Source organism: Pyrus communis, chromosome 3, assembly GCF_041283825.1.
Source record: "Pyrus communis isolate YQ-2024b chromosome 3, ASM4128382v1, whole genome shotgun sequence".
Taxonomy (NCBI): Eukaryota; Viridiplantae; Streptophyta; class Magnoliopsida; order Rosales; family Rosaceae; genus Pyrus; species Pyrus communis.
This window is the reverse complement of record NC_142567.1, coordinates 5,137,913-5,202,674: the sequence shown is the minus strand read 5'-3', so window position 1 is coordinate 5,202,674 and position 64,762 is coordinate 5,137,913. Positions and strand designations below refer to the sequence as shown.

At 36.5% G+C, this 64,762-nt stretch overlaps 7 protein-coding genes and 1 non-coding gene across 12 annotated transcripts in view; 5 read left to right on the top strand and 3 right to left on the bottom strand.

The window, feature by feature from the left end:
- Positions 1 to 4,441: 4,441 nt before the first annotated feature.
- Positions 4,442 to 4,535, bottom strand: LOC137716660 (small nucleolar RNA Z107/R87). Its single transcript, XR_011065725.2, has one exon. It is a non-coding gene; the product is annotated as a small nucleolar RNA Z107/R87 (small nucleolar RNA).
- A 2,448-nt stretch (positions 4,536 to 6,983) lies between these two features.
- On the top strand, positions 6,984 to 13,589 carry LOC137716369 (COP1-interacting protein 7). Its single transcript, XM_068455813.2, has 9 exons — positions 6,984 to 7,779; positions 7,887 to 8,069; positions 8,397 to 8,509; positions 9,024 to 9,055; positions 9,163 to 9,215; positions 9,321 to 9,473; positions 9,634 to 9,902; positions 10,159 to 11,816; positions 12,136 to 13,589. The coding sequence occupies exons 1-9, from the start codon at positions 7,721 to 7,723 to the stop codon at positions 13,150 to 13,152; spliced, it is 3,537 nt and encodes a 1,178-aa protein (XP_068311914.2). The 5' UTR covers positions 6,984 to 7,720; the 3' UTR covers positions 13,153 to 13,589.
- A 363-nt stretch (positions 13,590 to 13,952) lies between these two features.
- Positions 13,953 to 17,675, bottom strand: LOC137714537 (uncharacterized). Its single transcript, XM_068453731.2, has 5 exons — positions 17,605 to 17,675; positions 16,919 to 17,051; positions 15,038 to 15,141; positions 14,630 to 14,933; positions 13,953 to 14,444 (listed from the first exon to the last, which is right to left on the bottom strand). Exons 1-5 carry the CDS (start codon positions 17,673 to 17,675, stop codon positions 13,953 to 13,955), a joined length of 1,104 nt encoding a protein of 367 aa, XP_068309832.2.
- A 4,190-nt stretch (positions 17,676 to 21,865) lies between these two features.
- On the top strand, positions 21,866 to 24,697 carry LOC137716370 (uncharacterized). Of its 4 annotated transcripts, XR_015960538.1 has the most exons (5): positions 21,866 to 22,036; positions 22,135 to 22,304; positions 23,506 to 23,711; positions 23,918 to 24,506; positions 24,569 to 24,697. XR_015960538.1 is itself a non-coding variant. In XM_068455814.2 (3 exons), the coding sequence occupies exons 1-3, from the start codon at positions 22,215 to 22,217 to the stop codon at positions 24,174 to 24,176; spliced, it is 555 nt and encodes a 184-aa protein (XP_068311915.2). In that variant the 5' UTR covers positions 22,080 to 22,214; the 3' UTR covers positions 24,177 to 24,697. The 4 variants fall into 4 exon arrangements, 1 of the variants encoding a protein (XP_068311915.2); XR_015960536.1 differs by lacking the exon at positions 21,866 to 22,036 and having other exon boundaries at positions 22,080 to 22,304; XR_015960537.1 differs by lacking the exon at positions 21,866 to 22,036 and having other exon boundaries at positions 22,080 to 22,304; positions 23,918 to 24,516; positions 24,578 to 24,697.
- Positions 24,698 to 41,962: 17,265 nt separating this feature from the next.
- LOC137716372 (uncharacterized) lies at positions 41,963 to 48,557 on the top strand. Its single transcript, XM_068455817.2, has 7 exons — positions 41,963 to 44,081; positions 46,037 to 46,127; positions 46,565 to 46,722; positions 46,806 to 46,857; positions 46,931 to 47,013; positions 47,209 to 47,302; positions 47,621 to 48,557. Exons 1-7 carry the CDS (start codon positions 42,507 to 42,509, stop codon positions 48,199 to 48,201), a joined length of 2,634 nt encoding a protein of 877 aa, XP_068311918.2. The 5' UTR covers positions 41,963 to 42,506; the 3' UTR covers positions 48,202 to 48,557.
- Positions 48,558 to 49,389: 832 nt separating this feature from the next.
- Positions 49,390 to 51,496, top strand: LOC137714833 (protochlorophyllide reductase, chloroplastic). Its single transcript, XM_068453965.2, has 5 exons — positions 49,390 to 49,562; positions 49,720 to 49,818; positions 50,095 to 50,614; positions 50,703 to 51,061; positions 51,149 to 51,496. The coding sequence occupies exons 1-5, from the start codon at positions 49,509 to 49,511 to the stop codon at positions 51,302 to 51,304; spliced, it is 1,188 nt and encodes a 395-aa protein (XP_068310066.2). The 5' UTR covers positions 49,390 to 49,508; the 3' UTR covers positions 51,305 to 51,496.
- LOC137714832 (lanC-like protein GCR2) lies at positions 49,933 to 54,912 on the bottom strand. Its single transcript, XM_068453964.2, has 6 exons — positions 54,496 to 54,912; positions 54,041 to 54,219; positions 53,095 to 53,206; positions 52,873 to 52,989; positions 52,470 to 52,784; positions 49,933 to 51,966 (listed from the first exon to the last, which is right to left on the bottom strand). Exons 1-6 carry the CDS (start codon positions 54,661 to 54,663, stop codon positions 51,628 to 51,630), a joined length of 1,230 nt encoding a protein of 409 aa, XP_068310065.2. The 5' UTR covers positions 54,664 to 54,912; the 3' UTR covers positions 49,933 to 51,627.
- Positions 54,913 to 63,392: 8,480 nt separating this feature from the next.
- Positions 63,393 to 64,762, top strand: part of LOC137715975 (ribosome biogenesis protein BRX1 homolog 2) — a 4,271-nt gene continuing 2,901 nt past the window's right edge. Inside the window, exons 1-4 of one of the 2 annotated variants that reach the window (XM_068455354.2) lie at positions 63,393 to 63,529; positions 63,628 to 63,845; positions 64,259 to 64,400; positions 64,718 to 64,762. The exon at positions 64,718 to 64,762 is cut by the window's right edge and continues 34 nt beyond it. In XM_068455354.2, coding sequence (XP_068311455.1) covers positions 63,646 to 63,845; positions 64,259 to 64,400; positions 64,718 to 64,762 — 387 coding nt within the window. In that variant the 5' untranslated portion in view covers positions 63,393 to 63,529; positions 63,628 to 63,645. Of the gene's footprint in view, positions 63,530 to 63,622; positions 63,846 to 64,258; positions 64,401 to 64,717 lie in introns of both variants that reach the window. The other variant, XM_088690735.1, reaches the window with a different exon arrangement.

The following is a 64,762-nucleotide window of genomic DNA, read 5'->3' as shown; positions in this document are numbered from 1 at the left end:
GCTATAAAACTGATACTATGCAATAGTGAATTAGCTAATAACTTTCATTTACATACTAAATATTAGACATATACTTAACTAATTGAATGGAGAAAACGTTTTCTGTTGTAAATGAAAGAAAGCACCACACAATGATTTCAAGGATATAATTTTATACTAAGAAACAACTTGAAATTGATATACAATGCATTAACCTTAAAAACAAAAAAAAATAAAAAATAAAAAAAATGCATTAACCTTTTAATGCAATAACAAAATAATAAAGGCATAGCATTGATCATATTAGTCAAATTTGTATTTTGAAATATCCAATCAAAAAATTCGAATAATGAGAACTACATCTTTTTATGATTTGTGAAGAAACAAAAAATAGACCAAAATAGATGATTAAAAGGTAAAGAGAGTAAAAACCAAATAAAATAAAATATCGTAGCAGCATAAAAAAAAAAAAATAAAAAAAATAAAAAAATTAAAGCATGGGAGGATCGATCAAATGCTACTGATCCCATCATGTATGGTTGGTAATAAATTATTGGTCCTTACATGGGGAAGTCAGTAGTGTAACTTATACCGATCCCTTCCATACTAAATTTTTTTTTTTTTGGTTTTTTATTTCCTTTTTGGTTTTTTTATTATTTGTGTTTTTTCCTTTTCATAACACCATATACTAATACATTCTCACACAGAGTGTGTGAATTTATTTATTTTTTAAAATTGAAGGAGAGAGGAAGTGAGTGGGAGAGAACATGAGAGTGGAAATGAGGAGAGAGGGAGAGATTTTAATTTATTTTTTTATTTTTTTAAATAGAGATGTTAAAATCACCTATGGGTGATGCTTAAACAAAAAATTGCAAAATTTTGTTTTGTAAAATTACGTTTCTGTTTTTATCTTTTTTGTTGTGATAAAAAACTAAATAGTCTTTTCACCATCATTTGGTTGACAAAGAGGGTTCTATTGATATGTAGTTTAGATTATTATCTTTCCATTCCATAAAATGTACTTTTTGGTGAAAAATATATTTGACAATTATTACTAGCACTCCAAAATCTTATTTTGTTCTCCAAACTTTATATAATTAGAAAGAAAAATACACTTGTAAGGAGTGTAGAATTAAATTTTTAAAGTACTAATAACAGTTCCAATACATTATAGTTCAAGTTTAAACACCCTAAGAACAACAATATAAAACCTAAAATAAAGTATTTAATTCTAAACAAACAAGTTCAAATACTTGTACACTAGACTCACCTCTAACTGTGGTTCCAAGGTTGGCACTCCTCGCCTGCTCACAAATGGTGGCTAGTTGGGTACGATATAAAGTCAACTCACACATACTTCTCAGCCATCCCCGAGTCCCTCCACCAAGATAACATATTGAAATTTCTTATGGATTGCAACTTTGTTTTGAATTGTTGCATTGGGAACTGCTTGACGCTAAAAACAGGGGCCACGTTGAAGTACATTCAATCATGGAAATTGATTTTCTTTCAAAATTAAACCCGAATTTATTCGATGCTATTTTAATGCCTTCGAAATTATAGCTTCTATTTTTTTATCATTATTCTTAAGAAAAACTAATTAAAATGATTTGAAAACTTTTAGTTTTAACGACAATGACAAAATAAAGGATAAAGTGTATAATACCAGAATTGACTTTTTAGTCTTAAAATGTGATTTTTCATTAAAGTGAATAGTACCAGGAGTTTTTCGTTAAAATTTCTAATTTTTAGCCCAAAGCATGAAAGTTTTTTTTTTTTTTTTTTTTTTTTAGTGAAAAATGATACGTGTCATTTGAAAAAGTGAAAAATCTAAATGTAAAGATTAGTACAAATTTGCTAGCACTCCCAATGACTGGAAACTGTGAAACAGTTAGAAGCCAACATTTGAAAATCCTCAAAATATTATATTCCTTTTTGCCGAATATTGGAAGTTCACCGTGAGTTGCAGTATCAGGCGGCAACAATTCTGAAGATTCTGCAAAAAGTTCAATAACAAGCAATCGAAAATCCAAAGATATTCGATTTTTCTCCGTTAACTCCTTACAGTCCATCATGAATCCCAACATTCGGCAAAAGTTAACCCGAAACTGAGTGTAATTTCAGTAGCTAACAACAGAAAATCCTCAAAATATTCTATTGCTTTCTAATTTCTAATTAATTGTTTTCGTTTTTGAAATCTTGTTACACAAGTTTGCAGTAATTAATTAATCAATCATTCTTCACTCTCAAGTCAAGTCCATTTAACTCGTCATGATATCAAATATCTCACACAATTAATTTTGAACTCAAATTAATGAAAATTTGTTAGGTTGTCAACATTGCATTTGATTCTATTATTTAGATATGTCCGTGCTCATCATGCTCACATGTATATACAGCTAGGTCAATGATAGGATTTTTAGCACTTACATAAAAAAGGTTAAAATCACACAAAATACTTGTAAGAGTACAAAGATGTTGCAATATAGATGTTCATGCAAGGTCATTCTCCACAATGGCTATTTAAATAATTTATGTAAAACCAATTCCTAATTAACTACTTAAAACTAAAAATTGAAAGAAAAAAAAAATTTATTTGGGTAATATTAAAAACGAATTTTAATTAAAAACAAATAGTAAATTCGCCCAAGATTAATATGATAAAAGAAAAGAGTTTTTAAATACCAATTTATAAAAGCACTAGGGTTCTGCCATCACCATAACAATCCTATGTATTTTTTACCAATTACTTATGATCTACATATGCAATTTTGAAGGTTAGGTTTTCCTAATACATATTCTCCTCGTGATATTCAAGCAAAAACGTATATCTAACATGCAATCTGTCTGTGATATTCAGATCAAATATAAACATGCAAGACTCATTAAGTTCTGTGAAAACCCTTCGAAAAACCATGCAACCCCTAAGACGTGATATTCATCTTAAATGAAATTACAATTATTAACCACAAGAAGCAAAACCCAATTCTCCTGTAATATTCCGACCGAATTGCATTGAATTACTTTTTTAAATATCCTAATGGTGATCAAGGATTAAGACAGTTAGATGGTTTAAAACAGTGATCAATAATTCAAAGCATACATGCAATCAATCATAAGCAATTAAATAAAAATTACATATTTATGCTAAGGCTCAAGGTTTTGCCCTAGCAAAACGGATTAGTTACGCATATTCATAATTAAAATCATAGAAAATATTATTATGAAGAAAAGGATTGAAAACACAGTAAAAGTCTGAAATTCTTCAAGAACCCTAGCCAATTTCTTATCTCCAAAGTCGCATCAAAGAAGAAGTAGAAAAACTAGAGCCCGCCAAAGACTTATATCGTTGTCCTAAACTCTACAATAATCCTAATAAAAGTCTTTGGCTCCAACTAGGAAACCAAATAATAATAAAATATACTAAAAGATAAAGTCCTAATTAAGCAAAGGAACTGTCCAATCACGTTTTAGCCTCAAATCTCCTCCAAATCCGGCCCATGACAGCTTGTTTTAAAGATCGAAACGTCTGAACACATCTCCAGAAGGGGCCGAATCCAAAATAGGTATCTTGAGCTCCAAAACTCGCAATTAAGCCCAAAACGTCACTTTTCCAACACAGCGCACTGCTCCTTTATTCTATCGTAAGAAAATAACTACTTCGTAGAAAAATCTAATATTTTGACACAATCAAGCTAAGCAACTCACAAACATCCTCCAACTAGAATTACTCCAAAATTATCCATTTGATTACGTTTTGCTCCAGAAGAAGTCGAAAGTCCTATATTGAAAATTCAATTCAAAGTATCAACATTCTTCCAAAATAATAACCAAAATAAACTAAGATTAGAGTAGAATATGTAATATAATATTGACTCATCAGTTAACCTTCAAAATAGTTCCACTTTTACATTATTTGGGATGACTTTGCTCCTAGTTTTTAATCACAAATTCAAGGCAGATGGAGCACAAGGTATCCAAAGTTTTGCGACACTCAGAAGAAACATATGGATAAGAAGGCAGTAGGAAATGAAAGTTTTGCTTGTCCTCTGGTGGTGGTGGTGGTTAAGATTTCATATCAATGCTTAATCATAAAAATACAAAATAAAGAGAAAGCAAATGGACCCAGAAATGTTACTGTTTTCAAATGGGTGTTTGGTCATCACCATCATAGATCAAATGTCTTAATGCATCCAGCTAATGTAAGGTAGATTGTTGTTTCACAATAGGACGTTATGTCTAAAAATAGGACATAATATTGTATTTGCTTTATTCCCTAACATTTTATAAACCAGTGTTAGAAATAGAAAGGTTTATTCTATTAACACTTCATATATTGTTAATTAAACCCCACATATTTAATACATCCTATATTTACTTTTTCAATTAAAAATTATCTTAATACACCCCCACATACTTTCTTCAAATCTTATAATACTCATTTTCAATTTTTATAAATTAAATTGACTTCGGATTAAAACCATAACATTCTCTAAAATGATAAGTCTACAATCTGGTCTGTTAAGCTTGAATTTCATTGGGTCATCATAGCCAATCTCCTTTTCTCTGTCTCTTTAAGCCTTTTGCTAACAAAAGGATTTATGCTAAAAAATGACAATTGGGAGGAACCTAACAGATCAAAAGTAAACCCAAGAAGATGAATAAGAACGGAAAAGGCGTTGATGGGTTGGCCCCCTATAAAATTGGGTGGTATGGAAAGCAAAAGCATGCTTAAATAATTACCGATGTCATTGAATAATTAAAACAATGACAAATATGAAATTTTACCTCATGTGAAGATTCCGAAATATTGGTATCATGTTCCATTCGTTAAATTTTTTCTCAATCAACGTGTTTATAGTTTCAATAGTAAAATTTTATTCAACAATGAAGTGGAGGGTGAGAGGGGTTTTGATAGTTGAAGAAGATAAATAATAAGTTAAAAGTAATTTGGGGTGTATTTAGAAATTTCTTATTTTCTTTAAACCTCAAAGGGTAGAAATTGTCATTGCATAGTATGTTACATAAGCCACTTAATATTAAATTTTAATGTGGGGTACATTCAACATTATGTAGGATGTTAATAAAAAAAGCCAAATAGAAATTGTTTTTAGCTGAGGATTACTTTTGCTTACTTTTCATGGTTGAAGTTTTACAGTAAAACTAATTGATAATATAAAGAGTAACACACTCCTTATATGCCATGCAAGGACTATTTTTCCACCAACTTGAGATTCATTCACTACGTACTCTAAATGCCCAAAGACAATTCAACACTTGCCAAACAATTAAATGCACAGAGAAAAACAAAACCAAAATAAAACTTTGGAATTCGAAATGAGTAATGCTATTCATACCATGTTTTTGTATCACATTTTCATACCACCTTACGTGGCATTTGATGTGGACAACTACATCATTTGAATTAAACAGATTTTCAAATTTAGTTCATTATTTAATAAACTAATAATTAAGAAAAACTAGTTAATTAAATGATGATTGTGATATACGAGAAGTCTTTCTCCTTCTTTTCCTTGGGTTTTGCAAATTTTTCAAATGATATGGTTGTCCACATCAGATGCCACCTAAGGTGGTATAGAAATGTGGTATAAAAACATGGTATGAATAGCATTATTGAGTTCCTTTACAGAGTAATGGTATTCATACCATGTTTTTATATCACATTTCTATACCACCTTAGGTGTTATCTGATGTGAACAGCCACATCATTTGAAAAATTTGCAAAACCCAAGGAAATGAAGGAGAAATACTCCTTGTATATCACAATCATCATTTAATTAACTAATTTTTCTTAATTATTAGTTTATTAAATAATGAACTAAATTTAAAAATCTGATTAATTCAAATGATGTGGCTGTCCACATCAAATATCATCTAAGGTGGTATGAAAATATGATGCAAAAACATGGTAAGAATAACATTACTCTTCTTTACATCCAGTTACTCTTGGGACTTGGGATGCCATATACAACTTGGTGGGTACTCATAATTATTTTTGAAAATCATCAAGTGTGGCTTAAGTTTTGGAAGAAGCTAAACAAAATAATTAAAAAATGCATAACAGAAAGGTCAGTAGTGATCGTTGTGACTTATAAATTGTTGGGTGCTCTCTTTGTTAGCATGTAAAACCATAATTGAAATCCCGTTATTCCATCATCTTTTATAAAACTATTATTTGCATATATGATTTATGAAAATAATTTAGTATACTTTGTACAATATAAAATATCGAAATGAAATAAGGTTGATGGCTTATTAGGCAAAAGCATTAAATAATAATTGGAATGACACTTGGAAAAGCCAAATATTTCGATCTTTCATTTGGCCTTGCAATGTTCACATCATAAGCAGAAAACAAAGAACCCTTGAAACCTTTCATGCATACACAAGGTTCAAATAATATTTTTTGTTAAGCCAATGTCTTTATGTGTTTTATGGTACAATCCAATCTCTCGTCTAACTTTGCTACAACGAAAATGAGATGAATGAGAGTCAATCCCGAATGTCATAACTGATTCATGAGGAGTGAAATTATTTAGAAAATGTGAAATTCCTTCATAACTTGATTCTGCTCGCTTTTTTTTTTTTTTTTTTTCCTTCCATTCCATAGGGAAGCATTTTTATTTAGGAAAACTAATGAAAATATATTGAAAATCCTGAGTTTTAAACAAAATAAAGGGTAAAGTGAATAGTACCATGATTGACTTTTTAGTGTAAAAATGTGGTTTTTCGTTAAAATGAGCAGTACCGGAAGCTTTTCGTTAAAGTTTTCGTTTTATTTTGGAGTAGGATTTTCTCTCCTATTCTCATCTCCTTCCCTCCTCTCCTCTCACACTTTGTTCTTACCTTATTGTCTCTATAAAAAAAAATTAATATAAAATATTGACATGATTTATTCGTAATTGTTCAAGTAAAAGGGAAGGTAAGGAAGGGGAGAGAAGAAGATTAGCTAACATTATCCAATAGGCACTGGTCCTTGAGGAGAGGAAGTAGCTTTTTTGCGGTTGGTGCTTGACGGTGTGATGATTCCTTGTCCACTCCCCCACTCTATTTCGTTTCAAGATCTGTAATATTAGCAGTAAAGCAAAACCAACTATAGCATTTTCCTCACACTTTTCTCACATATATATTATCACGTATCCAGCATGAGAGTGTTGACCCTAAAAAGGTACAAACAGAGAGAGAGAGAGAGAGAGAGAGAGAGAGAGAGAGAGAGAGGTAGAGAGAGGACCCCTTCTTTCTGTTTGTTTTCTTAAATACGGATCTCTTCGAAAACAAGCTTGCAGAAGAGAGAAAGCAATTCTGACAATCTAACGCTACCATGATGTGGATTGTGGGGGAGTGGAGTGGGTTTAAGAAAGATCGAACACCTTAGATTCATCTCTCTCTCTCTCTCTCTCTCTCGTGAAAACAATGTGGGGTGTGTGTGTGAGAGAGAGAGAGACGTAAGATAGATACGTTCCCGTCGGTATAGTCACGTGGGATCCACTTTCACGTATAGTCTAAAAGTGCTTCTTTCTCCTCTCCAACCCTCTGAAAAAATATTGCCCCATGTGCTCAGCTTCATCACCGTCTGCTGGCACTCTCTCTCTCTCTCTAAGTTTCATTTGTACACCCCCAATCAAACAAAACGTATCCATTCCCATGTCCACCAAGCTCACATTTTAATCGCCTCTCTCCCTCTCTCTCTCCCCCTCTCTCTCACTCTCTCTCTAACACAATGGACTCCAGAACTCGCCTTGACCATGTTCTCTTTCAACTCACTCCAACCAGGACAAGGTACATAAAAGACCCAATCTTTCGTGTAGTTTGATGTTGTTTCATGCAATGAAACAGTTTACATTCTCTGGGTTTCTGCTAAAGGTTAGTTTTTTGTGTGTTAAAAGATGTGAACTGGTGATATTTGCTGCTGGTGGTAGTGCAAACGAGAAATTGGCTTCAGGGCTTCTAGAACCATTTCTTGGTCACTTGAAATGCGCCAAGGATCAGATTTCCAAAGGAGGGTACTCCATCATTCTTCGTCCTTCGGACTCCGGTGCCTCCTGGTTCACCAAAGCCACTTTGCAGAGGTAATTTTGTAAAAATGTATGTGTTTTTCTAATTATCTAGCATAATTGAGCGATAATTTTCTAAATTTGATCACCAAGTTTGGATCTGGGTTTGTGATAAATTCGAATGAAGAATTGGTTTAATTATAAAATAAACACTTATATTTGTAATTGAGATGACCAAAGTGGTAACATTGAAGTTGGAGAGTTCAGGTGGCTTTTAGATTTGACGTAATCGTGTAAAGTTCTGATCTTTAGGACGTTATGTCTTGCGGATGAAGCGCGAAATAGTTTTCATTGTTGACAGATTGAGTAATTGGTGTGATGTTATTGGTGTGAATGCAACAGGTTTGTGAAATTTGTTAGCACGCCAGAAGTTCTTGAGAGATTTATGACTATTGAGAGGGAGATTTTGCAAATTGAGAATTCAATTCAATCGAGTGAACTAGCCGAATCAGAAGGTGCGTTTCGGAGATCCTTCGTATTATTTACTCTGTTATTGTATATTCTTCAATTCATTTACCTGCTGATTACATTTACTGTATCTACAGCATTCTCAATTTGTTGAATTATTCTAGCATCAAAATCAATGATTAAACACTATTTTCTATCATGGGAAAGATTGCGAGTTATTGCTCTTTAGGATACTAACGGTGATGTGCTGCATGAGCAATAGTGTTTTAGGAAAATCTTCCCCAGATACTAGGGATTGTATGTCCTTAAAGATAACAAAATATCGACTCTTGTTGAACCCTTAAGCATGCTTTAATCTCTCCGGTAAGGCTGCTCCGCTGTGACATAGAGGTCGTAAGTAGAAATAGGACAAATCGTCTCACAGGAGTAAGCATCTGATCCAACCCGGACCGTGCAATGGTGGGAGGCTTGTGCATGGGCGCCCTTTGTCCTTGTCAATTTAACGGCTACAGTTGAGAAAATTTGTCTTCTAACTTTTGGTTTCTCAAATGTCGACCGCAGATGGGAATCAAAATAAGTCGACTGCAATCAAGGTATGCATCATTCGGCAATTGTATATGTGTAAAAGTACCGATTTGTTTCCTTTTGGAGCTCTTGCAATTATAATGAACCGTTTTGTTGTGTTGTGATGGTGTTTTAGTCAAACAGTGAATCCAATGGAGCCCTTGATGCTGTGCCAGAAGAAAATTCCAAGTAAGTAATCTGGATTTTCAAAAGTTCATATGTGATTATTATACTGCTTGGTTAGAACAAATTGCATTTTCATGCATTGATTATTCAGCTTTTGGTGTTGAACAGGATTCGTCTTCAACGTGTTTTGGAAACCCGGAAGGTAGTACTATGCAAAGAGCAAGCGATGGCTTATGCTCGTGCTTTAGTTGCTGGATTTGAACTGGACTACATAGACGATCTTATATCTTTTGCTGATACTTTTGGAGCTACACGTTTAAGGTATGAAATGTTGACTTGACTCACCTGTCACCGATTTGCACAAGTTTTTTGAAGGCTTTTATCCTCATTCCAAAATTAATGCGATCCAATTCTATTTTTCTTTTATCGAAACTGTTTTTCTTCATTTCTCTCATTTGGAGGTTCGGCGTTTTATTTTCAGGGAGGCGTGCATTAATTTCATAAATCTATACAAGCAAAAGAACGAAGATAGACTTTGGATGGAAGAAATAGCAGCAATGCAGGCACTCGCTCAGCCACAACTGCCGTACTTGGGAACATCAGGAATAATTCTTGCCGGAGAAGATAACGACCCCCATCAGAATCTCATGATAAATGTTAACCAAAGTATTCTCTCTGTTGGGAAGAATAGCTCATTAGACACATCAGCGTCGGAGTCAACAAGTCATGGAAGTTTGGACGCGAACCAAGGTATGGTTAAACACCCATGAGTCTTTCCCGTTTCTGCCTATAATTTGGCTGTGATCTACGCTGCCCAAAAACTTCTGTTGCAACTTTATATTAGATAACTCATCCATGACATGGTTTAAAAATCACAATCTACGGATATTTCAATGATCATCTTCTTTTTCATTTCACATCTGAACAATCTTAGAGAGAAGTCAATAATATTAATAGAAGGAAAGAAACTCAGCTTCCATCTCCAACGTCTTCTTGTCTTGTGCAGATAATAGCTTGCCAACATCGGTTAAGATGTCATCAATGGATGGGAAGGCACAAGTACCAAACCCATGGCCAAACCAGCCTCCTCAGTACATGCACAATTTCCAAGGTCCTGTGTATCCACAAGTGCACCCGTATCAAGGTTACCTTTTTCCTGGTATGCAGGTTCCGCCATATTATCCAGGGAATATGAAATGGCCTCCGAATGGGGAAGAATCTGGCCCTATTTTTGATCAGGAATCTGATGGACGGAGGAATCGTAAATCTCATAGGAATAAAAAGAAACATTCTCAAGAAAAAGTACTAGAAACTTCAGACCAAGATGGATCCGGTGACAACACTGGCTCCAGTTATGAGAGTGAATCTGATGATCAGATGCATAAGCAAAGGCATGGGAGAAAGTCCTCGAGAAGGGTGGTTATCCGAAATATCAATTACATAACCTCTAAGAGGGATGGAGAAACAGGAAGTACGTCTGAGGGAAATTCATCCGACGAGGATGGATTTGTTGATGGCAAATCCATTAAACAGCAGGTAGAGGAAGCTGTTGGGTCATTTGAGAAGAAACATAAATCAACCTATCGTCATAAAAAACAAGGTGGAGGCAAGTTCCGTGGTGCTGTGGATGATTCAAATAGTGGTGTTGCAAGTACTTATGAGGGAGAAAAACAAAATGAAAACTGGAATGCTTTCCAAGACCTTCTCATGAGGGACAAGGATGAAAGTTCCTTTGCTATAGAACCACACAATGTACAGATTGAGGAGAAATATTTTTCAAGTAAGAACTCTGGTGAAGGAAAAGTGACTAAGCAACGAGCAGATTCAAGTGAATTTTTTGTGGTGACAGAGAGGGATTCAATTAATGAGAGTAAACCACGTGTCCAATACTTCGAAGGTGATAAGAATGTTGGCCGGATTACCAAGAAAGAAGATAGCACATATGAGGATGTATTATTTTCACGGAGAACTGAAGAATCCGGGAACAAATCCCGTGATACTTTATCTGATTGTGTCAATGAATCATACATAACCAAATGTTCTAAAGAAGGGGATTGGTTCATGAACAAACAAACAGATATATCAGCAAATAGGGATGTCAATAATGATCAGAAATTGTTTGATGGTGTTGATGCAATTCATGCGGAGAGAAATAAGAGAGATGTTCTAGGGGATGACTCTTTCATGGTTCAAGACCGATCACTAGTTGATCAATCTGATTCTCAGTTCAGGACAGATATAAGCTTCGTCCCAGAGATCAGTGGAGCTACTCAAGATGAATATGGTATGCAAGAAACTTCAAGTGATAAACCTGAAGCGTATAGTGTTCATGAACCAGATGACCTTTACATGATGCTTGACCGTGGATTAGCTATGGAGCATGCTGTGGCACCATGGTCTCCTGAAATGGATTATGAAACTATTGCTTCATCATTTGAGGCTACTAAGAAGAATCCTGGCACTGAAGCAAGTGATTCCGATGAAGTTAAGCAGCCTTCTGATAGTAAGGGAAGGAATGATAAAAATAGTGGAATTCCTGGACAAAAAGCCAGGTCTAAAGTTGTAAATGGATCTTTGGCGAAAAGCAAGTCTGATGTCATGTCAAGAAGCAAGAAACCTGCTCCTGTAAGCAAAAGCACAGTCCACAAGAGCAAATCTGAAATGGTATGTACTGAAAGAAACTCCCTTTATAAGGTTTTCTAGGATAGTTTTAAAGAGTTAGTACTCATATCACTGACTGTATCTGATATTTACTATTTCTTTAAAAGATTTTTCGCCCCTTTTCCCGTCAATTTATTAGAAACTTATTATTTGGTGGCTTCATTATGCAGTTGAACTTTCTGTTATGTGTGTTATGTGTTTCCCAAATCAAATGGCTTAGATGTCTTGAGACTTGATTTTTGTTCATTGCTACTAACACTCTCCCTCTCCCTTCCTTTTCCTTTTTGCTGGTTCATTGACTTTCTTTTCCAATATTTATTAGGAAAAAGAGCGGAGAAAGAGAATGGAGGAGTTACTGATTCAACGCCAGAAGAGAATTGCTGAAAGGAGTGGTTCTAATACAGCAATATCTAAGAAGGCCCCAATGGACAATAAAACTACCAAAATCTCCATGACTAACTCGAAGAATGAGACTAAGAAATCAGATAAGCCTGTCATGCGGAATTCCACCATTGAACGCCTTGCAACCGCACGAGTAACTGAAAAGTTAACTCCAACTTTGCCAAGTGCTGGCCAACCCAAAACACAGAACATCAAGGCAAATGGTGTGGTTGCAAGTGCCTCATCACAGAAGGTAGCTGCTGCAGTGAATAAGAAACCCACTCCAAACAAAGCCAAACCCTTGGGTGCAAAAGAGGACCTGAAGAAATCAAATCAATTAATTTCATCTGACTCTAATGTCCAGGAAAAGGTTTGCATAGAATCCACAGAAGCACTGCCGGTTAAGTCAGCAGCTGCGGTTGTAACTCAATCCACCCGTTCCATCAATCATTTGGAAGAGAAAAAAGAAATCCATGGTACATCTTCAGTTGAAAAGAATGAGGGAAATTTGATGTTACAAAGAGAGGCCTTGGAGAACGGTAGCTGCAACGGGTATTCTCCCAATTTGGTTTCATCTGTACCTTTTGAAGAGAAGGCTCAAAAACTGAATCAGTTTACAGGTGATGTTGAAGAGTTGCCTAAAGAATTTCCAGTTCTAAGTGAAGACAAGAGAAATTATATCCCGGAAATGAGTGTATCTCCTCCTATTCTGGGATCACCTAAGAAAGCTTTGATTGTTTCAGCTGTGAACAATGAAGAAACTGGTGCAAAAACTAAGAATTTACCAATTTCTGAGATCTCTGAGATAGAAATCTCTACTCCACCAAGTGATGAAACACTCGCGGAACTCCACTCCAGGAGGAAGTGGAACAGCGATGAGAACTCTCCTAAAGCTGCCAAAGGGTTTAAGAAGCTTCTATTGTTTGGGCGGAAGAGCCGAAACACTCCTGTCAATTGATATTTGTGGAACTAAGATAATTCATTGCTCGTAGCTTTTGTTTCCAGCATGTCATAATACTTTTCCATTGGTTTTTTGGGTTGTTCGTGTCCAAAAGGGATGGACCGACCAATTGAATTGCTTGATAATGCAGCTGATGCATTCTTTATGGCTGTCAAATGCAATAGCCTCACCGCTCTCGTATCCAATAAGGCTTCCGGGTGTTGCTGCCACACAAGGAGAGCACTGTAAGTTATGTAATTTTTTTTTTTGTATATCCTAGGAAGATAGAAAGATAGCCATCTGTTTATTTGATATAGCTTGTGCATTTGAATTGATAGACAATACGAGCTATTTTCTGCATCTCTTGTAATATTCTCTTATATCAAATCTGTTTGTTTGTGTAAGAACAGACATCTTTGCACCTTTGTTAATCAGCAAGTATATAATGTTTGTGATGTCACTGATCCACACAGGCTGAACTTGCCGATCTACTAGTTTAGAATAGCCGTTCAATTCGTCTTGGAATAAGAATTCGTAAGATGTATCTGTCGTTACATGATTCAACATCATAGACATGGTCGAACTGCTTTTGGTTAGATTTGTCATGGAGGCCTTGACAGTTCTGAACTAAACCAATTAGAATTCTCCTGTCTGTACAAGTAAAATGTGCATAGAAGAATGAGTTGTTGGAATCCTAAGAGTTTAAGTAAAAATATACTCAATTCGGTAACAATACGTTCATAAAGTACTATGCAAGCATCATTCACCGTAAACGAAATCAGCAGATTAACCCCATTGCTGCATCCTTCTCAAGATAATTAGAAAACTGAAAAGTTTTTACGATGCCTATACTCTGCCTTGAGACACTTAAGTTTGGCTACTAGATCATCATATTCCGGAAGCTTGGGGTGGACATGGCTGGAGCAAGGAGACGTTCCCTGCGCCATTTTATGTCCATCAACCGGACCAGCGAAAGAATGGCGACTCTTCACCAACATCTTGGAGCGATCTTTGTTCACAGCATCCCCATTTGTACTTTTTCTAGGTGTAGTAGTCATGGCATGTGTCCTAGGGTTTGCATTTCCGTCCCGTAAGTTGATATCATTTTTCTTGATTTTGTTTAAGCCAACTGAACCAGCAGTTGTGTTTGAGCCATTTTGAAAATGGGATAGCGTGGCCAGTGAAAGCTTACCGTTCGACAGCGAACAACGTATCCCAGAACCCTTCTCTGTTTCCGATTTCGGAATTTGTATTTGAATTCCATCAGCTTTCTGCTCATCCTTGAAATCTCTGTCTGCAAAGCTATAGTTCTGTGCCATCAGGAAAAGCACTTTTAGGAAGTTCGTTAAATTGACATTTCAAATATATTAGGTTCAAACCACAAGTAGGACTAAACGTTATTGTGCAAGGTTATAAACTTCCGATGTGAGGTTCTATTAACAATGTCGTCGATAAAGTGGTCATTAAATGTGATACAAATAACATTTGTGCGCACCTGGCGTGTTGTGCCTTGGCTATCCTGAAGAGCCAGCTGGACATTGGTGTTCTTCATTATATCACCTATTAAATATTGTTTCACATCATCCGGAATCAGAGTTATGCATAGTTTCTCCTTCAACTGAGAATTCACAAGATTCCCATGACGTAATTCGACACTGATAACGTCGAGTTCCCATCCGTATTGCTCTTTGAACAGGCCACGCAACAGACGTAGCTCTGGCAGTTCACCACATCTTGAGGCAGCAAATATTAAACTTGCAACTGCTTCTCCAATAGCACCAGGCAAGTCCTGCACTGCCCTGCAGAATTTATTGGTTTGTTAAATTTTATTTTGTATAAGCTTTATCGGGGAAGGGAATTTATTGCTTTTAACAAACTGAGTTACAAATCCCTTGATACTTACCTGTTATTGTACACATGAACAATACTGGTAGTAATGCAATTGCAGAAATGGGCAATTTGATCATATGCAGCCAATAAGCACTGGTCCTTGTGGAGTTTCTCAACCTGGACATAAGAACAAAAGGGGTGGTCAAAAGTTGTCCTTTAAAGAGACTTGAAACCAAATTAACGCCTTTTGGGTGGTTGTTAAAACTAAGGGGTGGTAAAAGCACTTCCTATTGCGTTTGGCAAAAAAAAAGAAAAAAGAAAATTTAAAGGTGTCCGAACAGTAGAAGTATTTTTTTTTTAAGAAACACGTGTCAAACTTATTACCATAAATGCTTCTTACAGAAGCAATTTTAGATGAGTCTCAAGATCCACGATGTATCATTCAACAACAAAAAGGTCTATCAGTAACTAGAAGTGCATTACTTTGTACACATATCATATGACAAGAAAGAAAGTTATGAGAAATATATCTCCCGTTGTACCAAAGTATCTGTAGACATCGAAATTTCAGTAAAACAAATGTTCACCCAACGCATTAAAGTTTTGACGTGTCAAGGCATACATGGCATACGCCACGTGTCGTACAAATTGTACACATGGCATGTGACTCAACAAAATAGGAAGAAATACCCTTGGATGATTAAACAAGGTTTTTCTTCTCAATTTGGGCAATGACAAGGTAAGCACACTTCAATCCATTACGGATCAAAGCAAGTTTTTCTCATTTGGACAATGACAAAGCATACACATTTCAAGTTTAAAATGGTATTAAGTGGGAAATTAGGCCATAAGTTACACCACTTCAAGTTTAAAATGGTATTAAGTGGGAAATTAGGCCATAAGTTACACCACTTCAATTTCAATATTGCATTAAGTGGGAAAATTAGGCAATGGTGCTTGGAAAGGAAAAAAATATTTTGTGGTGGTGATTCATTCTCAAAGCCTATAAATAGGCTTCTCCATCAAGGTATCAAGCATCAAGGAATTCACAAATACATTTCTCTACTCCCAAATTGGAAGAGAATTCCCCAAATCCTTGAAGCTTTGAAACTCCAAAGCTTCCAACCATCCAAATTCCCAAGAATTCCGAAGGATCAAGAAAGCACTCTTCGTTCTTCGTCAAATCCTCCTTCAAGATCAAGCCCCAATGGCCCTTGAAGAACTCCCACCAACTCAAGATCAAGCCCCGACGGCCCCTTGAAGAAAGTGTTCATCATTCATCATCCGTTCATCCTAAGATCAAGCCCCAACGGCCCTTTGGATCAACAACCTCAACAAACCCATACACCCATTCTTCAAGATCAAGCCCAACGCCCCTTGAAGATCCGTTCAACAACTGTTCATCCAAGATCAAGCCCCGACGGTCCTTGGATCAACAAACAAATCCACACATCTATTCTTCAAGATCAAGCCCAAAAGCCCTTGAAGAAAACCAACTGTTCATTCAAGATCAAGCCTCGACGGCCCTTGAAGAAAACCAACCGTTCTTCAAGATCAAGCCCAAAAGCCCTTGAATATCCGCTCATCCATCAACATTCAAGATCAAGCCCCGAAGGCCCTTGAAGAAACTTACAACTGTTCATCCAAGATCAAGCCTCGACGGCCCTTGGATCAACAAATCTAGATCTTACGGAGATAGAATCAGAGGACCAAATTTAAGAGAGATCGTAACCCCAAAAATCATAAACACAAAAATATTATTTTGTACACGTTATTCTGGTTTCTTGTTTCAAGGAATCTTCCGTGTTCACAGTATCTCTCTCATACCACAAGAGTCGGGTCAAAACCCAAGTGGCCCAAATTGATTTCTTTTAAAAAAAACATGGGTAAACGATGGGAAAAAAAAAAACACAATTAGGTAGTGCAGTCCTTGATTAGCAAGAGATTAAATTACCCTAGGTAAAGCTTGCTCTAGCTGTCCATTTCGGAGAAGCAGAGAGATGTCAACACGTGCCTGCCTCACAATAGCATCTCTCCTATTCTTTTGGATGGTTAAATGCTTCTGCACTTGCGTAACCAGGCTCTTGCTGCAATACAAGCATGCACCATTTGTCACCTCGGCACAGCCATATTTGAGTTTGATGTAAATCTTTTATTTTTAAACAATAGGAGACTAGAAATCGAACGTGACATCTCTTCTAACATTTGACAGTAATACCATTAGAGAGATGTTCTTAGTTGTGTAACCAAAATTTGATAACCCTGTGCATATCAAGGTCAATGTGGCACAATACTTTAAAATACGTATAAAATCGTATCTAAGCAGGGCCGCATGTTTACAATTAACAAAGTCTCGACCAATAATATGCAGTAACCCGATTTCGAAGAAAATAACTATAAGCATTTACATCATTGTAAAACAAATAATAATCATTTACACCATCACTGATGATCGGTATATAAAACGTAAAGGATTGCAGTACTTAGACTTAACCAAGTTGGCTACAACGATGTGCTCATTCCGCACCCAAGTGCCAATTTCCTCTCAGTAGTTTATAGAAATTAGTGTAAAATATAGTTTGTAACAAACAAACAAAACAATAATAATAAAACTTAAAGGGTCAAGAAAGATTGTTTTACCATTTGGACACTTTTCTCCATCTTGAAGCCTTGGTCCATATAATTGCAGCTCTGAGTGCACCATACCACATTGTTTTCTTGATTTTGCTTTGTCCTCCTACAAAATGGCTTTCTCACTTGTGCACTAAAATTTGTTATCCAAAGAAGAAGAAGAAAATGAAAAAATTTAGAGACTATTTTGGCTTTGGCAATGTGATGGGAGAGGAAAGTTTTGGCCTTCGGTACTCATTAGGGCAGTATTTATATCTCAACTTATTAGCAGATACTAATTTTCTCAAGTAAAAAGTAAACCATCTTTTGTATTAGGAAGGTGATCTTATAACTAAAAGGGTATAAAATTAATTCAGTTTTATTCTCCAAGATTTTTATGCCATTTCAGAAATATCTCCTTGGTTATACAAAAATCATTTACGAACATCGTCAGCCAGAAAGTTGTAATCTTTTGAGAATTTTTTACCACATGATTCGATAGTTTTCTTAGGAAATGAATTGGTGCATGCATTTAGGTATATATTACATAAGATTTGTTCATAAAATATCGTAAGAATATGTTATACTAGCCGTCTGATTAGTCCTTGTATTTAAGTTCACTTTTATTTCTTTCTTTTTATTTCTCATTTTCTATAGAAGCTATTACGATTTGTGTATGGTATGCGTACAACGTAATTTGCAAATAGACAGGTTCCAAAAATAGTGAAAAGTGGCGGTTCTCTAAATGATAGTAAGTTGTATAAGAGGATAAGATGCACAAAAGTTACCTAATTTGTTAACGGTGAATTTGTGTTTCTTTTAATACAAACGATATTTATAATAATTTATGCTAAGGGGATGAGAGGGTTTGAACCCGGATGAAGCATTTGGTTCTTGAAAACGAGCGAGTTTGCAGTATAAGATTCTACATGCTTGTTTATATTGTTTTTTTTTTTTGGGTCAAAGCTTGTTTATATTGTTATATAACCCTTTTTGTCTCTCATACTTTTAACTCTAGTGAAGCCACTTTTGTACCACCCTATATCCTTTAAATTAATGATTAATTATTTTTGTGGCCTCTGTGGTGACCCCGCTCTTTGAACGGTGAAAGAGCTTGTTAATTAAACACAAGCAGTGCTTAAAATATTGATATAGGTGGAAATATCGATATGCAAATTAATAGATATATATCGATATCAATATCGGTTGCTCTTCGACGAATTATGAAAATTTACAATGGGAGGAGAATATCAACTCATTCAGATTTTAGTCAAAATTAAAGAAAATTTTCTCATAAAGAGTTGAAAAGATTGAAATATGTAATTGGTTCCAACAATATTTCTATAGTGAATTGATGAACATTGTCGATATTCGTTGATTTTTCCAAATCTCATCGATATGGGGTGAAGTTTGCATTTCACCTACTTTCCATATTCATCCTTAATTTTTTGGATATTTCAACAAAAATATCGTCAATTTTGTAAATAATTTAAACATTAAATACAAGTAGTGATTCCCATTATTCTTCCATTAAAAGAAGAGTTAAAGTTATGATTTCAATCAAATCTAAATAGTCTTGAACTTTTTTTTTTCTTAAAAAAACCAAAAAAAAAAGAAAAAAAGAAAAAAAGGTCTTGAACATTAGTCATACGAGTTTGTGGAGTTTATTCGCTATAACTACTCAAAGTTGGGAATGATTTAGGGTTTGACGGGAAAACGCTCCAATGAACTACAATACTCATATATTTTATTTAATCATTTCATTATCCAATAACTTGGAAAGCAATTTCATGTAACAACAGCTTGTATATTTGTGTCACATATGAAGCGGCAAATTCTCTGTTGGAATGCTTCAAGCTTCCAGGGAAAATATTAACAAGTTGAGGAGCCATGGGCATATAAGCATGGTCAAATTATGCTTCCTCCACTACCATCTTGTCGCACAACAAAATCTATTGCTCGATTTATCTTTGACAAAAAAGAACGATCGTCCCCAACACACAAGTGTTCTATGCTTATGAGTCTTGTTTCAACAACTTTAACTCCAACTTAACCATCAATTAAAAGATGTAGGGTTTCATCACAAAAAGCCTTAGTAATAATGGGAGTGAACGTCCCACGTACGTAAACTGTTTATTATATAATTAGTAATGAAATCATTCAATATAAAGAGAATTTAACTTCATGAGATTTTCAATGTGAGACTTGCATATATATATATATATAGTTTTTTTAATTTAATTACTATTAGACACATATATATACATATATATTTTAATTTTATTATTATTAAGGGGAGAGAGACTTCGAAAATTTTACAATTAGAGAGAAGAGAGTTCTGAACCCGAAACGCATAGGTGAAAAACCAACACCCCTATCTGCTAGGATATTGAACCACATGTAATGCGGGACATATATATGCTTCAACCTGATCGCCTAAGTAGATGTATATATGTCTGTTACATGCTAATGAAATTTACTCATGTCGTCAAGTTTTGATCATAATGATTTCATTTACCATCATTATGTTTTTATATGTATATTTTAGTCGGGGATGTGGGAAACAATATTATGAGGCTTTTTTAACCATGGGATGACCTAGACCTCAAAAATCCCCTCCATCACATCAAAATGTTGCACACCCACAAGGCAATGAGCGTCACACCAGGCTGTGATGGGCACTGGGCAGTAGTGGCATGCGCGAGAGCAAGGAGAAAATGTATTTCACTTACTCATTCACTTCACTCAAATTTTACATCCCAACTTCCTATTTCAATCCCTCCATCCCAACCATCGCTAAGACATGTCCACCAACAAATTTTTATACTACTAAACTTGTATACCTCATCTACCCAAGGATTTTCTAGTTCCGTCACAGATTATAACCCCCTCAAAAGAAAATTTTTGGCTCCGTCGATGTTCATAACAATATATTTTCTTTCAAACAATAGATTTTATTGAATTAAACTCATAAACTAGCGTCTTTTTGGTAATCTTAGGCCATTAATTCGGTCCGATTAGTTAACGGGCAAATATCACCATGTTCGTTTCTAGTTCACGGGGCAGATAAGGCGAGGACACACTGAATAAAGCACGGGGTGTAGTGCATGGTATAAAATCCACAGAAGGAGAGTGAAAGACCATCCAACACTGACTGAAAGCAAAGGTTCTAATCTTCTTTCTTTCGTGCGTTTCAAGCGTCCCGAAAATACTGCAAAATCAGCCGTTGGATCTGATCTGATCAGATCTGTCTTGTTGATGAAAAAGCCTGCTGCACTTTTACCCTTAAGAAGCATCCATTGATTCTCTCTCTCTCTCTCTCTCTCTCTCTCTCTCTCTCTCTCTCTCACAACAACAACGACACACAACTCCTCAACGACAATATTGAATATATAATTAATCATTTGAAAGCTTTCTGGTGTGGTATGGATCCTTAAAATCCTCCGTATGCCAAAATTACCCCTCCAACAATAAAAGGGCTAAATATAATTATGAAAAATATGTTAAATATAAAAACTGATTACTTGGGATGTCCAACTTGCATGAGCAATTCGAATTTTTAACATATTCGTTGTTATTTCGATTCAAATAATAGTCTTGTTTTCACCGGTTTCACCTATCCAATTGTTTTAGAATAAAAATATGAGAATTATTGACATTCTGCCGATAACGTTAGCTCTTCGCTTTTGTAAGTGATGAAAACTTCATAAAATTCATAGAGCGAGAATGAATTGTAGAATTTCAACCTAGAATCATTATTTTCTAACAAATAATAAGAATTGGACCTTTTTTTTAATATTAGGGGATGGAGGATTCAAACTTATAACCTCTTTCAACATTGAAAAGAAAAGTATCACTAGATTAATAATTAGTTGATGGTAAAAAGTGAACATTGGATTCGTCTTTCTCGTAGACCACACTAACCATATTTCAATAACATATTCACTATGAGCTCAAACAACATAATTTCACTTTGTCTATATTCTTCACTATTTTGATGTTCGCATCTTAATTTATTCTTGAGCAGAAAAAATATATTATCGCATAGCGTACTCCAACATTTCTTAGTTTTTTAACACAAAATGTATTACATTTCCTAGATTTCAAACACAAATTATGTTACAGTAAAAGATTTACAACTTAAGTGATTAAGAACATTTGCTTTTGCATTTGAAATCCTAAATCTGACTCTGCATCTCTCCAAACATAAAGGACACAAAATAAAATACATAAGAGTAAAAGTTGACTACTTTTACCAACTAAGCAAACTTGTGGTTTTGAGAAGAGGGAATGCCACCCAGAAAATTTCTGCAATTATCCAAATTTTGCTTCAGTTTTTTTTCAACGAAGCTCCAATTCCAATATTCTTGACCAACAGTGCTGGCTATTTTGGTAATTTCCTGTTGCAGGTGATAACCCATTTTCATATGTCATTCAACTGGTGGCATGTAGCATTCTGTTGGTAACATATCTATTCACTATTTTACTATTTTCCTTTTTTTTTTTTTCTAAAGCTTCTTCACTTATTCAATACACTTCACAGTTGGATTTTGTATTTAGAGGGAGAAACAGATAGACAAATTGCAGACTAGAGAGAGAGAGGAGAGAGAGATCTGGGGAGTGAGTGAGTTCTTGAATCCATGGCATCCAAGCTGTTACTGATTACAGTGTTCATCCTGAATGTCATTGCTTTTGGGCTCGCTGTTGCAGCTGAGCAGAGGAGAAGCTCTGTAAGTTCTCTCTTTCCCTTTTTTTTAAGCCATAATGTTGGTTTTTACTGGAAATGTTTTTCTGGGTTTGTGCAATATGTGTTCTTTGGTGATATATTATGTTTGGATGCTGAGAAAATGCAAGAAAATGTAGGAAACTAGATGCAGTCTGTGTCAATTGCTTCGGATTGAAGAAAATAAAAGCAACCCATTTGGCATTTGATGGGCCTAGTACTTTTAATTTTGTTATTCTGATCAATGAGGCTAAAAAATACATGGGTTCAATCAGAAACTTGAGAGCCAAGAGAATTGTGTTCTTGCTGATACAAATAATTTACTTCATAGCATGGTCAGATCTACTGATATTGCTTATTTTCTTTCTTGTATGTGTTGTTTCTGTTCATGCATGCATGTGATTTTCTTGGAGAATATGTTGGAGCAAATTGTATTGATCGCTGAAACATATGCAGGCAAATGTAATTGAATCATACAATAAATTGATTTCAAGAATAAGATGGTGTTCTTGAACCAAAAGCTTGTTTTGGGAGATTTTCTAGCCAAATAAGAGTGTTCAGAACTGTTGGTTGAGCATAAGAGTTGTGATTATTTGCAGGGGGGGTTGTAGATCAGTTGGTTAAGAGTCTTAAGACCATTCACCTTGGCACCCGATGCCCCGAGTTCAATTTCCCCCTCCCCAGTATCGCTTGTATCACAAAATTTTAAAAAAAAGAGTTGGGATTAATTTAGTATCCAAAAACTTCCTTCTTATAATTGTTGTTGATTCGGGAAGTAAGAATCCACAGAGCTTTTCCCTCCTCACCATATATTGAACGAATGAAATCTCGAAATGAGCCAAATAATATTTTACTAATCCTTCATTCTAAGGAGTTTTGCTGAAGGTTGGGCCCCTTGACAGTGCCCATTATATGACAGCAATTGCATCTTGCTATATACTATATAGTAATACAATAATTTTACTTGTCTAAAAAGTCGGTGCTTGTTGGCTATTGTTATAGCTTCCCACTAGGCAATCGCATTTTACTTAACCCATTGAGAAATCGAACAGAGGCCTTAAAATAAACCGGTTTCGCATCGTCATAATCATGCATAAACCAGTTTATCCATCCTCAATGTAATAGCTTAAAAGATAGTAGTACATTCGGCTTCCAGCTGATATATAAGAGGCAGTCCTTGCTGACAATCTATTTGTCGTTCATGACAGGCGAATGTTGTTCAGAATACTGAGTTAAATTACAACTATTGTGTTTATGAGTCAGACATCGCAACTGGCTACGGGGTTGGTGCATTTTTGTTCTTCTTGGTAGGTCAGGTCATTATAATGGTGGCAAGCCGATGCTTCTGCTGTGGGAAGCCATTGAAACCTGGAGGGTCAAGAGCCTGGGCAGTTATCCTTTTCATAGTCTGCTGGTAAGATTTATAACATGCTGAAAAAAATGTTGCCTAGTGGATTGAGTATAATTTATCGATTTAATTAGATCAATACATTTGTTCTTATAAATGCAGACTACGTTTAGATTTGAAGTTCCACGCCAGAATTTAAGGTTCACATCTTGCAATGGATTGTCATATGGATATGAATTACTTACACATTTTATTGATGGTACTCTTACCAGGGTCTTTTTCTTAATTGCTGAGGCATGTTTGCTGGCGGGTTCAGTGAGGAATGCCTACCACACCAAGTACAGGACCATTTTCGGCCAAAGCCCTCCAGATTGCCAGCAACTGAGAAAGGGAGTTTTCGGTGCAGGAGCAGCTTTCATTTTCCTCTCCACAATAGTTTCTGAGTTCTACTATGTTTGCTATTCCAGAGCCAGGGAAAGCTTCCAGCCGTACGGCGGAGAGGCTTCCGTTGGTCTCGGAACCTTTAAATGATTCCATCATCTTCGGAATCAACATGATCGACGATCATGATCCACAATATTTTGTATCAGATAATTTGACCATGTCTGGGATCCCACATTTCATGTTTTGAGTTGCATAAATGATGTCTCGAAGGGTTTGGTTCAGGTGAGTCTGTAATATAGTGGGGTATTAGTGTTTCTCATTTTTTTACACTACTGGTAAATATTTTTCTCTGATAGTCAAGCCCGGATAAAGGAGGAGAGAAGGGCGTCAGGTAGTCGACAGCCGGCACTCCTAGGTTACGTCGAATCCTTATGATAATGAATCCTGAATGAGGACTCATATAGCCAATCCTACTTAGTAAGAAAAGGCTTTATGATAATGAATCCTGAATGAGGATTCATATAGCCAATCCTACTTAGTAAGAAAAGGCTTTGTTATTGTTGTTGATTGTGAAATATGATATTAGTGACAGGAAAATACTTGCCTGTGACCTGTATTTGTTTCAAAAAAGTGAGCATTTGCTTTTGTGAAAGTTCATATTTTTTCCATATGATATTTGTTAATCGACGTGATCAATGTGGCGTCCATTTAATTAAATAATAAGCTTGTAACTTTCTACTAATCCTTGTATGCAATTAGCAAAATCTACACAATATATTACGATAGCTAATGTATGATCCTCAAGAAATTCACAAGATTTCATGGGCTTTTGTATGGTGATTTGTAGTGATTTACAAAATTATGTACTTATCGGGATAGGGCTACCGTTAGAGCACTTCCAATCACGCTCTCTATTTTTAAATTAAAAATTAACTTAAAAGACTATAAATTTAATTTAGAGAGTCATTATAACTGTGAACAATAGGTTTTAAATTTTTATTTAAAATATTTGGAAACTCATTGGAGATGCTCTTATGAAGACTAATCAATCAAATCTTTTTGTGTTGTACCCTCCAAACCATAACTAATCAACGATTTTGCTGAAATTCTGATGCAGTTTTGGGAACTGACTATAATATTTACACGTATTTAATATCATCATCATTTAATATCGAGATGGTGATTGTATTAAATACATATAAGTATTGCTAAATCAGTAATTTTGTTGTCATCAATAAGATATGAGCACGTTTATTAATGTTTAAGTAATAATTCAATCATTAACTTCTATATCATTTAGTTTACAAAATTTAGCCTATAAATTTAGTATTTCTATTATTCTCTTTCAAAATTGTATAATTGCAATCCAGCTCCTTTGGTTCGTGGAATGTGCTCTTCAGGAATGGACTCAAGAGTCCGAAGAAAAGAAAAGCCCTAAAACCTACAGGCCTGTACAGAGGTCCACCGCTACCATCCCTAACGACTACTACTTTCCACCTTTGACGTTAGTGAATGTGTCAAACTAATTAAAGCGCACTAGATTAAAAGATCAAGGGTGTGTGTGGAAATGCTTTTAAAATAATCGAAAACATTTTAGATAATAATATTTTTGGAATCAAATCTTAGTAAAAATACAAGTGAATCTTGGAAAAACACTTAAAGTGCTTCCTACAAAAATCACACAACGGTTGCTTATTTCAAAATGCACGTCAAGTGATTTTGAAACCTAAAACACTTCCATCAAAAACGCTTTCAGTCATTTTAAAATCACTGCCATACCGGCCCAAGCTTCAACCATTCAAGGTGATTATGCATTTCAAAAGTCGTGTGTAAAAATTGTCTAGGAATATTAAGTGTCCTTGCCTTGATAAATTGACACTAACGGAACATAAAAATATGATTCATATATTTCTCTTGAATCTCCTCACCGTAGTTTAATTCTAGGAAAACTTCTCTAGTAATGTTTTCGAAAATTAGTATTCAATGGTTGAATTGTGGTTGTCACGTGTCTCAACAATAACTTTTCGTATGTGACGTAACATTGTCACGTGGTGTTATTAATTTACATATCATAATACGGTGGACAACAAACTTATCTTCTAAAGTATAATATTAATTTATATACACTGCGTCGATTGGTGACAAAATGATTTCTTTTTTACTAATCTTGGAAGAGAACCACTAAACTATAGTCATACCCACATAATAATATCCAAAGGGCGAATTTGTGTCGGCTCAATTAGTTAGAAGTATTTACTCTTACCCCGAGGTCCTAATTCCTAATTCATCAAGAAGAATCTAGTCGAAATGGAACTAAGACAATATTATAAAATAAGCCAAGCAAGCCCTCATGCTCTCTTGTTCCTGGTTGGTTTCTAGCCAGTAGAATCGATATCGCTATCATCTCACACATACACATTGACATCTCTCAAACCTTATCTCACCTAAACGCCAACAACCAATGTTTAAGCCTTCGTGTGGCCTATATATCCAAAGTGTCAGTGTCAATTGATGCCTGCATGCAGCTTTTGAAAGTGTACCATTAGGCCATCGTCCTGCTCCATATCTTAACCCAAATGATGAAGTGATATTCGAAACTTTTACTTGCAATATAACCTGCTTGGCTATATTTTGTGAAAGTTTTTCTGCCACCCCACCCAGATCTGAGAATCCTCCCCTATCTCTCCCTCGAGGCCTCAAGTGATCACTGACCACGCATAAATCTGCAGAGATTTTAGGTCGCTGTTGTGTCACAAAAATTTGATTCACAATTCTGTACGAATATCGTCCGAGTTGAAGAAATATTCTGCACCAAAATCGTTTTTGAGCCCTATGACGACACCATCGACCAGGGACGAAGCCGATAGGTCTTGGGTTCCCTTGTACATTGTTGGGTTTGTGTGATGTTCAAATTCAATAAGTCTTGGGTTCGAAACTGTCAGTTAGACTAAAAAATGCTTGATTATAATCATATGCGCGTGAATGACTTTCAACTATTGATGTATATTTAAACTACTGTGAAAAGTGTAAAAATGCACATACAATTATCGTGACTTCCTATATGAAAATATGAACAATTAATTATTATTTTTCACACTAGTGCACCAACAAAAAAAAAAAAAAAAAAACAATTAGAAAAATAAAACTAGAAATGATTGATAATTTGGTTCATGTGTCAAAACAGGAGGCATATTTTCATCATTTGTTGAGCAGAAAAATTAGCGATGCTCTCCTAAATTGTCAAACTGCCAACCTCCAAATAATGTTTTTCCCCTCTTCAGCTTCTTCCTTTCTATCTTATTAATTTAGTCGGTATAGTACAGTGCACATGCAAAACTTTAAACATGCTAGAATATGTGACATTGTCATGTCCCCCTTGCAAAACATGATTGTACTTGCCACATGCTCTCAGTTTCTTGTTTTCTCTGCAGTTGCGGCACTTTTCTCTATTGGTGAGATAATACATGCATGCATGATGCATTCAATTAGGGAGATTAAGAAATTCTTTCTTGTAATTAAGATTTAGTATCAGCGGCATCATCATTCAATTAATAGATGTTTACTACTTGTTTAAAAAGTACACTAATTGTCTCATTATAAACTCGGATCACGAGATGAAATAGTAGAAATAGAGTATCTCTCCCAATTAAGGCATGTATGTGAGGGTATTTTGATCTTTTTAATGGCTGCCGTGGTGCAACATTGTAGTGGCCAGGGGACTTCGATACGAGCAAGTCAAATCGGAAACTTTAATCTGTGAAAAGTGTGTTTGACATATTTGATGAAATGAAGCAATGTGAAGGCTCCTGCTTTCTTTCAAATGCAGCCAAAATATACGTGCAAAAAAACCCTTTATTAGGTTGATGTATCTGCAATTTTTGCAGGAGTGATGATATGCTTTGCTATCTTCACCAGCTAATAATTCACATGCATATGACTCGTCAAGACATTGATCTATGGTATTATTTATTGTTATGGTCGTGCAGGCTTGCCAGTGCCGCTTCAATCCCATGCATAGTCATTTGAAGTTTTACAAATGGCTCCATGCAACCCAGTCAGTCAATTTGTATTCCACTGAGTACCATATATACTACAACCATTGTATCCTTGGAATATATATTTAAAACTTGGATTAGTCTACTCTTAAAAAAAAAAAGTAAAATAGTACTAGTATTCTTTAATCGAATAATGCTTTTGTAATGTAATAATTTGCACACATACGTGAAAATGAACTTTGTCACTATAATAATAAGGTTATTTTGTATTATTAACTATACTATCAACAATGAGATTGACAAACATTTAATGTTAATGTCATGTTGTAACACCATTAAACATGAAGTTAATGAGCCCAAAAGTGAATGATAATATTGTAACAGTCAACGTTTGTAATGTAATAATTAATGTTATATAACCTCACTGTTATAATGTTGTTTAACATGTAAACTTTGTGATTATAAAGTAACTATTAAAGAAATGGTACCATAAAATTTCCCTTAAAAATGATCAACATGATGAGCAACATAAAACACAGACATATCTTATATTTTCAAACATCATGACAAGAAAAAGTTTCTCTTCATTTTCTTAATCATCTTATTATTTTTAATATGAAGTTGTGAACCAAAAATAAGGAACTAAAACCGCGGTCTATAGATTTTGCAAATTTATGGACCAAAGTCCAAACCCTACCTTTTGTTTGGGACCTATATATCCTGCCGATGATACATTCAGGCACCTGAAGTTTTCAAACTAAATATCCGTAAATCTGTCACCACAGTAGCTTTCAGAACCATCTGATTCTTCTCACCTATTATCTGTCCTGGCAGTATATATATATATATATATATACACACAGACATCTGGTACTGTATATATATCAGAGGGTATTTTGATTTTGATATGAACATTGCTGATTTAAAATTCATGAAAGTTGTGTATGTATCAAAATATGTAATCCCCATGATCCGCTGTCGTATCAGCAAATTAGTATAGGATCTTCTTCGTGCTCCTGAAGCAGTTATTTAACTTTGTAGTTTTGTTATGATTTTTCTGTCTTTCATCACATGAATGGATGATTGCTGAATAATTAAATTAATTTAATGACCGGCTGGTTGATTAAATAAATTTAATTAGTATCTCCCGCATTATCATTACTGAGTGGCGCTCATGACAATCTGATGACGAGAACATAAATAAGTGCATATTGTACAAGACCACAAGTTTTACATAATTAACTAATTAATTTAAATGATGGGATTTCAGTTTTACTTCTCCTCAATGATATCATGTATATACTTAATCAAGAACCTGTTTCACGCATAAACAGGCTGTTTAGAATCAAGCCACGTGGTGTGTTTGTTTATATAATAAGATGATAATTATGTTTCTAATACGTGGGTTAGTCTTTTAATAAGTTATCATAATTAATCAATCTTAATGATGATTGTGGAATGACAATGTGGTCGCCGCTGATCAAATAATCTTTTGAATTAAAGGTAATGGGGGCATTGTGCCATTAATAACCTGCCTTATTTGGTTTGCAAAATCTTGTAGGTCATAAGCAAACTAAAAACAAAAAATTAATTACAAATAAATATATACTTGCAGTGTAGCATTGGATCCATTTTGTTTTAGGTGGTAGGACAAGAGGATGTTAGCTAGTTAATTATTATGTGCCATTATTTATAGCTTAATTTCAAATAATTTAAGCAGATTTGAGTTTAGTCAAGTTGGTTAGAGTTGTTGTTTGAATCTCTTTCCTAATAGTTTAAAGGTTAATTGATTTGCCCCTTGAAATTGTAATTTCGTGTCATTTTACTCCTTGACTTGTTTTGTCACACTCCACCCACCACCACCCCCCCCCCCCCACACCAAGCCCCAACGCGAAAACTGTCATTTTTCATATCAATTCGTCTCAGTTCACCCAATTTTTGTCAATTTCATCAAATAGACCTTAAAGTAGAAGGTAGTATGAACATTGGTTGTCGACTGAACTTAAGGACTAGATTCGCAAGTCTAAATTCCTTTCTACTCTTTCACTTATCGAAAATTTGTTTCTCCAACTTTTCTCGCCACAATTCACATGCGGTTTGATAAATATGAAATGTCCACAAAACTGCCACGTCATCAAGCATGGGGCTTATTTCTAACCACGTAAAAATGAAATGTCCTAACTACTATTTAATTTCATCAATTTGACGGAACAAACGTAAAGGGGAACTGAAACTAAATGAGACAAAATATAGCAGTTTTAGAGAATAAAGTAAGACAAGCTAAGTTCTCAAGAAGCACATTAATTAATAAGCCTAATTTAAATGAATTTAACACGTAATATCGCTGGCAAAAATTTGAAGTTTTAATGGGAACAAGAATGTTAAGTAATTCTTCTCATCATGCCCATTATTGCACTTGTCATTTGTCAAGTCCCATTATAGCAAAATCTACAGAACAACAGTTATCACGGATGAGGTTAATTTTCAAGTGCAAGAAACTCTGTGGTTTGAGGAGCCTCTTGATTTGCCCCAGGATATTTTGTTTGAGGATTGTCTCTAAGTTTTATTGTTCATATGAGGATAGGTTTTCTGTTGTGCGGATCACTCTTTTTCCCTTTGATCGGCTTGAAATCTCCAACAAGATTTTTATTGAAGCTCATTATGCACACTATCCTTAGTTTGTACGTTCCTTTACTTGGTTTAATAAATATCGAACCTTTTTCAAAAAAAAAAAAAAAATCAAAATATGTTATATTCCTAGGTAGGTTTATGAAAATTAAAATCAATTTAGATGAAATTGAGAAGCACTGTCATCATATGGTGATGTTTCTGTCAAAAAAAAAAAAAAATTTATAAAAGCGATAGTAGAAAAAGAAAAATTCAAATTCAAACTCAAAACTTAAAATAATAAATAAATATTTTTAACAAATTAAACCATAAATTCATACCATATTTTTCACAATATATCATATAAATAAATTGTGCATAACGTAATTTTGATTAACAGCGTTGATAATCTACGGACGCAACGGATGCTATTGTGAGGCACTGAATCCTACTTTTAAATTCCATAATTTACGTTTTCAACATTTGGCATGATTATGTTTTCTAGCATATATGTCAGTTCAAACAACTAACAACTAACAACCAGGAAGTAAAACAATTCGTATGGTGGCGGTGGCTCATTGGATGGCATCGATATGACATTAGATTAGAGAAAGGATTCTTGCCGGATTCTATTTGTGAGGATCCTAAGGATCCTCCAATCACATCCATTTGTTGTGTATCGTGCAGTCAATTTTCGTCAAGTACTGTTTATATTTAATTTTAAATATAAAAAATTTACAATAATTCTTAACCGAATGATGTACGATAAACGAATGTGATTTAAGGACTGCCGAAGTCCTCACAAAGAGAAGCTGGCGAGGATCCTCCCTCATTACATTAAGCCACTTGTCTTGAATATATATGTTCATTTCTTGATCAAATGCATCCTTGTTTTGAATCTAGTTGACAAGCTATTCAAGATGCTAAATTGTTATTGTCAAACGAAAGGAAACCTCTTATGAAACATAGTATATGAGATCAGTTTTTTCATTTGTAATTGTTGATCATGTGAATTGTTTTTCAATATATATCAAATTTATAGCATGATAACATAGAGAATGATTTATATAGAAGGAATCATCTTTACTGTGACGTTCTGGTCTAATAATATTATGTTAGGGGTAAGTTTTTTTCTATATGACATTGCATTATTGGACCAGAACACTACTCGACAAAGAACATGTTTCAAGCAAGTTGCGCTCAACAATATGACATGTCAAACATATATTAAAATAATTCTCGTCGAAGAGTATGGGCATATCAAAATTATAAATACAAAGACATTGTTAGATCTCTAGGATTGACTTGGAATAGATATGTTACTATATTCGAGGTTTGAAGGTATAGGTGAATGATTTAAGTTATCTAGAAAGGATATAACAAATAGAGATTAGACATAAAAGAAATTTATCTTTTCTAATCCTACTTTTCATGAAAAAAATAAAATGAGTAAGTTTTTTCAATGAGTAATTTATCTTCGACCTTTAAATTGAATTTATTTTTAAATTGCTTCCTTCAAAATACTTCTCCAAATATAATGATTTATACATTCCAATAAACTTATTCTTTCTAATTTTGTTAAAGTGAGGGGACTAAAATACATAAGTTCATTGTAAACTTTCAAATTAGACACTATTTTTTTTTTTTTTCTTTCAATGTACTTTAAATATAATGTATTATTCAATTTCAGTTCAACCCAAAATACCAAACCGGGAAAAAAGTGTCTGAGAGATGCATGCCTACCCCGGAATCAAAGGTGCTTTATAGGTGACACTTGAAAGCTCAAGCCTTAAAGGGGTCATAGTTTTGCTCAAAAACTTTAATCAAAGAAAAGAGGAGTGGATATTTTCACTTAGTTGGTGAGCATCTGGCCTTTTGTTTTTGCTTGGCCGGGCCTGCACGACAAAACACCAGATCCTTTTTAGCTTTCATGTTTTACAATTGCCAAACACCAAACTCCACTTTTAGCTTTACGTGCAAGTATTGTCCAACTGTCTGGGGATTCGTCACAGTTTTACTTACTTTCCATGCACCGTCAACGAAATCATCACCTTATAAGTTGACTTGATTCATTTTCTTATTTTTCTTCCTAGTTTAGCAAACCCAACTAAGATAATTATAGCTCAAGTTAAATGGTTTTCTAATTCATATAAGAAATCCGAAGTCTTTGACTTAACCTAATTCTACTCATTTCTATATTTTCTTTCACCGTTCAGATTAACCCTAGGGCTTCAACTTAAATGATATTACTTTGTCAAGATACTATGTATTAATGTTGTCTCTGGTTTAATCAAATCGATGATCTTACTAACATTCTATGCAAAAATGAGAAAACCATACACTAGAAAGTCTAAAATGACGCCAACATCAATTATTCAATGATTTTCTAATATCACATCAATACATTATGTGTTGTTAGCACCAGTGGCGGATCTAGGATTTCAAGATCGCGGAGTCCCAAGATAAAAGTTCCAAAACAAAAAAAAATTAGACTCGTTTGGTTCCATATCACTATTTTTTATTAAATTTGGTTAATTGAATAATCAAAATTAATCAACCACATCAAGTGGCCCAGTGATAAGGGTGCGGATTTCGGCTCTCAAAATACAAAAAATAGGGAGGTCCCGGGTTCGAGGCTCCAAACTGGTGAGTCTGCTTGACTGTGGCCAGGAGAAAGCTGAAATGTCTTTGTGAGTCTTCCAAGCCCCTAGAAGGGGTGGATAACCGTAATGAATCTACAAAGATGAAATTTGTTAACGTAACATATATATTACAATTGAGAGTTGAGACTCTAAGATTAAAAAACTTAAATGAATTTGGAAGAAATAAAATTAGGCAGTTAGAGGTGGTGGAATGGCAAATGGTGCTAGGGGATGGGGTAACTTGAGTTTAAAGTTACGAGATTGCGACAATTTGGAGGATTAAAACAAACATTAGAAACCTCTTCTTCCTTTGTGAGTCTTCCAAGCCCCTAGAAGGGGTGGATAACCGTAATGAATCTACAAAGATGAAATTTGTTAATGTAAAATATATATTCCAATTGAGAGTTGAGACTCTAAGATTAAAAAACTTAAATGAATTTGGAAGAAATAAAATTAGGCAGTTAGAGGTGGTGGAATGGCAAATGGTGCTAGGGGATGGGGTAACTTGAGTTTAAAGTTACGAGATTGCGACAATTTGGAGGATTAAAACAAAAATTAGAAACCTCTTCTTTTTCGTTATAAGCACTGCTGAATGAACATTCATGGAGGCAATAAGCCTCTCTGCTGCACCTGCCCAAATTGTTAGAGGGTCCCGAAGGTTGATCGCAAGTGTTTCTTCGGGCTTCTGGAGGGTCCCGGGACCTCCCGTGTCCCCATATGGATCCGCCCATGGTTAGCACTGCATACAATAATGTTTTTTCTCTGTGTCTTTTAATAGAAGTTATTACGTCAACGGATATGTATTTCATAAATATCAATAGAATTTTTTTACTGATCTGAATGCATCGTAAAACTACCTAGTATACCATCATGCATATACTCAGTCATAACAATGGTAGCAGGACACAAAACTTCACAGAGGAACTCGAAGAAGAAACAAATGAAAAGTCACTATACTATATTTCTGTAGAGGAAATATTCATTACAAGATAAAGTCATCCACCTCATTATATATATATAGTAACTAGGAAATTTAACAACTAAGTAATTCTCTAACTACCTAACAACCAATAGTCTATGATCATGACATGTGTCTTGACAGAGATTATGCCATTTGGCATTTTACATGGTTAATACTCAGCATGCTAATCATAATCATATTAAACTTATGGGAAAGGTATTAATATTACAAAGCAACTCTCTCTCTCTCTCTCTCTCTCCCAAACATTTCATACACACATTTGATATGGTCTAGCTTATAATCTGAGGTGGTCTGAACCGGCCATCGACCCAACCCTTTATCTTGGTGTCTTCATCATCCTTTTCTTATTTAATCTTAAACCTCACACGAGCTCCCCGAAGCTCCATACACACATTTGATCTGGTCTGGCTCATAATTTGAGGCGGTCTAGACCACCGACCCAACCCTTTATCTTGGTGTCTTCATCATCCTTTTCTTATTTAATCTTAAACCTCACACGAGCTCCCCGAAGCTTCATACGCAAGAATGAGCTGCAATGTCATTTTTAGCTGGAGGATAGTTTGGTTAAGTTACTTTACCATATTTTAATCTTAATAAACCAATTAGATGCATGTCTTCGCAAGGAAACCATCGGCATGTTTGGATGAAAAGCTCGGCTGTCAAGGTGTGAAGAGACAGCCTAGTTTTAAATTAGGTATTTGCCTAGCCAACCAAGTTGGAGTAAAGAAATCATATAAAATTACACTAATTCTTATATCATAAAGGAACAATCCAAAGTTTCCAACCCTTGAAGAATGGTAGTTGGTTTACATAATTATGGATTCTAAAATTGAAGAATGAACTCTTTGGATTGTCTTCATATTTTCCTTTTTTTTTTTTTTTTTTTTAACAAGCTGCAGTTGTAATGATGATCTACTAGGGGTCCTCTACTGCCATATAATCATAGTGTGGGAACATAAAATAACCCCAACCAATAAGAACATATCATGTGCACAACTTAACAAATAGAAAGATTATATTCACACAGCTCAAATTACTTCTTCCACACTCTTTTAATTTTTTAATATTTTCTACACACCACTAACACTTGATAGAAAATTATTAAAAAGATGTGGAAGAAGTCATTTGGGGTATGTGAATATAATTTTCCTATCAAATATGACTACTTTGCTTTTGACAGAATACGCAGACCAGTAGTCAAACTCAAACGAGCCAATGGGCCACAATCTCAATGAAGGTCCTAGATGCCTACAATCAACAGGCACTCATGTCAATTTATCACAAACTGTCCAAGTCGATTGCCATGCGACCTACGCAAATCATCCTGATATGTAATGGGTTTGCTTATTAGTCTGTTAGCATGGCAACATTATCCAAGGCATATTCTCAGAATTTGAAATGAATATACCTCCATTGGTTGTGCAGAGTCTACAGACTATGTAACACTGCTAACAGGTTTAATGAATCTGGACGCTGGGTTTTAGTTCTCTATAAAAACCAAGGTTAGCCACTTTATTCCGGTAATAAAAAACTCTCACCACACTCTTATTACTTCCTAAAGTCTTTCTAAGTTAGATATTCAAGACCCTTTAGCTGGTGTTAATCTAACTTCATTTGTTTCTTTTCTTTGCATGTGTAGGTTTTTGTCAATTCAATCCAAGGCGGAAATTTTATCCCGCACATAGTACATGTATCTTTTAACATCACTAAGAAACTATGAGAAACAAATACAATTATGATATAATGGTGCCATACTTCAGCCACTGCATCAGCTACCGTATTGACTTCACAGAGTATCTGAGTGAACAAGGGTTGTTTAAAGTATTTCCCACATTTTAGGAATTAGTATGTATCATAATACTAGATTAACAGTAAATCAATATCAAAATAAGGAGAAACGTCAATATAACCATAACACTTTTACATAGTATAGTCGTAATATTGTCATGTGATGTCATTAATCTACACATGTTACAACACATGCATATTTATTACCATTATACCACAAAGTATATAAAGGTATCTCATACTCATATTTTATCACATGAGTTTAGTGGGTAAACTGGCCAAAATGATCATTTTTCAAATCTCAATTGTTGAAATAAATATTTTTTTTAAATCTCAATTATTAAAATGGTCAGAGTATATATTGGTAAAATAATCAATTTTTCAGTATATATAATGTCGATCTTTAATCATTATGTCATCAACATTCGATTACTACATCACTAAGATTGAATTTTAATCAGTTCAACAATTAGGATTTAATTTCTACTCATTTAACCAATTTCCCGTAAAATTCCACCATAATTAAAATTAGCTTGTTTTTGTGTAATCACTTTTTTCTGAAAGCTTTAAACATGCATACCAAAATAATGGATGATTTTCTATGTTTACAATCATGGATCATTCATGGACTCTCTGTCACTTCACAATTTAATGTTAATTGTCATGCCAACATTATAAAACATTGTTTTAAAAATATGAGGTAACAGAAAATCCATGAAAATGTCTACTTTTGAGGAATTCTCCTTACTATTTCTCCTTTGACAAATCACCAACCCACCGATCCATAAAATACTTATGGTCTTATATGTGTAGGGTTTTTAGGACACTCATATAGGACATGACATTTTAATAGACGTATAGAAAATGGGATCAATTTATTTGACTAGTTTCCTTTTTGTGTTTGTTGACAATTAATCCTCAGCCTACTGCACACACACATTTATAAATAGGTTTAGACTTGCTAACCCTGCTTTGATTCTGGCTCTAATGGCAAAAGGCCTATGACCGAAACAGTGCATATCTTTTCTTGTTATTGATTTGTAAGTGAACCCTCCCTCACCACTCATATTTTCTGCTAAGAGTCAAAGGGATGGCACTTTAAGTAATGATTTAAGACTTCAAAGTGTGACCTCAAAATTTTATATGGTATCAATTACGGCTATTAGGGTATACATCACCTAATATTGCATGAGTTTCATTAGTGAGATTTTAGAATTCCAACCTATTTAGTTTAAATATGTATTACAAATTATGTTGTTGATCACATCTCTTGTAAGTTAACACATTTTCTTGTAAGTACAAATTTGCTCGAGGGAGATATTTTTTTTGATGTAATTGGAAATCTCTCTCTTTCTCTCTTGTTGAGAGAGATCGAAAGTGGAAGATATGTTGTGATTACACGATTAAAACTCTCATATCCATGAGAAATATGATCAGTAATGTTTTCGACCACTCTACAAATTTTTCTCTAAATTTTTTTTGTTACATTAAAGGAAATCGAACCCTAAACATATCATATTTGAAACTCATTACTTCGCCCTGCCTCACCACTTGAATTAACTTTAGGCTTGTTTGCCCTTAAGTTTGATGCTTGGGATCTTGGGGTGCTTGTTATAAAATTAATGAAATCCAATCCTAGACATTGATGTGTTTTTTGGAATGTAGGATTGAATGCTCTATAAAACCCACCTACCAACAAGCATATAGAGAAAGCCATGCATAGAGAGGGAGAGAGAGGGAGAGAGAGAGAGAGAGAGAGAGAGAGAGATCTCCACACAGAATGTCAAATAAAAATGGCAGGCATACAATAACACAATGGTCCCTCTTTAAATAATATAATAATAATTACAAGCCATTAGTTGGTCCCAAAAGCAGTTGAAGCAAGTAGGAAAAAAAAAAAGCATTAGGGTTGTCACCTTCACTTAACAGGAGTATTTTTTACTCACCTCTCTAAACGATGATGTATACTTATTATACACCTTATTATTTGTTATGTATCTTTTCATTTAATTGTACTTAACTTTCATATTAAATGTTCAATTTTCAAATTTAAAAAAAAAAAAATTAATCAAAATTATATGAAATGATACGTGACAAATGATAAGATGTAAGATGAGTATACACTATAATTCACGGTGCCGGGAAAAATGCTATCTAACTTAACAGTAATGGGCTGGACAGCATGTGATAGGTAAGGAGGACTGAGTGGTCGGCCGAAAAATAGGCTGTATATTGTTGAGTTATTAGACTGTTTGAATTTTACTGGACTTGCAGCTGAGAGAGATGTGCGTACAATTTTAGGCCCAGAAAAAGTAGCCCGTGACTAGTGGTAAACTTTTGGGTGGCATCACCATCATGTTCCCACTTTTTACCTAGTCCGCGCTATCTCCATCCATCTAGAGGACCATCTTGATTTATATATTTCACCAAAATATAAATTTTCCTATTTGGTTTGAAAATTTTGGTATTTAATTTGAATGTAATTCAATTGATTAAGAGCATTTACATCTTTATCCGAGGTCTTAGGGTTAATAACCCTTCCCCCAATACCACTTTTATAAAATAAAATAAAAACTACTTACTACTAATTGGTTCTAAAAATTAAAATTCAAGAGGAATAACAAACAAGCTTAATCTAAATGTTAATTGCAGGATGTGATAATCACACAAAGAATTTATTTTCCTACATACTTCTGTTTATTTTTTACCCTCGATTTAAATAAATCAAATAAAAACAACAATCATAATTAAATAGAAGTATGTATAGAAGGAAAAGAAGTGTATGTTATCATTTCCCTAATTGCATATGTCGTTTGTTTAAAAGAGAATGAGAGGAAAGTAGCTTGGAGAATTGTATTACAGTTTAAAATATTTACATTCTCTGTTATTTTCATTTTTCTAATTAATGAGTAACTAGCGTGCATGAGAATTGAAATATTGAACTTTAAATGTGACATCCCACATCGTCCAGGGAGTGATCCTTAAATGTATATTCTCATCCTTACCTAGCACGAGGCCTTTTGGGAGCTCACTGGCTTCGGGTTCCGTAGGAACTCCGAAGTTAAGCGAGAAGGGGGCTAGAGCAATCCCATGATGGGGGACCCACTGGGAAGTTGCTCGTGAGTTCCCAAAAACAAAACCGTGAGGGAATGGTAAGCCCAAAACGGATAATATTGTGCTACGGTGGTGGAGCGGGCCTGGGAAGTGATCCGTCCCGGGCCGAGATGTGACATTAAACCTCTTCGAACAAATTAGTAACGTAGTGTCATAATTCAAATGGTTATAAACACATTATATCCCGTACTTTATAACATTAGGAAAAAAATTATTGGAATATAGAGATTAAGTTAAAAAGTGAAAGATACACATTTAAGAGTAAACGCATGTACTTGTCACATGAGACATGACTTGTATGCGAATAACATAAATCACATACTTATCAGTGATGCAACAACCAAAAGCTAAAACCGTTAACGTTGGAATTCTCTTGTGAAAATAAATGTTACAAATAAAAAATAATCTTAATCATACCATAAAAAAAAAACAAACAAAAAGAAAGAAAGAGTCATCTTAAGTATATACTTGTACTTATTACTTTATTTAATTTTTCTATTGATTTGCAATCTTTTCCGATTTGGGAACCGAAAGATAGTTGCTCAACATGGGGTCCATGTGCTGCCGATTTTTTTGTTTGTGATACGATATGTTTGATTAGAAAGTCGACGAAGTTTGAACTCACATTAATTTTTTTTCAAATGTGTATTGGTTAAAAAAAAAAAAAAAAAAAAAAAAAAAGCCACCTTAATTTCAATTACATTTTTCCATGGCTATCCGTTATATTCATATCAATGGATGTAGTAACAAAGAAAAAAAATGAAAAATCAATGGCATGTAAAAAGTTTCCGGACTCCAGAAAATATTTAGCATATGGTCTAATATCTTAGTCGTTGAGGTGTTAAGTTTTCATCCATGTTCGAAACTCTTCCCCTTCTAAATTATTGTACTAGTTTCGAATCCTCTCCTTTCCCTTATTAATAATTTTAAATGACATGTAAAAAGCCAACTAAAATGATTGTTTGTTCGTGATTCATGAGTCTCTCATGGTAAATTTCCACAACAGCCAATGACAAAACAAAGAATGTAGAAATGAGACTAGAAGATGAAGCAAACCCCGTTGGCTTTTTACTTCTTGCTACAAAAGCAAACGAGTATTTTCAAACCATAAAATAAATTGAATTTAAAAATGGTTTTACAATTTTTTTAACTACAATAATATATTTACAGTAGACTCGAGGATTTAGCTAAGCCATATAATGAGTTATCCATAATAATTGGTATCAAACTATTGCACTTAGTACTACGGCCAAATTTTGAATTTTGATACATTTTTATTTTCAATGACCTCTAAATGAAGACGTAAATTAGAGACGACTATGATAAGGACATTCTTATTTAAAACCTCTCTACGTGTTTATATGTGGAAAAAAAAAAGTGTGAAAGTTATTCACTCAAATATTACTCACACTAGCTACCTTTGTTTTTCATCTATGTAAAACATGCAAAATTAGAACAACGATCTTTCAATTATTTTGCATATTGGTCCATGAATTTAGTTATTTAAGTTTTGAGTACTCAGATGTGACGCATGACATTTTAGTCTTTCCAATCATTTTTGAAATTTTTTTTGTCCATTTGACGGAATTGTGTGATTGTGGTTCAATTTGTTGTGTATATTACTCCAATCATTGGGTTTAATTCAATGATTAGGACTAGATATGAGTATATTAAGTGATTAAGGGTCAATTTGGAGTATATTAAGTGATTAACCCTACAACATCTTATTAGCTTCCACACAACACCGATTTCATTTCATTACTTTCCTTTCTTCAAAATGATAGCCCAATTTCCCACTATTTTATTCTTAAAACCTAACTCTAAATCTAATTTTGAAATTTGGTGTTTGAAGTTTTGAGATTGTGGTGGCCGATTAATTCACGTATAATAATATCGGTGATGAATAATAAGTTTATTTTCTTTAGAAAAGTGTTATTAGTACTCCAAAAATCTCATTCTACACTCCTCACAAACGTATTTTCTTTTCTAATATAGGAAGTTTGGAATGTAGAATTAAATTTTTGAAGTGCTAATAACAATTCATTTCTTTTTATATTACTTAATAAAACATGCATTCTGCAAAATGACGTTGACGTCAGCCACTGTCAACAGGTTCAAGGTGTGGCAATTCTTGTCTGGGCAGTCCAACGGGCTACAGCAGCAACCTAATTGTCACCTTGATTTTGGACCGATGGACCTCATTTAGTTTGATTGGGAGAAATTTCTACCATTGAATGAGTGCCACAGTGAACGCCTCCATGTGAGAAAAACACATGATCGTATCGTTGGCCAATGCCTATATGTGAGAAAGTAATAAAAACCATAATTGTATCTTTTGGACAAAGGATACATTTTTCTTTAATTGCTATTTTGTAGATTTTTAGTGATAAGTAGTGTGATGTGTAATTATTTTTGGTAAAAATGAGTAGTATTTTTTTTTTTGTTGTAGGCAAATCGCATAAAGTCTGTTAAAACATACTAAGGGTTCGTTTAACAAGCGTTGTTTTAATAACTAAAAGCGTTTATGGACAAAATGTATTTGGGACTGAACATTAGTATAAATGCAAGTTAATTCTAAAAAAAAAAAAACATTTGAAATGCTTTCAGCAAGAAGCATATAACTAGTATTTTTAGCAGGAAACACTTTAAATGCTTTAGAGTCTAAAAATATTTTCAACCATTTAAAAACATTTGCTAAACAAGCCCTAAATCCGACAATTTTCCCCCGTTACCCCAAATTTATTTGCAATCCCATCCGTTTCAAAATTAAAATCAAAAGTCTCCAATCCAAACGTTCCCTTTCCCACTTTCTCACCCATTTTCCTTTTTATCAGAAAAATAAAAACCAACTCCCACAAGAAAATCCCCCTCCCCTCCCCTCCCCCTCTCCTCTCTCAATACACACTGATACACACACAACAACAAAGCTCCCACAAGAAAATCCCTCTCTCCTCCCCTCCCTCTCTCTCTCTCCTCTCTCTCTCCCCTCTTTCTCCTCTCTCTCTCTACACTGATACACGCACAACAACATCAACAACATTGCTCAAGACCCAACCCAAACCAACCAAGCAGCATGGGGCTTCGTTCCCCCACTCTCTCTCTCTCCTCCCGTAATCGGATCTGATTCACAACCCGAAACCCGCACACTTCCACACCCGTCTCTAGTCCGATCCCATCAAATTCCCACCCCACTTTCTCGGTTTCTCCCAACCCAACAAACGAATCCGCCTATTGGAACATAACCCACCACGAAACGTCGCCGTTTCTGCCGCACCCGGGTCGGATCCGATCGGCGCCGGCGAAATTTCTCCGGCATTTTCATTACCCAAATGGGAATGCCCAGTAAACGATGAGCAGAGCCGGAGAGGAAGAAGACAAAGACAGCGAGTGCTTCTACGAGTCCCTCGATCGCATTGTCTCCTCCTCTTGTTCTTGTTCAACATCGAACTCCGACTCCGAGGCCGACCCCGACCCGAATCCGAATTATGCCGTACCCAAATTCCCAATGGGCGCCACCACCAAGTACGACGTTTGGATCTCCGAGCCTTCCTCCATCTCCGAACGCCGGTCTAAACTCCTCACCGAAATGGGTCTCACCGGCGACCCGGTCCTGACCCGGGCCAAGCCTCAACTGGGTTTTGCCGGTGAGTTCGGGCGGTCGGTCTCGTCGGATTATTTGATCAATGAAGTGAAATCCGACGGTGGTGGCGTTAATAGCATCGTCCGCTCCAAATCCGACGGCAGCGATCAGTGTAATAACGCTTGTTCTACTTCATCTGTTTCTTCTCCCCCAATTCTTTCGATTCGTTGTGGTTCTGGCGAGGCACAGACCGAGCCTGAACCCGAAACCGGTTCATTTGTAAATAGAAATACAAAATCTTTGGTTTATAAATCTTCAAGTGGTAAAAGCAACTCATCTCCGCCGCCGAATAAGCCGCCTTCCGGCAAGCACTCGAGGAGGGTAGACGAGATTCAAAGCGATTTGAAGGCGGAGGAGGAGTTGGATTGCAATGGCTTTGTTAATGTTAGTGAAAGTGATGCTAACAATGTTGCTCAAGTGTGTACTATTAGGAACCTTGATAATGGGAAAGAGTTTGTTGTGAATGAGATTAGGGAAGATGGAATGTGGAACAAGCTTAAGGAAGTGGGTACCGGAAAGCAGTTGACCATGGAGGAGTTTGAGATGAGTGTCGGGCATTCACCTATTGTTCAAGAACTGATGAGGAGGCAGAATGTGGAGGAGGGTCATAAGGATGGTTCCGAGACCAATGCCAATGGGGGGAATGGTGGGGTTTCGAAGTTGAAGAAGAAAGGAGGTTGGTTAAAGAGCATCAAGAGTGTCGCGATCACCATGACAGGTCATAAGGATAGGCGGAGTAGCGATGAGAGGGACACATCATCGGAGAAAGGTGGTCGGAGGTCGAGCTCTGCCACAGATGATAGCCAGGATGTGTCATTTCATGGGCCGGAGAGGGTGAGGGTGAAGCAGTATGGGAAGTCATGTAAGGAGGTCACTGCATTGTTCAAGAGTCAGGAGATTAATGCGCATACCGGGTCGATTTGGAGTATCAAGTTTAGTTTGGATGGAAAATACTTGGCCAGTGCCGGTGAGGATTGCGTGATTCATATTTGGCAGGTAATGCAGAGTGAAAGGAAGGGTGACCTATTGATGGAGAAATCAGAAGATAGCAATTTAACCATGTTGTTGTTTGCCAATGGATCACCAGAACCATGTTCAGTCTCGCCGAAAGTGGACAACCATGTGGAAAAAAAGAGGAGAGGGAGGTCGTCTATCAGTCGAAAGTCTGTAAGTTTGGACCATTATGTGATTCCAGAGACTGTGTTTGCACTTTCAGAGAAACCCATTTATTCATTCGAAGGGCATCTGGATGATGTGCTTGACCTCTCTTGGTCCAAGTCGCAGGTTAGTTACTGTTCTGGTGTTCTGTTTGCTTGGATTTATCTTTTCGACTTTTACCCTCCACAGGTTACATTATTATTTGTATGATCTGTAATGTTGGATGAATTTGAACAGATGTTATTTTATTGTCTTGTGATCCGATCATCCGAGGACACTATTAGGTTTTTGTCTGCCTAGTGATCTAATTGACATTTACCTACCACTTTCTAGCCTAATATTATGTTATTCTTTTTGGTTTTGGTTTTCTACTCACATGGAGAGGGATATATGAATTGAGTCGTATAAAATGTTCAAGAGGATAGATTTAACAGACGCTACAGATTACGTTGTGTAGTGATAAAATTAAAATCTCTGGATAATTTTTCTATTAGTTTTATTAATTTAGATGAACTTCAAAAAATGTAGTGCTTTGTTTTTTAACTGTACCTTTTAGGTTCTTTGTTCTGGGCACCTTAAATATGGTGAACTGCTTTGTTAAGTTTCTACGAAGAGAGAATATATCATGGATACTTTTACAGAAATTGGACAAGTCAATGGGGATTAAAAGTCACAGTAGAAATTTCGGGAATGATCACTGATCTGGTCCTGGAAGTGTCGGGTGCTAGTTTAACCATACTCTAGTACATATGCTGTTCATATAAGCACTTGCAGGATGAGTGCACTAATGTATCTTGGTTTACCTGAGTAGATGTCAGATAAATGAATGAAATATTTGACTATACCACATGAGTGTCGTGTCAATGAAGAAATCCATTATCCTAGCTGCTCCAATTGTATAAAAATTTGTTAACTCCTTTCTCTTTTTATCTGTATTTGAACTTACACAGTTGTTTTCTTGAGCTTTTAGAACTGCATATTTTAGTTGCATGTTATAGTCCTACTGTGGAAAGTTTAAAAATTTTAAGTGGATAAAAAACAATTTTGGAATACTCCTGGTTATTTCATGGAATAATGGACATCATAGTTGTAAAGGCTAGGTTCTGTTTTGGAAATAGACTGTCACTTAGATATGCCAATTGACATTGACCGTTGAGATTCTGTAAGTTAAAAGATTTCGTTAAAGAAGACACTGAAAGCTAGGGAAGCCAGAAATAAGCCAAATTAAAATGCAAAGTTGAAGGGGGGGCTTTAATGGTTGATGGTGAGGAAAGATGTTTTTAGCGGGTAACTGCATGGGATGGTTTGTTAAATTCTTCACGTCACCAGAGATAGAATAAGAGAGAGAATCTTCATTGAAATTAAGGCTCTTGCACTGGGTTAGTGCACTGACAAGTTTGTCATTTAAAGCCTTATGAGTGCTCTTTTCTTGGAGTGGATTCAGATTGGTCATTTTCTGCGCCTGCCAGGTTTGTGAAGGTGAAAGAGGGGAGGGGATGATGCTGTTAGTATCATTTCGAGGCATGCGCGGAAATTAAATCAGTGCAATTTCTGCACACTGCCTTTTGGTAAGGCCCTAAGGGTTATCTAGTTGATCCGAAGGTGGGGAGAGGGAATTGGCTGTAATCGGGCATTGTAAATTGTTTTGTAGAAACTGATGCTTTCGACCTTATATCAGTCTTCAAATATAGCATAGTATTCAGATGTTAGTATTCCACTATGATTTGTTCGCCAACTTTTGATTATTTTGAGATTCATTAACTTTTTTAAATTATTACCCTAAAAATTTTCTGGGGGCCAAAAAAACTCAAAAGTCTTATTGATTTGTTGTGCATGTATTGTCCTCTCATTTTCTTGTTATCAAATGTAAATTTCTTTATGTTATATATTGCAATCAAGTCATTCTTAGTAGTTTGTGTAGAAAGATAGAGGTAGCTTGATTTGAATGGTGGTGCAATCTCAATATAAGCTTTACATATGGCAATAATGTGGACATTTTTTTGTTTTTCAGTTATTTTTCTTGTTGCATAATGTCTAAATATGATTCCTTTTTGTTCCTGTTCTCCCCCTCCTTTGTTCAGCACCTGCTCTCATCTTCAATGGACAAAACCGTGCGCCTCTGGCACTTGGCTAGCAAGACTTGCCTGAAGATATTTTCACATAGTGACTATGGTAAATATATTTGGTCTGTATTTCAACTTTGCTCTACAATTGTGGTTGGCTTCTACTTGAACAACTGTTGTATATAAAGGGGTTAATTTGCACACATCTTATATCAGGGGTTATAAAAGCACAAACAAGTCAAGTACATACCTTTGATATCAGGAAAAGGATAGTTTATGAATCTTAAAAAAAGTAAGATCTAAATGAGTCGAGTATGACTATTTGATTCTTGGCTCAAGTGTAAGGGGTTGGAAGGGGGGATTTGTTAGATCCTAGGTTCAGATCTTGCAAGTGATTTTGTTTAATATTAGTGTCTGAATTCTTATAATATGATATTTTTAACCTTTTTCTGAAAGATGTTATAAATGTACAAGTGATATGGATATTATCACCCATCACCGGTCATTTGTTTCTAAAAACTTTATTTTGCTTGAACCTTGATGCAGTAACTTGTATCCAGTTCAACCCTGTTGATGATAGGTACTTCATTAGTGGGTCACTTGATGCCAAGGTTCGCATTTGGAGTATCCCTGATCGTCAAGTGGTTGATTGGAATGATCTGCACGAGATGGTCACTGCTGCTTGCTACACTCCTGATGGTCAGGTTGGGCTCAAACTTTCGTTATTGTTTATATGTATTGTGTTAGTATTGTTCGTAGCTTAATAAACTTTTGTTCATATCTGAAGGGCGCCCTAGTTGGTTCATACAAAGGTAGCTGCCGTTTATACAACACATCCGGTACAATTCTCTCTCTCTCTCTCTCCATGACATCCATGTGCATGCAGCTAATGAATTTTTCCAAAATTGCCAGAGAACAAGTTGCAACAGAAAAGCCAAATTAATTTGCAGAACAAGAAAAAGAAATCCCATCACAAGAAAATTACAGGTTTTCAGGTAACGAGTTGGCTTGATTCGCTTTGCTTCTGTGTAGATGATACTTTTAGCGATGAAATTGGGAGATAAACCTTATTCCTTTATACCATTATAACGTAGGGGCCGTTTTCCCTTCTTGTAATTTTTATTCTTTGATTACTTTGAGCTGCAAGATTGTTGGATTCGTTACTGTTGCTGACTAGTTTTGCTTGACAGTTTGCACCAGGAAGTTCATCAGAAGTATTGATTACATCTGCAGATTCACGAATCAGAGTTGTTGACGGTGTTGATCTGGTTCACAAGTTCAAGGGTAAGCGCATATGTTCTATGATTTTCTTTATATGTTAATTTTTCGATTTCAAATTCAATTCATGAATTTTGTCATTTAAATTCAATATAGTTGATCAAGACGATGGTGGTACTATATGTTATAAATTAACTGTCAAGCTTATAACAGTTTCATTCTAGCTTACTTCATTCCAGCAGGTTTGATGTTCTCATAAGATTGCAAAACATAAGCTCTTAGATTTGTTACCCAAGTTTATGTTAGCATTAAGATGTGTTTTCTGGGCAATAATTTAATGATAATGCTGTCTTCTAGATCCGTTAAGATGTGTTTTTTTGACAGGATTTCGGAACGCAAATAGCCAAATCTCAGCTGCCCTCACAGCAAATGGTAGATATGTGGTATCTGCTAGTGAGGATTCTCATGTATATATATGGAAACATGAAGCTGATTCCCGCCCTAGCAGAAGCAAAAGTGTCAGAGTCACACGCTCCTATGAGCATTTCCATTGTCAAGATGTATCAGTGGCCATCCCTTGGCCTGGAATGGCTGATTTATGGGGTTTACAAGATTCAGAACGGAATGGTCCTGACGAGGTTTCCACGGAAAATCACCCCCCTACACCTGTTGAGGCGGCTAATTCCAACAACGAGGGTTCACGATCAGCATCTGGTTGCACCAGTAGCCCTCTCCACGGAACAATTTCAAGTGCATCCAACAGTTACTTCTTTGATAGAATTTCGGCAACATGGCCGGAGGAAAAACTTCTTCTAGCTACCAGGAACCGAAGCCCACGTGTTAGTTTTGATTTCACCAACGGGTTAAGCCAAAACATGTCAGCCTGGGGTATGGTGATTGTAACTGCCGGCCTTCGAGGTGAAATTAGAACTTTCCTAAATTTTGGGTTGCCGATTCGGATCTAAGGGGGCCAAATAAATGGAACCGTAGATCATGGGGGGAAGATGAGTTGATAATTCTGCAAGGAGCCAGTCCATTTTTCCCTTTTGGCAAAATGTGTACAGGGAGAGAATTTGGTGAGATTTGTAATATTAGAGCGTTCCAATTGTTTCCTTGTGCTTGTGCCCGTCGGACGTGGACTTCTGTAGGAGGGCCAGTCTGACCGGGCAACAAGAAAGAAAAATAGATATGTCGAAAAAGAAAAAACAAAAAACTACACCGTGAATTTAGCAACCGATGAATTTCTGTAGTCGGAAAATTGTAGAGTTATGAGATGGGAAAAGCTTATTGAATTTAGAAATGAAAATTCTTTTACATTTTATTTGCTCGGATCTTGATTTCTCTTTCTTCCCAATGTTGATAGTTCTAGGCCTATAACATTCTTGCATTCCAAGTAATCAAAGAAATTTAGATCTCTTTATCATCAGATTCCTCACAGAGGCAAACATAACCGCTAATGGGCCATTGTTTAACTTGGGTCAGAGTCCAACTACAACCATAGGCCCAAGTCCTTAGGTTAGCCAACTTTAGGCCCACATTGTCTCTGCCAAAAGTCCCCACAAAAAGTGGGCCCACACAACTTGTCATAATATCCTAAAAATCCAGAAATTTCACCCAGAATCCAAAGCAAAACTTGTGGCAGGGGGATGTCAGTCAGGCTCGTGGTTAGATAGAAATTGAAATGTTTATGTAAGTTTTTTCGGTTCTTGAAAAAAGTAGATAACCGTAGATTGTCACCAGTTGTCTCTGTAAATATCTTTTCTTATAATCCCATGTTTAGGAAAAGAAGGAAGTAAATTTGAGTAATTTCTCTATATTTGGAACACGGTCATACGTAGTTACTATTTCACTTGCTTCGTAACATGTCAATAGGGTTTAAAGTTAATCTTTCGTAGATTGTGACCTATCAACGTTATCGTAGATGCATACCTTTATTATAATACATGAAATAATACTTCACGTGATTTGTGTTTCTGGTATACGTTAAATTTTCTCCGAAAAGAAAGATATAAAACAAATATCAAAAGGAAATCCAGTCCTCACAACCTCATTGGTTGCTTGAAATCGATGTGGCAAACTCACATGCTGCTAATTATCTTATCCTCTTTGCCCACTGTATATCCGAAGTGTGCCAAAACGACTATATTTAATACAAACTGGTTGTTTCCTTTTCAAAGTAGTTGAGCACCCACCACCTCTCACTCTCCTCTTCCTCACTCACTCGCCTGTGAGAAATATCAGAGAAAACCCAACTAAAAAAATCTAAGAATTAATGGCTCTTCAGGCTACTTCTGTGGTTTCTTCTGCTTTCTCTGTCCCCAAAGAGGTTCATTTTTTATCGGTTTCTTTGTTGTACTCCGAAGAGCTAATATCGCCTAATCCTAGTTTCTTTATTCCAAGAAACGTTTCTTCTCGTTGTTATCGACCAAGAGGCTAATGGGGTTTCATTTAATTTATTTTCTTGCAATTTTGTTTTTTCTCAGGGAAAGTCAGGTGCTTCTTTCAAGGATTCGAGTCTGTTCGGAGTATCTTTCTCGGAAAATCTCAAGGCGGATTTCAGCTCTGTTGCATTAAGCTGCAAGGTAGGAAAATACTACCATTCTACTCTTCTTCTGCACAACACAAAATGTGTTTCTTCTTGTTGCAAAAACAAAAACTGACTTAGAATTATACGAATAGAGCATGCTATAGTGCAATTAGTTAAAAAACACTTCTGCTTATAAGCGCTTTTAGCAGAAGCACATCAAAATTTTAGTAAAAACCCAAGTGCTATCACAACCGATAATCACTTTAAATTGTTTCTGTTAAGACTTTTAGTCACTCTGGAAGCACTTCCAAACGTGCTATTTTGATTACAGAGAGAATTCAAGGCAGTGAGAGCACAGACAACAGCAACAGAAAGCCCATTAATCAGTAAGGGAACATCAGAGGGGAAGAAGACTCTAAGAAAGGGCAGTGTGATTGTCACCGGTGCCTCCTCCGGACTCGGTCTAGCAACGGCCAAGTCTTTAGCCGAATCCGGAAAATGGCATGTAATTATGGCCTGCAGGGATTTCCTCAAGACTGAAAGAGCTGCCAAGGCAGCTGGCATGCCCAAGGAAAACTACACCATTATGCATCTAGACCTCGCTTCGCTCGACAGCGTGCGCCAATTTGTTGATAACTTCAGGCGTTCTGAGAGGCCTCTTGATGTGCTTGTGTGTAATGCTGCTGTTTATCAGCCAACCGCTAAAGAACCTTCATTCACTGCTGAGGGATTCGAACTCAGTGTTGGGACTAACCATCTCGGACACTTCCTTCTTTCGCGGTTGCTGCTGGAAGATTTGAACAAATCCGACTACCCATCAAAGAGACTCATCATTGTTGGCTCAATTACAGGTACTTGATTTGAATGAAGCATGTTCTTCCAAAAATATGTGCTGTTGTTTGTAGAATGTGTAATAAAGTTTGTGTTGTTGCTTTTCAGGGAACACGAACACCTTAGCCGGAAATGTACCTCCAAAAGCCAACCTAGGGGACTTGAGGGGACTTGCAGGAGGCTTAAACGGTCTAAACAGCTCAGCCATGATCGACGGTGGAGACTTTGACGGTGCCAAGGCCTACAAGGACAGCAAAGTCTGCAACATGCTCACAATGCAAGAGTTCCACAGGCGCTACCATGAGGAAACCGGGATAACATTTGCTTCCCTTTACCCAGGCTGCATTGCCACGACCGGTTTGTTCAGGGAGCACATTCCCTTGTTCAGGCTTCTGTTCCCTCCATTCCAAAAGTACATCACCAAGGGCTACGTCTCAGAAGATGAAGCCGGAAAGAGACTTGCTCAGGTAAGAACTTGTGCTTGACAATGGTGCATTCTGTTTTTCGATCTCTCTTGTGCATGAACTCATTTGCTTGCTGCTGATCACTCTCAGGTTGTGAGCGACCCAAGCTTGACGAAGTCGGGAGTCTACTGGAGCTGGAACAAGAATTCGGCTTCCTTCGAGAACCAACTGTCCCAAGAAGCTAGTGACGTGGAGAAGGCTCGCAAGGTGTGGGAAGTCAGTGAGAAGCTTGTGGGTTTGGCCTAAGTATAGAAGCTTGATGTTCTTGTCGACCAGCATTTTGCCTCGGAGGAGGAGGATGTTGCCCGAGATCAGGTCCATTTGGGGAGTGCAGAGTTTGAAATTAAAGCTGTACTGTCATAGACAATTTTTCTCATGTGGATGAATAGTGTTAGTAACAAATGAGAATAAAAGCACTCACCTCTGTTGCAAAATGCAGATCATACTTCTTGTTACAAGTTTAACATTTTACTCTTATTTACTTCAAATATTTACAAAACAAAAGTTTCAGAATGTCGTAAAGAAGTAAATATCAACCATTTACTTCTAGCTTTTACATGGCTAGTAACTTAAAGCTCATAAGCAGGAAACCGTGCTTCAGACGGTTCAGTCATGTCCAAAAGGAGATGAGCCATTCCACCAACACCTTCGAATAAAGAATAAGGCCGATCACCTCCATGCATCGTACCCTCTGATATGAGTCTTAAGGCTCTATCGTGTAAAAAGCAAGCAAATGCTTTGGCCCTGTACCAGTATTCCACCTTACCCGTTAACCGGTAGAGTGAAAGAAACACATAGGTGTTCCCACTGATGCCATGACAAATGCCAACTCGCTTCAGCAGACCCCGGTTCCACACCACCTCCCCTGCATCTATAGCAGCTTGCAGGAACTCTTGATCTCCGAAAACCTAATGAAATCAATAGACTAATGAGTAAGCTGCATTGAAAATTCACCATATGTATTATTAAGTTGAAGAAGGTATCCAGTGCATATAACCATAAAACAAAAAAGATCGCATGTTTTGGACTGCAAATCATGTCCATGAAAGCAATAAATTGACGTATCTTCTTATCCACTAAAAGAAAAACGTATTTTACTAAAGTCACCAACAGAATCTGTTGGCAATATACCAACCATTTTCAACTCATTTTGTATCATTTCCATTTTCAATAACATCGACAACAAAAGAACAAATCTGTAGATCCAAAAGTAAAGTGAGAGTTTCTCAAGTCATTTTGCTATGCAGCACCCCGAACCACTAAAGGAGAATAAATAAATAGAAAAATAATCCTTTCCAGTCTCATAATAATTATTGCAAAATCAGTTATTCACCTCTAATTTACCACAAAACTACAATATCCAAATTTTGTCCGACAAGTTTTCGTAAGAAATAAGTCAGATTATAATTACCTCAGCTGCTCTCAGAAGTGTAAGAGCAACTCCTGGAGCACCATGGCACCAGTGCACAAGACGGTCTGATTCACTTCCTTCACTTGAAGGAAAGTTGCCGCTTGGAAAACGATTCTTAATCATGTAACGCAGAGTACCTTTGACATCCTCCACCTCATCAGGTTTCAGTTCTGTGCTCATCAAAACATACATAATACCTGCTAATCCATGGGCAGCACCCCAGTATTTCTTTCCATGCCACTCATACATCAATGAGCTTCGTCCCTTCTTGGCCAATTGTCTACCAGCCTTGATAATTTCATCCACAACTGATCTCTACACAAATTGATTGGGGAATAAATGGATAATCAATTCAGTCCATTTAAGACCAATCTGAAGAATATTTTAAGCACAAATGTCTTACCATGCGAGTAGTAGAAATTGTCCCATTTCCAATATGCTTGTTCAAAAAGGAACAGGCCCATAAGAACCCAGCTCTCCCGTATAATAACTCATTTGGAAGATCACTAGACAGCTTGATCTGCTCGTAGAGCAAAATAGAATGTCAAGAGAGGCAAACATACAAAGGGCAACTCTCAAGAAGAACAAGTCTTAAGCGCAGGAAGCAAGTGATACTATCAACCACCTCTTTGAATTTTGATATGTAGCGGTCAAGTAACATTTTATCACCAGTATGCTTTGCAACAACAGCACCAAGGGCACAGACGCCAGCCCGCCCACATATGAATGACACACGCCTGCAAGCCCATGCAGTACATAACAAGGCTATGAAGTCAAATTACTCAATTCCCCAAAGGCCAAGCCAGAACTGAAACAACATAAGGTAATTGTACAAGCACACAACTATTACCCATGGTCGGTAAGCTACATTAAACAGCAATTAGAAGTATCACTTTCTACATGTTCTTAAACTTTAAAACTGATACCGATCCAAATTTGGTGAAAAGAGTTCTTTCTACCAACACATATATTAGGTCTGATATTTCCAACGCATCTGACATTCAAATAACAGTTTCAGTTGAGATTACATGCTTGTGTCCAAAGAGAAGCCAACAAGGATTGAACCAATAACTGAGCACAGGTTTTAATCCGATTTTAAAGTTACCACTGACTTACTAAGCTACTGAAGAAATCAGAGAGATGAAGAAGACTATCTTAATAAGTGAAAGAATTACTGATACAATCGATATGAGGCATTGAGGCCTCAACTTCTATCCACCTCAGTCAAACGAATTTAACAGAAATCTAACAACTCCAACATAAAAACAATAAGCTCGCAGCTAACTAGTTGAGCTATGATTTGGTACTGCTTCTAAGAGGGCAAGTTAGCACACCGAGCGAGGTGCAAAATTTCAGCCACCGAAGCAAACCAACAACTGAAACACAGACATTGTTTATCGACAGTTTGCATTTCACACTTGGCAAACTAAAAAAAAAAAATCCAGACCAAACTCAACTTCACAACAACTAAAAGAGCCAAAATTCCCTCTACATATTTCACAAACAAGCAATTCAAATGAGCACGCATCATTGCGTGTGTCTACGGAGTGAGACAAACATAGAGAGAGTACCTGGAACCCGTAGAAGCAGAATCACATGCCTTAACAATCTCAGAGCACAATTTAAGATCGCTCTCATTCTTTGTAACTTGGAAAGCCTTGAAGGCCAAGAAAGCAGTCCCAAGAGCCCCTGTGTACAAACTATAATCTTCCACACGCTTTCCACCCAAACCCCACGTCTGCCTCATGACCTACAAGCCCAACAAACACAAAACCTAAACCAAATCGCTTACAAAAAAAGTACTTCTCGATACATAAATATACAAAAACGCCAAATTTATTTATAATAATAATAAATAAATAAAATGAATAAAACAGATCCTTCTTGGTTGGAGCCTCTAAAATCTCCAATTACCAACAACCCACAAACCCAAAACCCATAATTCGCATGTGGGGTTCTATAAAATCACAAACTAGACAACAATTATGCCAGAAATTGAGTGAAATTAATCATCTTTTGTGAGTACCGTTTCTTTGAGGTCCAAAGCAGAGCTCTTGAGTATGTCGGAGAGTGTTCTGTAAGGAAGGTGGAGGAGGTTTGTTAGCGAGTCTTTGGGGCTTTCGGACGCTGCCGCGTCCGGTGGTGGCTCTGCCAAGAAGTCTGGCATTTCGTTCGGGAAAAATCGGTCGGCCATTTCTCTCTCCGCGCACACAAACAAACACGAGAGTGAGAAGTCACGTTACTCTGTTTACTCGGGTTCACTGCATCCAGTGAAAAGCGGCGATGGAGCTCTCTCGAACTAGTAACACGTGTTTAAGCTGCCGCTTTTTAGGGTGTAGGACTCTCTCCTTCTATTTTCATTATCTTCTCTCATTTTCTTACTTTTATCTTATTATCTTCATAAAAAAAATTAATATAAGATATTAACGTGATTTAACCGTAATCATTTAAGCAAAAATGAAGATAAGAATAGAGAGAATAAGAGGGGAGAGATCCCCTCCACTGCTTTGTTGGCGTTTGGTTCGCGGTTGTTCTGGGACCTTCTGATTCTGGGACAATGGCTGGCTTTTGTTTTCAGCTAGAATTCTTGGTTTAAGTTTTTATTTTTTATTTTATACGAATGGTAGATTATAAATTGTTAAATACTATGGGAGACGGGGATAGATACAGATTGAATTCGCACTAAAACATATAAGCATTATTTCTTTCTGTCTTTGTGATGAACCATCTTCCGAGAACAATTGGTTCAAGTTGGGGACTAGGGATTTACTATGCCAAAAATGTACATAGAGCCTAAAACAAGTGTAGATAATAATAATTAATTGGATAAGTAAGGCTCACTAATTCTTGATTCAATGGTGTATTAGAAAACATGTTAACATGATGCTGCGGGTTTTAAAATTGTACAAAATATGTTGAATGACATGCCTGACCTTGATATCTTCTAAACACCAAGGTAGGCAAGTGCTGGCCGACACCTGAAGGTGATGAATATTAAACCCTAGCTTTTCAAGAACTCAGAGATGTAAAAATATCTTCTTCTCATTTCACTTCATTACCAAACAATACATTTACATCAGAATATATAGATACAATTCTATTGACTAAACTGACCTCAACATACATCAATTAATTACACATCTACCCTTGTCTAACTAAGTCCAACTATACAATTACTACTAGACTCTTTACACCCCCTCAAGCTGAGACTGGGGACAGGAAAAGTACCAAGAGGAAGCTTGGATTGCAGAAAACAGAATCTGGATTTAGATAGAGATTTGGTATGAATATCAGCTAATTGATCTTGGCTGCAGACATAAAGAACCTTAATCAAATGTGCCAAGACTAGCTCCCGAATGTAATGATAATCCACTTCGACATGCTTGGTCCGAGCATGAAACACAGGATTGGAGGCAAGAGAAATAGCTGAAATGTTATCACACCAAAGAGTAGGAACTTTAGACAAAGGAAAGTTGATATCAGAAAACACTTTGCAAAGCCAAGTGATTTCAGCTGCAGTGTGGGCTAAAGCTCGATATTCAGCTTCGGTAGAAGATCTGGCAACAGTGGGTTGCTTTTTAGCAGTCCAACTAACCAGATTCGGACCCAGAAAAACACAGAAACCAGTAGTAGACCTTCTATCAAAGCTACAACCGGCCCAGTCAGCATCAGAGTAAGCCGTGAGGTCAAGAGAACCCCTTTTAAACCAAAGACCTTGTGTAAGGGTGCCTTTTAAAAACCGAAGAATGCGTTTGACAGCCTGCATGTGTTGGTCCCGTGGGGAATGCATAAACTAACACACTTGGTTTACAGTAAAAGAGAGATCAGGCCTCCTCCAAGTAAGATACTGTAAGCCACCCACCAGAGATCGATATTCAGTGGGGTCAGAGAGTAAAGAACCACTGTGATCAAGTTTAGTGGCACCAAGTGGAGTGACACACGGTTTGGCACCTGCCATGTTGGCCCTGTTAAGAAAATCAAGGGAGTATTTACTTTGATGCATGAAGAGACCATCAGAAGTTCTTTGCACCTCCAATCTTAAGAAGTAATGGAGGGGCCCCAAATCCTTAACAGGAAAAGCTTGACTGAGTGTGTGAATAAAACTTTGACAGGCAGTGGCATTAGGTCCGGTGACAAGAATGTCATCAACATAGACCAAAACAAGAACATGAACCAAAGCTTGAAGAACAAAGAGAGAAGCATCGGATGAGGACTGCTTGAACCCAAGAGTGCACAGAACTTGGAACAGTTTATCAAACCAAGCCCGAGGGGCTTGTTTTAAGCCATACAGAGATTTCTTGAGTTGGCAGACATAACTAGGAAGATTGGAATCAGTGAAACCAGGTGGCTGAGTCATAAAAACATCTTCCTTGAGATCGCCATGTAAGAAGGCATTACTGATGTCCAATTGATGCAGAAACCAGTCATAATGAACAGCCAAGGTCAATAAAACTCGAATGGTGACTGGCTTAGCTACAGGACTGAAAGTGTCTGGATAGTCAACACCCTCTTTTTGATGAAATCCTTTGGCCACTGTACCATCAATAAACCTGATGTTACATCTCTGATACCATATTAAACCCTAGCTTTTCAAGAACTCAGAGATGTAAAAATATCTTCTTCTCATTTCACTTCATTACCAAACAATACATTTACATCAGAATATATATATACAATTCTATTGACTAAACTGACCTCAACATACATCAATTAATTACACATCTACCCTTGTCTAACTAAGTCCAACTATACAATTACTACTAGACTCTTTACACTCCCTCAAGCTGAGACTGGGGACAGGAAAAGTACCAAGAGGAAGCTTGGATTGCAGAAAACAGAATCTGGATTTAGATAGAGATTTGGTATGAATATCAGCTAATTGATCTTGGCTGCAGACATAAATAACCTTAATCAAATGTGCCAAGACTAGCTCCCGAATGTAATGATAATCCACTTCGACATGCTTGGTCCGAGCATGAAACACAGGATTGGAGGCAAGAGAAATAGCTGAAATGTTATCACACCAAAGAGTAGGAACTTTAGACAAAGGAAAGTTGATATCAGAAAACACTTTGCAAAGCCAAGTGATTTCAGCTGCAGTGTGGGCTAAAGCTCGATATTCAGCTTCGGTAGAAGATCTGGCAACAGTGGGTTGCTTTTTAGCAGTCCAACTAACCAGATTCGGACCCAGAAAAACACAGAAACCAGTAGTAGACCTTCTATCAAAGCTACAACCGGCCCAGTCAGCATCAGAGTAAGCCGTGAGGTCAAGAGAACCCTTTTTAAACTAAAGACCTTGTGTAAGGGTGTCTTTTAAAAACCGAAAAATGCGTTTGACAGCCTGCATGTGTTGGTCCCGTGGGGAATGCATAAACTGACACACTTGGTTTACAGCAAAAGAGAGATCAGGCCTCGTCCAAGTAAGATACTGTAAGCCACCCACCAGAGATCGATATTCAGTGGGGTCAGAGAGTAAAGAACCACTGTGATCAAGTTTAGTGGCACCAAGTGGAGTGACACACGGTTTGCCACCTGCCATGTTGGCCCTGTTAAGAAAATCAAGGGAGTATTTACTTTGATGCATGAAGAGACCATCAGAAGTTCTTTGCACCTCCAATCTTAAGAAGTAATGGAGGGGCCCCAAATCCTTAACAGGAAGAGCTTGACTGAGTGTGTGAATAAAACTTTGACAGACAGTGGCATTAGGTCCGGTGACAAGAATGTCATCAACATAGACCAAAACAAGAACAGGAACCGAAGCTTGAAGAACAAAGAGAGAAGCATCAGATGAGGACTGCTTGAACCCAAGAGTGCACAGAACTTGGAACAGTTTATCAAACCAAGCCCGAGGGGCTTGTTTTAAGCCATACAGAGATTTCTTGAGTTGGCAGACATAACTAGGAAGATTGGAATCAGTGAAACCAGGTGGCTGAGTCATAAAAACATCTTCCTTGAGATCGCCATGTAAGAAGGCATTACTGATGTCCAATTGATGCAGAAACCAGTCATAATGAACAGCCAAGGTCAATAAAACTCGAATGGTGACTGGCTTAGCTACAGGACTGAAAGTGTCTTGATAGTCAACACCCTCTTTTTGATGAAATCCTTTGGCCACTGTACCATCAATAAACCTGATGTTACATCTCTGATACCATATTAAACCCTAGCTTTTCAAGAACTCAGAGATGTAAAAATATCTTCTTCTCATTTCACTTCATTACCAAACAATACATTTACATCAGAATATATAGATACAATTTTATTGACTAAACTGACCTCAACATACATCAATTAATTACACATCTACCCTTGTCTAACTAAGTCCAACTATACAATTACTACTAGACTCTTTACACCCCCTCAAGCTGAGACTGGGGACAGGAAAAGTACCAAGAGGAAGCTTGGATTGCAGAAAACAGAATCTGGATTTAGATAGAGAGTTGGTATGAATATCAGCTCATTGATCTTGGCTGCAGACATAAAGAACCTTAATCAAATGTGCCAAGACTAGCTCCCGAATGTAATGATAATCCACTTCGACATGCTTGGTCCGAGCATGAAACACAGGATTGGAGGCAAGAGAAATAGCTGAAATGTTATCACACCAAAGAGTAGGAACTTTAGACAAAGGAAAGTTGATATTAGAAAACACTTTGCAAAGCCAAGTGATTTCAGCTGCAGTGTGGGCTAAAGCTCGATATTCAGCTTCGGTAGAAGATCTGGCAACAGTGGGTTGCTTTTTAGCAGTCCAACTAACCAGATTCGGACCCAGAAAAACACAGAAACCAGTAGTAGACCTTCTATCAAAGCTACAACCGGCCCAGTCAGCATCAGAGTAAGCCGTGAGGTCAAGAGAACCCTTTTTAAACCAAAGACCTTGTGTAAGGGTGCCTTTTAAAAACCGAAGAATGCGTTTGACAGCCTGCATGTGTTGGTCCCGTGGGGAATGCATAAACTGACACACTTGGTTTACAGAAAAAGAGAGATCAAGCCTCGTCCAAGTAAGATACTGTAAGCCACCCACCAGAGATCGATATTCAGTGGGGTCAGAGAGTAAAGAACCACTATGATCAAGTTTAGTGGCACCAAGTGGAGTGACACACGGTTTGGCACCTGCCATGTTGGCCCTGTTAAGAAAATCAAGGGAGTATTTACTTTGATGCATGAAGAGACCATCAGAAGTTCTTTGCACCTCCAATCCTAAGAAGTAATGGAGGGGCCCCAAATCCTTAACAGGAAAAGCTTGACTGAGTGTGTGAATAAAACTTTGACAGACAGTGGCATTAGGTCCGGTGACAAGAATGTCATCAACATAGACCAAAACAAGAACAGGAACCGAAGCTTGAAGAACAAAGAGAGAAGCATCGGATGAGGACTGCTTGAACCCAAGAGTGCACAGAACTTGGAACAGTTTATCAAACCAAGCCCGAGGGGCTTGTTTTAAGCCATACAGAGATTTCTTGAGTTGGCAGACATAACTAGGAAGATTGGAATCAGTGAAACCAGGTGGCTGAGTCATAAAAACATCTTCCTTGAGATCGCCATGTAAGAAGGCATTACTGATGTCCAATTGATGCAGAAACCAGTCATAATGAACAGCCAAGGTCAATAAAACTCGAATGGTGACTGGCTTAGCTACAGGACTGAAAGTGTCTTGATAGTCAACACCCTCTTTTTGATGAAATCCTTTGGCCACTGTACCATCAATAAACCTGATGTTACATCTCTGATACCATATTAAACCCTAGCTTTTCAAGAACTCAGAGATGTAAAAATATCTTCTTCTCATTTCACTTCATTACCAAACAATACATTTACATCAGAATATATAGATACAATTCTATTGACTAAACTGACCTCAACGTACATCAATTAATTACACATCTACCCTTGTCTAACTAAGTCCAACTATACAATTACTACTAGACTCTTTAATGAAGCCATACTAACATGCATGCGAACTAAAGAAAGAACGAACATAAATAAAACCCGTAAATTTAATTATAATGAATATGTAATTGTGGAACGTGTTCAGAGCATATAACTAATTCGAGACATTAAAGAGGAATAATATAAAATTGAATGAACAAAAGGGATGGGTCCTACACCAAGAGGAGTCAAAGATGTAGATGCGGGAGTGTCTTGATGCCAGGATTGTACGCCTCGATTCTAAGTCTTGAGGGGGCGTGAAACAAAACATGAGTGGACCAAGTTTATATGTATAAGTAATACTAAAATAGTTAATTCCACAACATACTATCCCCCAAAGTTTATGAAAACTCAATAGCGTAGTATGTAATAGGTTTTCCGAAAACCCTAGCATGCCATAAAACTTCATAAAACATATATTATATATAAGTAGTGGTAGCACAAAGGTGTGTGTGTATATATATATATTATATTTATCTTCATTCGTCCAAAGGCACTACATCTCCCGTCCGTAGGCAATATATAAATATCTTCCGGCCGAAGCCAATATACAAGTATCATTCGCCCGTAGGCAGGACATTCACCCATAGGTAGTACATTTGCCCGTAAGCAGGACATTCGGAGTAACCACTAAATAAGCACCTAAAAACATTAACATAATATTTCTAATATATATATATATATATATATATATATCTATCTCAAATGGAGCTCAGTAGCTAAAACGTCATATTGTAAATCATGTTCAAAGTATATAATCATAAATTATCTATACTTCAAATAATGTAAATCTAATAAAGCATAATATATCATAAAGTGTAAATCCAATGTACTCATAAACGTTTCATAAAACGTAACCAACAAATCATGTTTTTCATGTATGCATTTCTAATAGTAAAATATGCATTTTAGAAGGGGTCTACTCACAAATACTTCGTCGTCGAAAAACCGTGTAAACTAGAGAAGACGGAAATGCCATAAACAATTGCACCTAAGCACATCAAGGTACCAATTAATAAAACTATACTAAAACGGTTGAATTTGGGTAAACAAACATCGTAAACCAATTCAGGACGTCGAAAAACATAGAGGGGACCTCGGGGTACCCCCACGCGCCTCCGTGGACGGCAGCAGAGCACTGTACCTTAGGTGGAGGCGCGTGTGCTCTACGCGTCAGCCAAGACAGGCGTCCACGTGCAGGCAAACGCGCTAGGCAGGGTTTTGGGATGGGCTGGTTTCTAGGTTTGGGCCTAAGACAATTGTGTTGGGCCAAAGGTTGCGTTAAGCTTAGGTTGTCATATGGGTTGGGTCTCAAAGTTAGGCTGGGTTACCCCTTGGGTTTGGATTTGGGTTTAAGGGTTATCGAGTCGAGTCAACCTGGTTTCAGGCCATGGTTTGGCCGGTTTATGGGCAAGGTTTCAAACGTTCATAACTTCCTCGATACTTAACCAAATAGAGTGATTCAAAAACCAAAGTTGTAGTACTCAATGAGATGAAGAGAATGGTACATTGCACGATGACTAACTCGTCGTGATTTGGCCAAAAAAAGGTCTGAAACCCATAGGTTCTTGCCAAAATCTAGGGAAGTCTCCCCGAGTCGGTTTCTTGATGTTTCAACGTCCACAATACACAAAAACGATAAAAAATGAAATATGATGATGAAAGGGGAAGGTTTAGGGTGTTTTTCGTAGCTCACCTACGTCGGAGGTGTTGGAAACTCGCCAAGTTTCCTTCATGAACAATGGCCTCTACCACGGTCGAGTTCCCAAGTTCTTTGTCCGGGGTTCATGGTGACGAGGTCGAGGTGGTGGTGAGTTAGGGACCTCGCCGAGGCTGTGGTGATCTTCCCATGGCACCATTTCGGTGCTTGCCGAGGGAAAAGGGAGAGAAGTGAGAGTGAGAGGGAGATAGGTGAGAAAGAGAAACCTTACGAGGAGAGAAGAGAGAAGAGAGAAGAGACAGAGAGATGAGGGATTTGGGCCAGGGGACAAAATCAAGGATGGGCCCCCCTTGGGCACACCAATTAAGACCAAAAGCATAATTTCAAAAATCAAATATCCCAAAAGCAACAAAACAAAATACATTTCAAATGTGAAATGACCAAATTGCCCTCGTTCCAAAATCCGTAAAATTATTTAGGATGGGTTGTTACATTGAAAGTATTATATATGTACCATAGGCAACACTATTCACATACATGAGGAAGTTTATTACAATTCTATCTACAATAAGGAACAAAATAAGTGTCCAAGGCAAGGTTCAAAACATTTGCAAGTTTAGATCACTGTTAATTATAGAGTGCCACTAGTAGCTCCTTTCTTCCTCCCCTATATTTAGGAGCTCCTGGATAAATCCCTATCTTAGGAGGAGGATACGGAGCATGATTGAGGTTGATTTTTTGAATCCTCTAATCGTAAGGAACTCATTTGGCCCATTGGAGATGCTCTTATTCATGTAATTCACTAGAAATGGTTTGTAGTTCAAATGATTGATAACGTCTATTTTGACCCCTACATCTGATATCCTGTGTTTGAGTCTTCTACCCCAATACAACTACAGCGTACAATAAAAAAAATTGTCATGCAGTGCACCAATGATACTACGTTCTAATAATATTTATCACTATTATAAGTAAAAATTTCTTAAATCAAACCTCATAAGTAGCGAGTCCAATACGTAACTATAGTTGGTCGTATAACGGCTCAACACAAATCCCCACCCCAACATCTTTATATAAAAAAATTCTCATAACGAAACACATGTCAACTTATTCTAATAGCTAGATCACTATATACAAAGTTCATCTTTTATTACTCTAAAAAAAAATTTGTAGCTCAAATAATTAAGAGTCTATCTTGACGAAAATTTACAGGATAACATTTCTCGAAGCAAGATGCTTGGGCTTGAGATGCCCAACAAAATTAGCAAAACAAGTTTGGGCCAGGCCACAAAAGTTGAGGGTGAACCAAAGATTGTTGGATCCGGAAAAGTAACCCAAGCCCAAAACACAAAACATTACTTACCCGCCCGCACGCCGTTGCCTCTCCCTGCTCACTCGTCACCATCGTTGTAAACCCTAAACCCTAGTGCTCTCGTTTGCAGAAGCCTCCCGGAGCCCCCGAATCTCTCTGGTAAGAAATCGCTCGCCCAAAACCCTAATTAGGTTTCCATTCCACACACATGCTTGCTTATATTTATGACTAACTCTAATTTTTGTATGGAAGATTAGATTTTTCCAGCAAAAATAATGGGGAAGAAGAGAAAGCACAGCGATGCCCTGGCTCCAGAAAAGAAGGAGGAGGAGGTTGCGCCGGAGAGGCCGAAGCGAACCCTTTCCGGTTGGAAGGAGAAGAAGGATGACGACGAAGTAAAAGCGAGTGAATCGACGGCAGTGTTCAGGAACAAAGAAAAGGTCTTGGTTACTTGTTCTCGTCGCATTAGTTACAGGTAAAATTATTCAAGTTCCAATTTTTTCTCTGCTTTGAGCTCGCTCGCTCGGTGTTGTTTTTATTCGAAACCTGAAAGATTTTTTTGAAACTAACTGTGAACTGATTGGAAGTTGATTGAAAACTGAAAAGTAGTAGTGAGGTAGCGTATGATGGGTAATTGGGTATACTATCTTATCTGTTATCAAATTTTGAAATGGTTGGGGATATTGAACAGTTCATGCGCATCCGGAAACAACGAGGGTTTCTGTAATAATTGTAAAGATGTGATCTTTAGATGAATTTTGGTAACTATTTTTCGTTTATATGATATATTCGTCATGAATTTGTTTACGAGTATATTTACTTGCGTGTGAGTGTATAAATGTATAAGTTTTATATAATTATATAAATGGTTATAAATTATATACGCAGGTATCGGCATCTGATGTTGAATGTGGTGGACCTATTGCCTCATTGTAAGAAGGACAATAAGGTGGAGTCTAAATCAAGTAATGGCGCAACTCTTAACGAGCTGGTTGAGCTAAAGAGTTGCTCTTCCTGTATGTTTTTCGAGGTCAGGTTTTTTTGTTGTTTCTTTCTGACCTTGTTTAGCACTTGTTATTCAATATTACTTTAATACTATGTTTCAATTTAATTATTAAATTGGTAGTTTGTTGATTTTAATCTTTGTCATCGTTTACATATTTATGGTTATTTGTTACCATTGGTTAAGGATATGGTTGATCGGTTTGTGTTAAGTTGCATGATTTTTGATTTGAGTGGTTGAGGTTAGGACATATTGGTTGTTTGAGAGAGGGATAATAGCAAATTCAGGTTACTTGTTTTCTGCATGCTGATGCGTACTTTATTTTGGGGGGTCTCTGATTACAGTGCAGGAAAGGGAAAGATCTGTATCTGTGGATGTCAAAGTGTCCC

Bases quoted from the DNA above. Each gene is read 5' to 3' on its own strand.
- LOC137714537 (XM_068453731.2), bottom strand. From the start codon at position 17,675: ATGTGGTATGGTGCACTCAGAGCTGCAATTATATGGACCAAGGCTTCA. The intron at 15,142-16,918 runs GTAATTTAATCT...TCTTATGTCCAG, and splicing joins TAGAGCAAGCTTTACCTAGG to GTTGAGAAACTCCACAAGGA. The intron at 14,445-14,629 runs GTGCGCACAAAT...CTGATGGCACAG, and splicing joins GCCAAGGCACAACACGCCAG to AACTATAGCTTTGCAGACAG.
- LOC137716369 (XM_068455813.2), top strand. From the start codon at position 7,721: ATGGACTCCAGAACTCGCCTTGACCATGTTCTCTTTCAACTCACTCCA. The intron at 8,070-8,396 runs GTAATTTTGTAA...TGAATGCAACAG, and splicing joins ACCAAAGCCACTTTGCAGAG to GTTTGTGAAATTTGTTAGCA. The intron at 9,216-9,320 runs GTAAGTAATCTG...GGTGTTGAACAG, and splicing joins GTGCCAGAAGAAAATTCCAA to GATTCGTCTTCAACGTGTTT.
- LOC137716370 (XM_068455814.2), top strand. From the start codon at position 22,215: ATGGCATCCAAGCTGTTACTGATTACAGTGTTCATCCTGAATGTCATT. The intron at 22,305-23,505 runs GTAAGTTCTCTC...CGTTCATGACAG, and splicing joins CTGAGCAGAGGAGAAGCTCT to GCGAATGTTGTTCAGAATAC. The intron at 23,712-23,917 runs GTAAGATTTATA...TACTCTTACCAG, and splicing joins ATCCTTTTCATAGTCTGCTG to GGTCTTTTTCTTAATTGCTG.
- LOC137716372 (XM_068455817.2), top strand. From the start codon at position 42,507: ATGAGCAGAGCCGGAGAGGAAGAAGACAAAGACAGCGAGTGCTTCTAC. The intron at 47,014-47,208 runs GTAACGAGTTGG...TTTGCTTGACAG, and splicing joins AGAAAATTACAGGTTTTCAG to TTTGCACCAGGAAGTTCATC. The intron at 47,303-47,620 runs GTAAGCGCATAT...TTTTTTTGACAG, and splicing joins TCTGGTTCACAAGTTCAAGG to GATTTCGGAACGCAAATAGC.
- LOC137714833 (XM_068453965.2), top strand. From the start codon at position 49,509: ATGGCTCTTCAGGCTACTTCTGTGGTTTCTTCTGCTTTCTCTGTCCCC. The intron at 49,563-49,719 runs GTTCATTTTTTA...GTTTTTTCTCAG, and splicing joins CTTTCTCTGTCCCCAAAGAG to GGAAAGTCAGGTGCTTCTTT. The intron at 49,819-50,094 runs GTAGGAAAATAC...TTTTGATTACAG, and splicing joins CTGTTGCATTAAGCTGCAAG to AGAGAATTCAAGGCAGTGAG.
- LOC137714832 (XM_068453964.2), bottom strand. From the start codon at position 54,663: ATGGCCGACCGATTTTTCCCGAACGAAATGCCAGACTTCTTGGCAGAG. The intron at 53,207-54,040 runs GTACTCTCTCTA...ATGGGCTTGCAG, and splicing joins TCTGCTTCTACGGGTTCCAG to GCGTGTGTCATTCATATGTG. The intron at 52,785-52,872 runs GTAAGACATTTG...CAATTTGTGTAG, and splicing joins CAATTTCTACTACTCGCATG to AGATCAGTTGTGGATGAAAT.